The 72,089-nt window shown below is 31.5% G+C and overlaps 2 protein-coding genes and 1 long non-coding RNA gene across 3 annotated transcripts; 2 read left to right on the top strand and 1 right to left on the bottom strand.

Annotated features, from left to right (window-relative positions):
- Nucleotides 1–46,222: 46,222 nt before the first annotated feature.
- On the top strand, nucleotides 46,223–46,695 carry LOC135956828 (uncharacterized). The gene is made up of 3 exons (XR_010576390.1): nucleotides 46,223–46,360; nucleotides 46,416–46,488; nucleotides 46,558–46,695. It is a non-coding gene; the product is annotated as an uncharacterized LOC135956828 (long non-coding RNA).
- Nucleotides 46,696–51,740: 5,045 nt separating this feature from the next.
- LOC135958494 (uncharacterized) lies at nucleotides 51,741–52,182 on the top strand. The gene is made up of 2 exons (XM_065509401.1): nucleotides 51,741–51,887; nucleotides 51,943–52,182. The coding sequence occupies exons 1-2, from the start codon at nucleotides 51,741–51,743 to the stop codon at nucleotides 52,180–52,182; spliced, it is 387 nt and encodes a 128-aa protein (XP_065365473.1).
- A 291-nt stretch (nucleotides 52,183–52,473) lies between these two features.
- On the bottom strand, nucleotides 52,474–53,739 carry LOC135959210 (putative nuclease HARBI1). Its single transcript, XM_065510296.1, has 4 exons — nucleotides 53,609–53,739; nucleotides 53,131–53,569; nucleotides 52,931–53,075; nucleotides 52,474–52,872 (listed from the first exon to the last, which is right to left on the bottom strand). The coding sequence occupies exons 1-4, from the start codon at nucleotides 53,737–53,739 to the stop codon at nucleotides 52,496–52,498; spliced, it is 1,092 nt and encodes a 363-aa protein (XP_065366368.1). The 3' UTR covers nucleotides 52,474–52,495.
- Between the last annotated feature and the right edge of the window lie 18,350 nt (nucleotides 53,740–72,089).

Genomic DNA, 72,089 nt, shown 5'->3' with positions numbered 1-72,089 from the left:
CATTTACAAGGGAAAAAAATAAAAATTTTTCAGTTTTTGTAAAAATGTTGCCATTAAAAAATTACTTTTGCAATTTAATTCAAAAGAATAGAAATGTGTAAGTAATTGTTGTTTTAATGAGACATAAAACCCTCAAATTGGTCAAAAAATGTTAGAGTTATTCAAAATTCCCCAGGCTATAACGTGTCTCAGGCCACTAGAACAAGAAATGTAGGGAAAAAGTTAACATATTTTAATAAATCTTCTTCTACACAGAAAAAACTATTTTTTAAACCATTTCAATTTAAATATTTGTCACATATTGAACTGGTTTCAATTATTTCATAATTAAATCAAGTATTCATTTGCTCAAAAACAAAATTTCTTGATATTTTCTATTGAATTTTGAGTTTTGAATTTGATTATTTTGACAATTGAATATACAATTTTCGTTATTGGTTGAATTTCAAATACAAAAATTATTGAATAGATAATTTTCGTAATTGAAACACATTTTTGTTATTTTTTGTGTTTCAATTACGAAAATTATCTATTCAATAATTTTTGTGTTTGAAATTGTATATACAATTGTCAAAATAATCAAATTCAAAACTCAAAATTCAATAGAAAATATCAAGAAATTTAATTTTTGAGCAAATGAATACTTGATTTAATTATGAAATAATTGAAACCAGTTCAATATGGGATAAATGTTTGAATTGAAATATAATTTTTGGTCATAGCCCAACTTAGGCTTTTACAGAATGAAAGATTTACCACGCCCACTTTTTCGATTTATTTAAAATCGGAAAACGGCTACACCAATTTGGCTAATTTGTTGTTTAAATGATCATAGTAATCCAATTTAAGTTTTTATTGAAAGAAAAATTTAACACGCCAATTTTTTTTTTGACATATCTAAAATCGCAGGACGCCAGCACCGATTTAACTATTTTTTTTTAATATTCGCAATACATAGTCCGCAAAAGTTTTTACATAAATAAAAATTTTCCACGTCCCACTTATTAAATACATCTGCAAAATACATCGGTCTGTGATCAATCATATTTCAGACCAAAATTCGATTACTTATATAATAACTTGGCCAATAAGCGTTTAATCAATAAAAGGAGCTCGATCTGTGCTCACTCATATTTCTAGCCAAAAATCGATTTTTTATATAAAAACTCAAAATATCTAAATTCTCTAATTACTTGGTCTATAAGCGTTTAATCAATAAAAGGAGCTCGATCTGTGATCACTCATATTTCTAGCCAAACATCGACTTTTTATATAAAAACTCAAAATATCTAAATTCTCTAATAACTTGGCCAATAATCGTTTAATCAAGAGAAGGAACTCGATCTGTGATCACTAATATTTCTGACCAAAAATCAATTTTTTATATAAAAACTCACAATATCTAAAAACGCTAATAACTTGGCAAATAAGCGTTTAATCAAGAAAAGGAGCTCGATCTGTGATCACTTATATTTCTGACAAAAAATACGATTTTTTGTATAAAAACTCAAAATATATAAATTCGCTAATAATTTGACCAATAAGCGTTTAATCAAGAAAAGGAGCCCGATCTGTGATCACTTATATTTCTGACAAAAAAACAATTTTTTATATAAAAACTCACAATATGTAAAATCGATAATAACATGGGCAATAAGCATACTTATATAAAAACTCAAAATATGTACATTGATTTACATGTATTCTGTTGTTGCAAGACTTAGGTTTTTGACAACAAACTTAGGTTCTTTATCTATCAGTAGCACTTCTATGTATATTTTATTCTATGTTCTATGTCATTCAATAATACGTTTTTTTTTCTTTTTAATTATTGTTACCCTTTTTAAACCGCTTCTCACAAATTCACAAATCGAAAACAAGCATTTTTTAACTTGGACGTTGTCCTGTCCTGTCTGTCGGGTCAGCTAGTATTAAAATGAAAGCTCATTTTTACTTAAAATATATCCATATTTAATTATCTTCGGTGTGAACAAAAAAATAAAATTTTGTTAAAGCAGTTTCAAAACTCCATTTTCATTTTAAAAATTTTGTTAAACAAATTTCCAGCATTTGCAACAGTGTCCAGATAATTACCCGATTCATATATTTAGCACAACACTGTACTCATCGCGAGCCACAAAATAAAACTAATAAAAAAAAGTAAGAAATTATAGTCGGTCAACTTCGAACAAATAATACCCTACACCAAATATATTATTATAAACAGTTTTCTTTTAAAATTTATATGGAAAATTATGTGATATATCTTCTATATATATGAAACTTTTTGTGTTGAATTTTATTTGGATACCAAAATTTTTAACATATTTATGCTCATTAAAGTGATTTTCGGAAGTGGGCCTTACATGGGAGATATGACTAATTATATGAGATTTATGCTCATTAATGATATTTCTAGAGTCGTCCTTATATGGCAGCTATGGTAAATTATGGACCGACCGGTACTAAATTTGATAGTGTGAGTTCAGCTTATATACAACTTATTTGTGTAAAATTAAATTTGGGTAAACTTGCGGAAGTTTTTTTCTTTTTATTTTTACCATTATTTGTACATCAACTACCTTGATCTTTAGAAACGTCCTTCTTTTTGATCTGTTTAATAAAAGTGCATCAAAAAAACCTTTTTTTAATATCGAAAATAGCTGTTGATCAAGTATTTCAGATAAAAAAAAACAATGTAAAACCTCCATTCGTTAAGCCACAACAAAAGTTCATATAAACCTCTCAAAACTGAAAAAAATCAATAAAATTTATATGATTGATAAAAAGTACCTCATGAGCCAAAATAGAAAAATGGTGAAATTTTCCAAACATCACCAAAATAATAATAAAAAAATTCCAAAAATAGACATTTCAATTTTGATTGTGAAACATAACATTATATGTACGTCTGCTAAATTGGCCTTTAAAATGTTTCCAACATAAATATTTAAGTTATAAATTTTCTATCATACTTTGAAAATAGCTGGTGATAAGTATTTCGAAGAAAAAAATCAATGTAAAACTTTTGTTCGCTTACCCACAAAAAAAATTCTAAAAACCTCTTAAATTTGAAAGAAATCAATAAAAACTCATTTATTTTTCATCACTTTGCTAACTAAAAATCTTAATCTAAAATCTTGAAAGTCTTGAAAATTCACAAAAAGTTTATTTTTCTTTAAATTCATTTTTGCCTCCTTGGCCAGTTTCTTAGACAAATACACCTTAGTGGGACAGTCAGATGAACAGACGGATATCTCTTAATTGACTCAGAAAGTTATCCTGAGCAGATTGGTATAGTTTTAGGTAGGAGCAATATTTTTTCACGTTACAGACATCAGTACTAACCCAATATAAGGGTGCTGTGGCTTAATTGGTTAGCGCATTTGATCATTAAGCATGATATGGTATTTGTGGCCTGGGTTCGATTTCGATAATTTCGGTAATGGATGATGGTCTCAATTTTTTCACTCGTTCTTTGCTTCTAAATTCTTTAATGCATTGCGTTTTGAAAATTTCTAAACTTTATACGACTGCAACCCAGCATTAGCTTTGACTCTGCATACAAAAGAATCAGAGCATTTAACTTTACGAGCTGCTTTTCTGATAGAATTTTTTATAAATTTTTTTAATATTCTTTCAATCATACATTTCATTTGTTGTCGTTGCTGATGATAGTAACTTTAAAACTTTTTGTGTTTATTTGCACAACATTTTTTCTGGTTTATATTGTCAAGCCCTACATATTATTTTTATAGAAAATATAAAATAAAAATGATTCCCAAAGAATTTTGTCAAAACTCTCACTAATGAAATCTTATTTATTGAAAATTTATTATTTTCTTTCAAATCAGTATATATTTGTAAATGTACCATTATCCAAATTTGCCTAATTTATCTCAAAATATCCTATATTTCATTTAAATTTTCAAATAAATAATAATTTCAAAGTCAAACACATTCTTTATTGATTTTGAAATTTGCAAATATTTCGGGCTTTTAGTTTAGAAGTTATATAGTTATTACCAGGGAAACCAAAATATGCAAATGCATGTTTTTCTGGTGAGTTTAATGCGCACATGGATAATATTTAGACGTTTCAGAACTATTTAAGAATTTTGGCATCTATTTGGTAGTGCATATTTTACCCTTAAATGCATAGTTTTGCATATATTTGTTTTAAGAGCATATTTATGTCATATTTTTGCATTTTAAAGCATATTTTACTGTTTAGCATATTTTGACTTTATCAAAAACAAATTTTGTCTTACTTATTTTTCACTGTTGTGTTACAGGATTTACTTCCTTTGTTTAAAATTCAAAATTGAAAAATATATGAATTGTATTAATTTTTTTAAATAAAAATATATTTTTTGGTTAAAAATTATGTAAAAGTTTGTTTTTTTAAGAGCATATTTTTAAATTTTAAGAGCATATTTTAAAGTTATGACTGCATATTAAAAGCGCTTAAAACGTTATTTTTAGAGCATATTTCCGGTTTCCCTGATTTTTACTTTTTATTTCTCTATATATACTGTTTAATTGAAAATTACTCATAAGAGCACCTATAACTATGCTTCATTTTTATTCAATTAATAAATATGTAGTTTTTGTCAAATAATGTATTTTTTATACGTGGCGTATACTTATTATTCGAATTTGATAGTAGAACATATTAATCATACTTGGCGCTGCACTTAGTGACTTATTGCAAAAATGACACAGCACAGTGATTTGGGAAGGTTATTTATTTTTGAAATAATTCCGTATCTCGGGAACAGTTTGAGCTATAGTTACGAAATTTCACTCGGTTAAAGCTGAAGTGTTTTCGAATTGATTAACAGTTGTTCCATTTCCTACGCGTAATGGGAGCCAGTATGTGGCCCTTCAAAATTGGTCACCTCGCGTCACAAATTTTTTAAAAAAATGCGCCTAAAATTCATTTATGATCCGAATGAGCAGAAATTTAAAATAAAAATAGTCCTTGAGAAATCTACAAAATATACGTTTAGGTTATATCTTCAGGTTTATTTATTTTTATTAATTTTGCGCGATGTTTTTTTTGGTTTTTTAGATATGGTGGAGGGTCGAAATTTTTATCGAAAAAATCCGCAATATTGGCGATAAAATTCGACATAAAATAAAAATAATTTGCTAACAGTTATCTCATCCCTGTAAAAAGTTACACGCATCCAAAGTTGGAACATGTAAAACCGGATGCATTTTTGCGTTTTTTCACCAAAGAAGTCCCTATATTTTTTCTTTTTTAGAAAAAACTAATTTTCTTCGGGACTATAGAAATGTTTAATACCGTCCAAAAAGAGAACTTAATTAAAAACTATGTAAAGTAAAATTCGGCTCACTTAAGCGGAAGTAGTACCCACCAGACCTATCCAAACTCGGCCAATTTAAAAAAATAGCTTTGAGTAAGAAATTATAAAAACGCAAAGCATTGTTCCTCGAAAAAGCTCCGTATTTGTATAAGCCTGTATCTTATTTAAATATATACAAAGTTTTTATACACTCATACCGTAATTAACGTCACAGTATTTACTTTTCTAAAAAAAAAACTCAGTTTTAGGAACACATTTTCTCCGTTTTAAAAATTTTGGTATTTAAAAATAATCTACATTAATTCCTAATTTGGTATAATACCTATAACCGTTAACATTTTACATTAATTCAAATTTTATATCTTTCTTCATGGAAAATCAGTTTTTGACGTCTGAAACATTCATATGACGTCTGAAACATTCATACAATTATTTCGTTTCACTAAAATATCAATATCCAAGTCATAAGGTTTTCAAATACCAAATACTTACTTATATAAAGTACTTATATTTACTATTAAAAAGCTCCACAAACCTTGGCCCTTTCCAAAAATTTTATTGTTTTTTCATATATTTCATGTTAAAAAATTCAACTCCAATCGTGTGAAACTTCATAACAATATCTACAATAGTTTCCGAGGTACCGAATACATTTTGTTTTTCTCGATCACTTCGTTTAAGTGAAATAACGGTATTCCAAAACTATCTTCAAATAAACATAAATATTTTCTTTTGAAACTAATTTTTAAATTGTTTCGTTTGTTTGAAAGATATAAGTTTTCTCTTTTATGCAGAAAAATATCTGTAAAAATCTGTTTGAAAATTACTTAGTTACGGCTGTTTAAATTCAGGATGATATTTTTAGAAAAAGAAACATTTATGAAAAAAACTGAAAAATTTGAGAAATATGTCGTCACAAAAATTAGCATAACTCGATCAGTTTTCAATCGATTTTATTTAGTTATGTATATTGTTTTTGGATCACGATCAAGAAAATTAAAATTTGTTGAAAAATGTGTAAGAATGGGTTTGTTCGGAAATGCATCACTGCGCTGCATCTGATGCATAGTGCGTTCTAAAATGCAAAAGTCTTGAGTTTTAAAAAGCAACAGTGAAACAGATGATGCGCAAAAACCATCCAAGGCAAATTTATTTAACTTATTTAAGTAATAAATTCGCCTTGAAACCACCAAACAAGCATCACAAAAATGGCTGATACATTGTCTGCGCATAAGCATCAGCTGAATTGCATTAGCATCGCATACTAATCACAGATACACATCAAATGCAGCGCAATAATGCATTTTCTAAAAGGCCCAAGATCATCATATCATTACATTTGCAAATACAAAAAATTACTAAACGAAGTGATCGAGAAAACCAATAATATTTCCGAACTCTATGGTTTTCAATACAAGTAGTAGGATATTTTATTGACACTTAGAATTAAATTTTAATGGTGTGAATTTTAAAGTTAGCAGAAAAAATTTGTCAGATTCATACGTTCCATTTTTTATTTTTTTTTTTGTTTAACATTTTTATATTTTTGGAAAGCTCTTGGCTAGGTCATGAAAAATAATACTTACTTTATGCATTTCAAAATTGAACTTTTAAAATTTTGCCATACTTTTGGACCGCATGGACTTGAATTTTTTTGTTAGTTAGACATCTAAATTACCAATAACATAGAAAATATTTCAGAGAAATATCAGTTATAAATCCAAAAATAAACGATTTTCAATTTAAAAATTAAAAAAAATAGTAGATTTTTGCTGTCTTTTCTCTAAGGTATCTTTATGGAGAACATTTTGGTATAAAAAAATGGGGCATTTTTCGAATATATCGCACCAACGCCCTTCGAAATTTTACCTATTTTTATCAAAATTTGAACTTTGGGCCACATGTTCCAAAATCCCAAAGCTTGGATACAAAAACGGAAATCAGCTTTGGGAATCTTCATGTATTCCCTATTGATCCCCAAAGTACTTTCTTAACCACGAAGGAAATGTGGCACCTATGAGCAAAATTTTAAATAATACCATTTTTTGGATTTTTGCTCCAATTTTATGGAATTGCGGGATTCCCTTTGACCTTTTGACACGTTTTTATTACACTTTGTTATTTAGAATGACAAATTTAAAAAAATGTTAAAGGCCTGTTTCACGAAAGAATTTTAAAAACTGAGTGTTTTTCATACAAATTCTTTCGAAATTGTGAAAAAGGCCTTTTAATAATAAATACAGATTTTATTACATATTTATTGAGATTCTAAAACTAAAATTTGTATCAAAATTTTAATATGATTGCAAATATTAGGAACAATTTGATCCACATTTATTTCGAATTATAATTTTTTTTTGTTTAGATAAGTTAATTTTTGGTCCTACAAAAAAATATCAATTCAATATATGAATTAGATTCAAAAATATGTCACTTTAAAACTCCGTCCTTCAAAAATATTGCACTTTTTCATACTAAAATTTTTTTATAAAATTTCTTAAAATTCTATTCAACAACAAGTCAATGGTTCCGACTTAGTCACATTAAAATATGAACAATTGCAATATTTTTGAACGACGGAGTTTTAAAGTAGCATTTTTTGGAATATAATCTAATGCCAGATTTATTTCCAAAAAATTTTAATTCTGCCCCACTGGGTGGTGGTTGACTGTCATGGTTTCTCATGAACTGAAATAGATCACAGCCTTGACAGAGTCCTGAATTTACGCTAATGAATCTTCCCATATAGAGCCCCTGAATCACTTTATCGACTCCCGGTATAAGTCACATATTAGATCAATCATTTCGACTTGAACAAATTTACACTATAGCTCTAAGTGTAATCACTAATAAAGAGAGCTAATAAAGAAATATAAAAAAACACTTATAGCTTATAGAGTATACTAGAAATTCGTTTTTACCTTGTGTTGCATTCACTTTTCTTTAATTTAACAAATACTTGGTGGTTTTATACAAGAAGAAATAAGAATGAAAAAACCCATCAAAAGTGGAATCACTATGTTTTACACATCTTATGTATATTCCATTGTAATCTGTACAAGATGCCGCATTGTAACTTTATGCTTAAAAGTGTTGACGTAAAGTAAATCCCTTCGTGTCAAGTGCATTTGATGTTCTCTAGTGATAACTTGTTCTATAAACTACGTGTTCCTAGTACCTACCGACTAAAACACAACAATCCACTCAGCCATCTAGACGAGCACAAAAACCTCTGTTCCACCGCTACACCAACTTCAATTTGTTCAGCCCACCAGACGTGTTAGACGTTCGTTCGTAAATGCAGCCACATGGTGGCAGACACATTGCCTTTAGTTGTTGTCAGCAGCAGCAGCAGCAACAACAACATCACGTCATTATCATCAGCAGTATGCTCATCATTATTGTCACTGTGCTGGAGTAGAGTGGAGTGTGGCATGCAAGTTGTTGCATAAAATATTTTGTTATTGTTTTTACTTATTCTATTTTTATACTTTTCTGCAATATTGTAGATGTTGTTGTCATTGTGGCTTGTGCTGCCGTTAAGAGTCAAGTGTTATTCGCGCATTTTCTATGCAAACATAATTTTCTCAGGTTTTTTTTATAGAGTTGCCTTTTGCGTTTTTATAAAACTAATTATAATAATTAAACTATTTATTTATTACTCATTAAATATATTTTAATTACTGCCAAAACAAAAAGCTATTAGAAATTTCTGTTTCCCTGTTTTAAGCCTTAATTAAAACCTGGCAACTCCTATGATATCCAACTTCAAACTGTTTTTTTTTTCATAAGAACTTGTACTTAGTTCTGAACTCTTTTCGTAAGTTCTAAGTACAAATTGTGGTCTGTTGCTATGTTTAACATTTATTCATATTTATTTAATAGTAAAAAAGAAAATGAAATAATATGTAGGTACTTACTCCTAATACTACAAACCGCAAAAATATAAAAATAAAATAAAATTTTTCTTCCAATTCCCATAGGAACATTTTTTTGTATTGTTTTTTTTGTAGCATCAGATTCAAACCATAGATAAACACACATAGATTGGAAACTCTGATGTCATAGACCTAACTCAGTTGTCAAAAACCTAAGTGGTGAGAATGTATCAAACACTAGTAGGTGTTATTATTTTGGGTAATTCTTTTTTGGATTTTTTTTATAGTTTACGCTCTTTGTGTATTTCTCTATGATTCAAACTTTTTGTTGTTCTCGTATTTTACAAATGAAATTTTATTTTATTAAATTAATTTGAATTCTTAAGGGAATTTAGAAAATGTATGTATTTAGTAGTAAGTTAGTTAAGAAAAATCAAAACAGAAAAATTATATTTATGATTTTTAATACACATGTGGTTTTAAGTCAAAGTAAAAGCAATAATAATGGCAATTTGAAAGTGTTAAATATCAAATAGTTGAATGAATCCAGACTAATTAATATTAAACTCATTTAATAATGAATAAAGAATAAGAAATATATCTTTAGGTTTTTATTATCTAGTTCAAAAAGGTTTAAATTTAGCCAAATCAATTTTTGGTATAAAAGACACATATTATTTGCTATGTCGTTTTGCGTTTACCCTTTCTTTGGTCGATAATATATTTCTTTATTGATTTAATATTTAATACAGTTTATATAAAATAAGATCTATATACCAAATTACGATAATACGTTCGGATGCAAATGATTACACAGTGCAACAGTGAAAAAAACACAAGATCATGACAGTATAGGTTCGACTCTACTACCAAAGGGTAGTAAAACCCAATACTCAGTTTGTCCATTTTGGTGACCGATTTTTTTATGGTCCCCAAAGTTTCTGAAAATCAGTGGGGCCTCTAAAAAAGGTGTCATCAGTCTTTTGTTAACAGCTAATTCAGACTTTGTGATACGGCTTAACTTTATATGGCAATAATATAGCTAAGAGTCTGCCAAATAAATTTTGTTTAATTTTTGTTTCCAAAAAATAGCTTTTTCGTGCACTTTTGTTGAAAAAATATATGAAGAAATAATTTTTTTTTTACTTTTTTTAGAATAACTTCCAGGGTCTATTAATTTTTCACTAACAATATTTAGCAAAGTTGTAGCTACGGTAAAGTTGAACAGCTCTTGAGAACATATCAATGCATTCTGAATGTGTCTAGTCACTCTACATAGCACATAAAGATCACTATTTTTTGGCGCTAAAACAAAGATTTTCTTTGTAAAAATAGTATTATCAAGTCCACACTTCTATGTTGTGCTGTATTATTTACTCGGCTGAGGTGTTCGGAATGGGGATCAGTGGGTGGACACTCAATGTCACACATTTAAAAAAAAATTGACAAAAAGCCATTTATGATCCAATGAGCTGAAATTTCAAATATAGATAGACCTTGAGAAGGTCTACAAAAAATATGGTTTTATCTGTAGTTATCTCTTTTAGTTCAAGTAATATTTTGGTTTAATATTTTTTTAAATTTTTTCCGATCATTTTTTCGTATTTTATATATGATGGGCCTACGAAAGTTCGAAATTTGTTTTTTTATATATGACGTATGTATATTTGCGATAAAATTCTAAAGAATATAAAACAAACCTGATAACAAATTATTTCGACCCTATAACAAGTTACACGCATCCAAAGTTGAAGCTTCTTTTTATATATTTCAACTTTGTATGCGTGTGTTTTTTAAGTTTTTTTCCCAAAAAAGTCCCCATATTTTTTCTTTTATAAAAAACTAATTTTCTTCGTGGCTATATACATTTTTTTATGATCTGGAAAGAGAACTTAATGCAAAAACGTACAAAGTAAACTTTGACTAACTTAAGCGGACATTGTACCCCTCAGCCCTATCCAAACTTGGCGAATTTTGAAAAAAAAATTTAGGTTTGAGTAAAAAATTCTAAAAATTCAAAGCACCAATCCTCAAAAACTCGTCATATTTGTTAAGCCCTATATTTTGTTTATACACATACAAAACAGTTTTACTATCATACTGTAAATAACGTCAAAGTGGGCTATTTTCTAAAAAAAACTAAGTTTTTGGAACACATTTTCCCCGTTTTAGGAATTTCGATATTTGAGAACAAAGAATGGCAACATTAGTGAAGCCATTGACTTAAGAACATTTAGATCTACATTATTTCCAAATTTTAATGTGATGTCTGTAACTGTTCAAATTTTACATTAATTCAAAGTTTTTATTTTTCTTGATGAAAAATCACCATTTTATAATATTGTTAGTTTTTAAGGTAAAATACGTCCGAAAAAACACAAAACTAATTAATTTCACTAAAATGTCAATCTCCAAGTCATAAGATTTCCACTGATATCAAAAACTTATATAAAAAGCTTATATTTACTCTTCAGAAGCTCCACAAACCTTGCCCACTTTCAAACATTTTTTATGTTTTTTCATATCTTGCATCAAGCCGGTCTTGCGTGATCAAGATTGGATAAAGTGATGCGCCTGGATTATACCGATAATGATTTGCCCATTCTTCGTTATTCCAGCACAATAGAGAAGTATACACTCGAACATAATTTTTTAACAAAAATTTTTTATTTTAGAGTCAAAAAATAGTAAAAAACTAAAATTTTTAAGCTACAAAGTGATTTTTGACAACTATTTAGAATGCCTAGATATGTTCGGATTGCACTGATATGTTCACAAGAGTTATTCAGATTTACCGTAGCTACAACTTTCCAAAATATTGTTATTGAAAAATTAGGAGTCCCTGGAAGTTATTCTAAAAAAAGTAAAAAAAAAATTTTTTCTTCCTATATTTTTTCAACAAAAGCTATTTTTTGGAAAGAAAATTAAGCAAAATTTATTTGGCAGACTCTTAGCTATATTATTGCCATATAAAATTAAGCCGTATCACAAAGTCTGAATTAGCTGTTAACCAAAAACTGATGACACCTTTTTTTAAGGCCCCACTGATTTTCAGAAACTTTGGGGGCGCATAAAAAAAATCGGTCACCAAAATGGGCAAACTGAGTATAGCGTTTTACTACCCTTTGGTAGTAGAGTCGAACCTATACTGTCATGATCTTGTATTTTTAGAAAAGTCTTCATTTGTTGCATAGTGTTATCGGATTCTTCGGGACTTCAATAATCGTCGGAGGTACGATGTATTGGCATTACTCACTAACTGATCAGTATGTCATAAGCGGTAGCTACGGACTTCTGGTGATTCGTTTCGTCGGTACAGGATCAGGTTATTACTACTATGATTACTATGTTTGGATGTAGACTGGTTCTGGTGATATGTGTCTCTTTTCAGGATCGGGTGATAACTAACCCTTAAATGCATATTGTTGCCAATTGTTTACATTCCAGTTCCACCTTATTTTAGACAAATATAGCAAAGTCAAGACGAAACGGAAACTGAAGCCACATGAATTTAAATTGAAAATCGTTGGAAATCATCGATATGCATGAAATCAGTACGTCTTCGCCTTTGAATCTGCAACCGATGATTGTTGCCTCAATTAATTTTGGTGAACATTTTCTGATGATCAATCTTGTTTTGTTACATAATTTGGCATTCCGGCTGGTTACAATGAATTAAAAAATTCAGTAGGATAATTGACGTCTTGATCTTCGTTCATTACTGTATCAATCGATTTGTATTTCATTGTTTTGCCAGGTAGTTTCAATTGAATTCGCTCATTGAGCTTGTTGGTATTATAATTTGTTGGTGTCAAAATTGCACGTTCCCACATCCAATCCGAATTTTAGTAGTTGGTTGTAAGACTTGCGAATACCTTTTCGACTATCTCATTTGTGGCGGGATCAATTAGAATTCTTCCATTCTGAGTCTTTAGAGTAGGTATTAGACTAATACTTTTGGGCGTTATAAACATCAGCACAAACGCATAATACCCACCCCACTATGATGGTGTAGAGTATAAAAATAATTACGTATTCAACATATTTTACATAATTAAAATATCTGCTGTTTATAATGATGGTTTAAAAAATAAAAAAAATTATTCAAATTTACAAGTATAATTATTTTATTTTTGTTATTTTTGCTTATTAGTTCCTTATAATCTATTGTTTCATTTGCATTTACATAGAATTATAGCGGAGGACTTAAATCACTGAAAACAAAAACTTCATAGAATACGAGGGATACATATGAAGACTGAAACGTGAGTGAAGAATCAACCACACAAGTCAATACAATGCGTCGACCAGTACATAGCGCTAAATCACAAAAAGATGATACTAAATCAGAAGCTTTTACACTACTGGGGCTGTGTCAAATCAAATTTTTTGGAAATATATCTGGCATTTCTAAACACTTGGTCCGATCGGGATAAAATTTGAAGCGGGCATAGCCAAGTATAATATAAGTTATTAAAAATATTGTGCTTTTTTATATTTTAGTATAAAATGTCAGGACCATTGACTTGTTGAATAAAATATTAAGAAATTTTAGTTTTAGAAACTCAATAAACTTGTAATATATGTATAATAAAATCTCTATTTATTGATAAAACTCAACTAAATTTTCTACGATTCTTAAATTTGTCATTTGAAATAACAAAGTGTAAAGACACTTCTCAAAAGGTCAAAGGGAATCCCACAATTCCTAAAAGTTGAAGCAAAAATCCCAAAAATGGTATTTTTAACAATTTTGTCCATAGGATTCACATTTCCTTTGGGGCTGGGAAATACTTTGGAGATAAATAGAAAACACATCTATGTTTTCCAGGCTGCTTTCCATTTTCTGATCCCGGCTTTGGGATTTTAGAACATGTGGACCAAATTTTTATAAAAAATAAGTCAAATTCCGAAGGAAGTATGGGTGACATATTCAAAAATAGGTAATTCTTTTTATACCAAAATGTTCTTCGTAAAGATGTCTTACAGAAAAATATAATATTGTTATATGTTCTTAAAGAAAGTTTTTTTTAATAAAAAAAGAGAGTTAAGTCACCTTTTCGCCCAAAAAACAGCAAAAATCTACGACTTTTTTAATTTTTAAATTGAAAATCATTTATTTTTGGATCCATAATTGATATTGCTCTGACATCTTCTGCATATTATTGGTAACTTAGTTGTATAACTAAGATAGTACGACCTATATTTTTAAAAAAGTGGACCATGGTAAGGCAAATTTTTAAAATTTCTATTTTGAAATGGCTATAACTCGGAAATTATAAGAGATAAATAGCACCTAGCCAAACGCTTTCCTATAATATAAAAATATTTAAAATCGGATGGGAAACAAAAAAATGACACGTGTTTAAAAATTTTACATGTCGAGCCCCCTTAGTAGGTAGTCGATCATTCCCTTAAGCAAATATAGAGCAAATAAATTACTCTTCAATATTGCTAAAAATAAACAATATTTCCATATACGACCCTCGTGCATTCAAACACTACATAGACTGCTAAAAGGAAAGCCAAACGCATTTTTGCTATAAAACATTGCCACACAGAAAACTATAAATATTTTTTAAAAACTAGACTGGAAAAAAACCTCGTTAGTTGAAATAAACGACTTAAAGCTGAAAAACAATGTTAAACTGTTGGTTTGTTGTTAGTGAATTTGGCTTTTCTGGCTTCGTTGAACATGTTAGACATAAACAACCATCATAAAGTATCCCATAATTGAACGTTCAGTGACTTTTTAACAAAAAAACACACCCATACAATCAACTAGAAACACACAAACATATTTCAACAAGTACCACCACAATAAACACATTCCAACTGACACATTAGGGTGGACCTTATTTTGCAATTTTATGTTAAAACCAAGGATAATATTCGGCTGTAGCCATTTTCGGTAACACACGAACCTTATCAAGCGAAAATTTCAGCCAGCTAGCTCCTTGTGTTTGGGCCCTATCGTGTTTTCAACAGACAGACAGACAGACAGACAGACAGACAGACAGACAGACAGACAGACAGACAGACAGACATACAGACAGACAGACAGACAGACAGACAGACAGACAGACAGACAGACATACAGACAGACAGACAGACAGACAGACAGACAGACAGACAGACAGACAGACAGACAGACAGACAGACAGACAGACAGACAGACAGACAGACAGACAGACAGACAGACAGACAGACAGACAGACAGACAGACAGACAGACAGACAGACAGACAGACAGACAGACAGACAGACAGACAGACAGACAGACAGACAGACAGACAGACAGACAGACAGACAGACAGACAGACAGACAGACAGACAGACAGACAGACAGACAGACAGACAGACAGACAGACAGACAGACAGACAGACAGACAGACAGACAGACAGACAGACAGACAGACAGACAGACAGACAGACAGACAGACAGACAGACAGACAGACAGACAGACAGACAGACAGACAGACAGACAGACAGACAGACAGACAGACAGACAGACAGACAGACAGACAGACAGACAGACAGACAGACAGACAGACAGACAGACAGACAGACAGACAGACAGACAGACAGACAGACAGACAGACAGACAGACAGACAGACAGACAGACAGACAGACAGACAGACAGACAGACAGACAGACAGACAGACAGACAGACAGACAGACAGACAGACAGACAGACAGACAGACAGACAGACAGACAGACAGACAGACAGACAGACAGACAGACAGACAGACAGACAGACAGACAGACAGACAGACAGACAGACAGACAGACAGACAGACAGACAGACAGACAGACAGACAGACAGACAGACAGACAGACAGACAGACAGACAGACAGACAGACAGACAGACAGACAGACAGACAGACAGACAGACAGACAGACAGACAGACAGACAGACAGACAGACAGACAGACAGACAGACAGACAGACAGACAGACAGACAGACAGACAGACAGACAGACAGACAGACAGACAGACAGACAGACAGACAGACAGACAGACAGACAGACAGACAGACAGACAGACAGACAGACAGACAGACAGACAGACAGACAGACAGACAGACAGACAGACAGACAGACAGACAGACAGACAGACAGACAGACAGACAGACAGACAGACAGACAGACAGACAGACAGACAGACAGACAGACAGACAGACAGACAGACAGACAGACAGACAGACAGACAGACAGACAGACAGACAGACAGACAGACAGACAGACAGACAGACAGACAGACAGACAGACAGACAGACAGACAGACAGACAGACAGACAGACAGACAGACAGACAGACAGACAGACAGACAGACAGACAGACAGACAGACAGACAGACAGACAGACAGACAGACAGACAGACAGACAGACAGACAGACAGACAGACAGACAGACAGACAGACAGACAGACAGACAGACAGACAGACAGACAGACAGACAGACAGACAGACAGACAGACAGACAGACAGACAGACAGACAGACAGACAGACAGACAGACAGACAGACAGACAGACAGACAGACAAAGACAGACAGACAGACAGACAGACAGACAGACAAAGACAGACAGACAGACAGACAGACAGACAGACAGACAGACAGACAGACAGACAGACAGACAGACAGACAGACAGACAGACAGACAGACAGACAGACAGACAGACAGACAGACAGACAGACAGACAGACAGACAGACAGACAGACAGACAGACAGACAGACAGACAGACAGACAGACAGACAGACAGACAGACAGACAGACAGACAGACAGACAGACAGACAGACAGACAGACAGACAGACAGACAGACAGACAGACAGACAGACAGACAGACAGACAGACAGACAGACAGACAGACAGACAGACAGACAGACAGACAGACAGACAGACAGACAGACAGACAGACAGACAGACAGACAGACAGACAGACAGACAGACAGACAGACAGACAGAAAGAAAGACAGACAGACACAGCTGGATCGTTTTAAGGTAGGGTCACACATGACAAATATTTGACGAAAAAGACGTAACCACTAAATAAAATACACTAGAATTCTTTTATTTGTTTCAAAAACTTATTTTACTTAGGATGATTCAAATCAAAAAATTTAGTTTTATTTTATTCCATGCTGTTTGATCTTACAAAACACTTGTAAGAGTGAACACGTCAAACTAATTTGTGCTAAAAAAAAGTGGTTACGCTTTTAACAGATGACGTATAACAAAAATGTGTAAAATAAGGACCACTCTAATACACATACGTTGACAAAGTCTAAATGTAAGATGGTGATGCAGATGATGCTGATGATAATAATGAGACTCACAGGATACTCAGGACACTGTTGAAAATATTTTATACATCTTTGTTCCCACACAGTTTACGATTACAACAGTGAGTAGGCGTTGTGTTGTTTGTAAAATGTTGTATTCTGAAACCAGACATTAACCAGTTACTTATTGTTGGTTGATTCGGTTGCGTTGCGTTGGGCTGGTTTCTAAGTTGTGTAGTTTACAAAGCATTTGTGGAATTTTACATACTAAACACGTACATTCTCATACGTAAAACATACAAGAACTTAGGATACTAATACAAAGACTACAGCAACATTACACCCCACTACTTTAAAAGGAAAATTTGTCATTTGTCCTACCCTCCATGTGACTTCAATATGTCTGTCCTTTTCTACATTTGTCTACAGCTTCAACCACACATTTACAAACAATTATTGCTTAAATTATGTTCCTACATTGTTAGTCCTCTAATCTGACCCCAGAAAGCTTAAGATATTCAAGGTTTATGTTATCTTGGTTCTTGTTATTATACTACACATACATTTGTACACTTAAATCCCACTAGGGAATGTGTTAAATATATTATTAAGGCAAATTTTGAAATTCTGTTTTAAAGTTTTGGCTTTAAACAAAATTATTTTCAAAAAGGGTTTTAATTACTTATTAAGGGTTAGAACACCAGGCACACATCTTTATCTAACTAGTTAATAAGCCATAGAAAAAGTTTTGCGTTTGAACTTTCAAATACAATAATGCTGACTAGTTTGTCCTTTTCATAATTATAGTTATATTGGGGTTGTTAGTTTTTTGCTTCTGCATAAAGATTCTCCTTTATTGACCATACATGATAGGATTCCTTATCTTGTATGTGTAATCAGATGTTTATTCTTTTCGCTTGACTGTAAAGAAGAATTTTTAAAATTTCATTAACACAGCAAAAAAAGTACTTTCGTAAAAGCATACAAGAACAGGAACTTGCAATTAGTACTAGAATTCAGTTAAAGCTCCAATGAATTGAATATACAACAGTTTAATAGGATTTTTTTTGTTTTTTCATAGAATTTTACAATTTTTCATTCCAAATTTCTAAACAACTGTAAAATATGAAATCTTTTCCAAGACGTACGTCATGAAAAAGGTGTTACAGTAATTACATAACTACATCTAAGTTATGAACGTGGTCATGGTAGTATACTTAGATCATTTCCACCGCGATCCCATGATTAAACAAATTGAGAGGTTTCCTAACAATATAGAAATGAAATAACTGCCCTCCCATATCTGCAGTTACACTTATGTAGCAAAATACGTCCTCTCTAAAAAATTGTGTCCTACAATAGACCGAAATTATGACATCCCTTTTACTATTTCGAGCTCTAATTGGTAAATGATCTGTAACCATACGTATGATTACCCTAATACTACCTCTCGATACAATAGCAGTCAGATATCTTTGTTTACTATGTTCCACAAAGCTCTTAAAACTCTGCAGTACATTCAGCTAGATTTTCTTCAATATGATCCTATAGTAGGAGTTGAATGGTACTGCCAGCGATTCCTCTCGGATTTACCTAACTCCGAGCCTTGCTTTATAAGCTTATTTCCAATTCCCCTCAATATCCCAATGTCCTGTTACTCCACATAATCTTACTTCTTAGTGTTCCATTAGCACATCTAGGAATCTCTTATACTTATGTACAAGATTGGATTGTACCCTCAAATGAACATAGAAATCACTTTATTACAGCAAACTCAAGATCGGAAGTTTCAAGAACCACCATTATGTATATTGTGCCGGTATGGTGTAGTGCTTAAAGTGCTTGCCTACAAAACCAAGCACCAGGTTCAATCCCTGGCAGAAGACGAAAAATTTCGATTTTTAAAAATTAACCCCCCTCTAAACAATCCATCCAAGAAGTCCCCTGACCATCCCTGCCCCTAGAAAAGAGGATAACATTATGAAAAATGACAGGCTGCCCGCCACCATCCATTGGGAAAAAGATAGGAATCAAAGACTAGTAAGGTTTCCCACCGCTACACTAAATATACAGAGGGCGTTGTTTATAGTCAACGATAGATGACAGCCCAATTATCCTAGAACAGCTACAGCAGACCGATCATCTACTTAGCTGGAACAACAACCGATTAACGAAACTGATACAAGGCAAAAATAACAACAGACTGGATCTTATGGCAACATCATACATGTATCGCAGGACCCGCTACAGCAGACCAATCATCTACTTAGCTGGATCAACCACCGTTTAAAGAAACTGATACAAAATGACAATATACTGGATTTAATGGCAACATCGTACATAAAGACGCACTAGGAGTGCTATCTTACATTGAAAATATGCCAAAAAAAAAACAAATCGTATAAGATGAAGTTGCTTTGTGGAAGCCAAGTGCTCCCAAGAGGGGTAATGGAGAAAAAAAAACATTATTTATAGCTGAATTACGCTACATTTATCCAGAAGTCTGAAAACTTGCATTAGTTCGTCACGGTAGCAATCCTCAATTTGTACAAATATATCTCATTTAGGTAAACTATCTCATGTATCAATTTTCCATGAATACTTTAAAATACTTTGCATTCCAAGATAATTTGTTTTTCGCACCTCCGAGTATCGTTGGTGTGAAATATTCTATATTACATATTTTGGAGTTTTGACTTTTCGGGGTTGAAAACTGGAATGAACCCGCGAAAACAGATCACAAGGCGCTCTTTATTTGATATCACTGATGGAAAGTAATTTTTTATCATCGGCGTAAGAAACTATCTTCCGTTCGCGCAGTAGGGATGACACTACTTCTCCTTCCAGTATCGCCTTTGTAACCATCATGATTAAGCATATGGATACGGATATTCAAAACTCCAAAATAATTTTCAAAGTTTATTTGAATTTCATTTTGTTTGGACTCTTAAAATTGTCATATTTTTGATCATTGTTTCAAATAGAATGAAAATTGAACAACTCTCAATTGGCAGAATTATCCCGTCTAAATTTTGTATCTGACTTTTTTCTATTTTAGACCTGTAACCATATTTTTTGTTGTTGCAACAGCATAAACTATTTTACAATATTTAAACTGGAGAATTATGCTACTTCGACGGGATGAGTCCATAAATCTTCTGGACAGTTAAATATGTGATTGTGTCATTAGGATCCTGACCACAAGCTGGGTAAAAGTTAGGCGTGGTATTATGTTGATCTTATTTGATTCAGAACGATTCTTGTTTTAACCGTCAGAATTTTCTTTACGTCTGCTAGCGGCAGTGGGCGACAAATCGGTATTTTTCTACCGCAAGATTGATGGCCTCTCTAGGAATATCGTTCAAAGCTTTCATATACGTGATGCGATCAAATTGATCCAGCACATACATCATGTTTGATATGCCTCAGGGGAGACTCCAACTGTGTGATGTAGAAGTTTGGATGACTCCTCCCGTGTCATACCAGATGGTGTGCGGTTTTTATTTGGACACAGCTGTAATTTGACATATTTATCCACTGGATATCACTCAACAAAGGTGATCACACTGGAGCATAGTTGACCACTGACCGACCAATCTCTTGTAGGTAGCTCTCAATGTTTATTTATCCATATACCAAGTGCTGACTTCATTGGTGATGAATTTTGATGAGATAATCATAAACCATAGCACAAACCACATCAACATTGTGGCGCGTTACCATGATAGTACATTTATCCGCATAGGTGATTAGCTCCAGACGTTACAGGGTCTCTCGGAGTTTAGAGAGGTAGAGAGAAAGCCCTGAGGTACTCCTTGTTTAACTCTACATCTACAATTCACGAACGACTGCCTGTCACTCAGAAGAATTCACTATCACATCTCTTTGTATTGTTAAGAATTGTGGCACTGCCTGTGACAGGATTTATAGGAAGAGTCTGGCGTGACTAACAGTGTCGAGTGCCTTCCACAGGTAAACTGCAACTAGCATAGTCTGTTTACAAAAACCCCTGCTGGTTTAAGCCCTGTGAGATCCTAGTGACTATAGCGGAATATACTGTGGAAGTGCCGTGCATCTTGCTGCCAGTAGTTGACGGCAAATTTTGCAAATTGTCACTATTCTCTAGATTACTCCTTTAAACTAGTTCTTAAATAAATGAAATTTTTATTTGTAAAAATTCATAGAATAGACTGAATAAATAATTCAGATATTTGTTAAATGCAATACATTTTCATTAATTCATTTCATAAAATTGCATGATTAAATACAGTCAACATATTATTTGGTACAAATAAGAAAAAATACAAAATATCAATAAAAACGAGTAATTCTCAGATTGTTTTAATCTTGGAGTTTCTTCGGTTTGTGTTTCCCTGCCGAACTTATAACTGGGTCTGACTTGAAAAGCAGCCTATTCAGGACAAAAGACAATTTGCTTAATCTGATTCCTCAGATTGTTTTAATCTTGGAGTTTCTTCGGTTTGTGTTTCCCTGCCGAACTTATAACTGGGTCTGACGTGAAAAGCAGCCTATTTAGGACATCTTAATTACATTGCAACCTTGAATATTTTCTCGCATAATCTTGGTGGTATGCCTCCGCAGCCTCTTTCGATTGCTGGCCTATAGGTAAGATGTTGAATCATGCAAAAGGTTTTTGTGTGAAATATGTATCATTGGATACCAATTATAAAGATCTACATTCATTCTTGTAGTGTCTTTGCAGAATTAGTCGAATATCTCTAAATGAATTTGGTGACCAGAGGTCATTCCTTCCTGGAACCTCATTTTGTGACAGCTTACAGGTTTTCCAATTCTTCTGCATCACAGTTTTGAAAAGCATTATCAAGATAAAGACAACGTTTTAGAACTTTCTGATCGAGTAAGTCTTGAAACACAACTTCAACATACATCACTTTAACTCTGATTGACTCTGGTTTTGAATAGCAGAGCTTCTTAGCTTCTCTTAAACGGGTATAAGAAGAGAATATACCCTTATTGTAACCTTAAAACAACTCGCACTGCCTCCTTGTAAATTAAGCTTTGCCAAAGATATTCAATGCTTCCTCAGGTATGTACGTTTTTAATTTTGGTCTCTGAACAGTCCTTTGGATCTTTGGTGTTGAAGTTGCATCTGTAATGAGTTTAGAGGCCTCTGAATTTCCTGAAATACGTTGACGAAGGCTAGCTGCGAAGGTAAGCTCCTTAACAGGTACCTGTTTGCTGAGTTCTTTTGTTTTTCATCGTTTACCTCGATCATGTAGTTATTGCTTGGCTTAGAACTCGGTGTCTACTTATGTATTTGCATTGACGTATTTAGCCATTCCTCGTTTTCTTTATTAATCTCTCTTCAGTATAGTTGGATGACATCTTCTTCAAATCATCTTTGGGGATATCTCTTCATTATGCGGAGTTTATGTTCGATAAATTATGCCTTTTCCTCAATTTGTCTTGATGTGCTTTGTTTGAAAAGCATATTTAAAGTTTTCCGAGGAACCTCAATAATGTCAAATCTGTAACAATAGAAAAAGAAATGATATAATTTAAAAAAAATAACCAAAGTTATTTAAAAACAAGTAAGAAAGTATGGTCGGTCAAGCCCGACCATATAATACCCTACACTAAGTAAAAGAGCAAAAACAATTTTCTTTTAAAATTTCAATAATTTATATTTTTGAGTGATTTTCGGAAGTGGGCCTTATATGGGGGCTATGACCAATTATGGATCGATCACCATGAAATTAGGTCGTGTGATTTATGTCTATATGAAAGTTTACTATGTTGAATTTTGTGAGTATACCAACATTTTTAAGCGATTTATGCACGTTAAAGTGATTTTCGGAAGCGGGTCTATATGGGAGCTATGACTAATTATGGACCGATCGTAACAAAATTTGGTGACATGAATTCTGTATATATAAAACTTATTTGAAGCGCAATTTGTGGAGATACATTTATAAATTAAACATTTATGACCGATAAAGTCCAATTTCGGAAGGACATTTGTATGGGTTCTTGGGCCAAAAAAATAATATGTATCAACTTTGATCGAAATATCTTCAAAATTGCGACCTTTACATGGACAGCCAGCCAGCCATCCAACCAGACGGACGGACGGACATCGTTTAATCGACTCAGAAAGTGATTCTAAGTCGAGCGGTATACGTTAGACTAATATTTTTGGGCGTTACAAACATCTGCACAAACGCATAATACCCTCCCCACTATGGTGGTGTAGGATATAAAGATCTGTGAAATTGAAAGATGGAAAGACGTATAAAAGGTTTTGACTGTAATGATATGGTGAGTCTCTATGGTCTATTATCTCTCTTGGCACTTTTACAAAAACTTATTGTAGTTTTATGCACAGTTAAACCTTTATTATAAACTTAATAAACCTGAGTTTAAACAAATAATGTAAATTATCTTAAAAAATGATTCCAAAAACTGGCGCCAAGTAATCTACAATATGCAGTACAGTAGAGTTTAAAGGCAGTAAAACAATAATTTTTCTAAATCCTTTTTATATACATACGTCATTAACCGCTGGTACCTTTTGGAAAACTAACGTACGTAGAAGTGCTTACAATGAAATAGTACGTGGTCTACCATAATTTTCTTAACTCTTTCCTATAAGGACAACAAATTTTATGAATTTCATTATTTTCTTGCACCCAGCTTTTTTTTTCTTTAAGAATGTGACAGAGTAGTTGTGTGTTTAAGGGTGCTGTTTGTTCTTAATTTAAAATTTGTTTCTATATGCAGGCACATGAACAGTGGGTATATGCGTGTTTTAGTGTATGAACAACTTGCTGACATTTGAGTATGTGTTATAATACACACAAGCAAATATCACTCGTAACTTAATGTGTACTTGTAGATACATATGTTGGCTGCAATGTGTGGCCAAGTCTACATTTTGCTATAAAGGCATAGTGAGTTTTCTTAGACTGTTTTGCATGTTTCTTATACGGTATAAGTTTACATGCACTTTTGTTATGCTCTCAACCGCTTCCAAGAGTTTAAGTATTCCAGCATGAGGATCAACCTCAAACCCAAACTAAACCAATCTGCCATCAACAAAGCGATGCTTCATTTGTTGTACTTAATCAAAACGCACGTAACATGTCAAAAATCATGACTTCAAAAAGCTACTTTAACATTCACGTTAAGTAAGTCAGAGAGAAAGACAGACAGACACACGGACAGACAAGGTTTGGTACTATTGTACTAACTTTTTTCTATAGCATACTTATGCGTTTATGCATGCACTTGCAACGTATTTGTGTATGTGTATAAATGTATATGTATGCTAGTTGCTGTGTGTTTATGTGTAAATTTTAATCTACAAACAGTCGCCTGTATATGTTGATAGTTCTCTTAAGTATGTGTGTGGATATATGTATGCAGACTGTTACTCTTTTAATGCGATTATGAGACATCATGTACACTCCAGCATTGCACTGTGGTTCCAATCCCAATTCTAGCTGGACAAAATTATACAAATTTTGTGTCTATAGAATAAAGCGAAATGTATTATTTATACAACTCCCTCTTATACAACGTGACATGGTTTTCTAATACGTCATTTAGTTTTCACTAGAGAATCGCGTGAAGTTCAGCAAAAATGTGCTCATATTTTTTTTCTTGAATCAGCACTTAGGGGATAACCCCTACTCATGCAAAGCATTGTGTTGGAACTAGGAAAATAGGTTATGAATTTTCCTATATTGAAGCTTATTCCACCTACGGATTGGAATTGCCTATAATGTATTGTGCGATCCACTGTCCAGTCCACAGAATCACATATTTTTGGAAATAAATCTGGTATTTCTAAACGGCTGGTCCGATCGTGATAAAAACGTGGGCGTAGCCAAGAAGTATTCAAGTTTAAGATACTAAAATGGGCCATACAAATGATCCAGGGGCGGCGCTATGGGGCTCAAAGTGCAATTTTTTTGTTTCCCATCCGATTTCAAAGATTTTAATATTTTTGGAAAGCGCTGGGCTAGGTCTTGCGTGTGCTATTTATCTCTTATACTTTTCGAGTTATAGGCATTTCAAAATTGAAATTTTAAAATTTTGCCATATCTTGGTCCGCTTTTTTAATATTGTGGGTCTCACTTTTGGGCCGAATGGACTCGAATTTTTGGCAATATCGATTATAGATCCAAAAATAAACGATTTTCAAATTCAATATTCAAAAAATTGTTGATTGCTGTTTTTGGGCGAAAACGAAATTCTTTTTTAATTAAAAAAAACTTTATTTTAAGAACATATAACAATTTTATTTTCTGAAAGATATCTTTACGGAGAATATTTTCATATAAATAACATATCCTATTCTTAGAATATGTCGCCCCTACGCCCTTCGGAATTTGACCTATTTTTTATCAAAAATTCAACTTTGGGCCACATGTTCTAAAATCCCAAAGCTGGTATCAGAAAACAAAAAGCACCTTTGGAAACTTTTATGTCTTCCCTATTTATCGCCAAAGTATTTTCCCAGCCCCGAAGGAAATGACATGATATAGGCAAAATTGTAAAAAATACCATTTTTGGGATTTTTGCTCCAATTTTTAGGAATTGCAGGATTGCTTTTGACATTTTGACAAGTTTTTTTACACCTTGTTATTTAGAATGACAAACATAAAAAACGTTAAAAATTTCATTGAGTTTCGTTAATAAATAAAGATTTTATTACATATTACATATTCATTGAGTTTCTAAAACTAACATTTGTATCAAAACTATAGTAGGATTGCAATTTGATCCACATTTATATTAAAATCTTTGAAATCGGATGGGAAACAACAAAATGGAATGTGTTTAAAAATTTTACATGTCGAAGGTACCCTACTTTGAGCGCCCATATCGACGCCCCTGGAGCATTTGAATTTCCCATTTTAATAACTTAAACTCAAATGCTCCTTGACTACGCCCACGTAAAATGTTAGCCCGATCAAACCAGCCGTTTAGAAATGCCCCACTGTGCAGTCGACAACGAAACTACGAGTTTCGGGAACAAGCATCGATAGAATAGTGAGAGCAACCCGCATTGCGACAATGTTCCAGTGAGTCAATAGAGCTAGATACCCTACTGTCACCGATAAGCACCTTCGCCTCTCCTGTACACAATTAGTCTTTGAAGCACCGGCCCACACATGAGAGTTTTATTCCATTAAAGGTCGGATATAAAAGGTGTAAATAGTAAGGAGATCAGATGAAGTGTAGTATTTCTTACACCGTTTTAGAAAACCAAGGCACTTGAATGCTTCTTTCGACACTTGAAAAATTTGTTTTGTCCACCAAACACCGTACTAAATAATCATGCCTAGAATATCAAGAGCTTCTGATTCCTTAATATTTTTGCTAAAAGCGGACCATGCCATATTCTATCAAACGCCTTAGAAATATCTAGAGTCACACCTTTACCTTCGCCAAAACGGTGTATGCCGAATTTATTTGGCTTAGTAACTGATACTCTTTCAAGCTCGGGTAGTCAATGCTTTCCGGTAAGTTCGAATTATTTGCAAATAATTCAGCCAAAAGGTTAGCTTTATCAAAACAAAGAATCAATGATTGCAATTTTGAACTTCTGATTAAACCAGGATTTTTCAATAGTTTTAATCGAAACTTTCTTCGATGGAATGAAGGTTTTCATCCACATCATAATTATGTTTTCGACCATTTTTGACATGGCATTGACACTATTGTCTAAGAAACATAATTTCCAATTAAAATGCCGAAAGAACTCCTTGAGCTCAGCTCAAAGAGCCTTTTCGTAAATAAAAGTTGAACATTTCGTAGCTGGTTGTGAAACCTTACGAAATTCAGAGAGAAAAGGAGGAGGAAATGGAACAATGATTTGAATTACCAAGGATAACATTTACTTTATACTTGTGTGAAGTTAGAAAAAGGTCTACGGTGTTAATATGGCGCCCATTAACGCATAAAATATGCGTTGGATCATTCACTAATTGCGCAAGGTGATTGTGCGCCGCGAATAGTTGCAACATATTGGCCTTCTGTAGTTGAATGACTTGAATGGTGAAACCAAGAGGAGTTGTAAACAGTAAAATCACCAACTACAACAATTTCAATGTTTGGACAAATCTCAAGAATTTTCGATATATAATCAGAATGAGTATCGAAGCTAGATATAGTAATATCCCTTCCCGTATTTGGACTTAACCCAGAGACAGTTAAATTGGATCCATTGTAAAATAGATCTAGTTAAGAAGAAAAGACATGATATGAAAGAAGTAAGGCGAAAATTAAATGAAATATCGGTCGAAGGACAGAAAATAATAGAAGCTTGCCTAGATCATATCTAGTTTATCGTGGAATCCAACCCCTAGCCATTTTGTCTGAGACGGTGCAATCTGTGACAGTTACACAAAATATATTTCACTGTTTCTAGCTCCTACATCCTACATAAATCCTGTGTGCCCCTATACCATTTACCAATGGAGCAGTGACAGGTTATCACGCCTGCTAGAGACCTGAAACTTCTCCTATCCTTTGGCCAGATAGCCTTGGACACCTGCAATACGTCCTACTGTTCCAGGATTGGTTAATAGAGTCACGGAATATTTCGAAGATCAACATATAATAGTGACATATAGGAGGTTTAAAACCTTGGTCCTACTACTATATTCAAGATCGGAACCCTGTTTTGCCAGTTCATCTGCTATTCCAAATTTTTTCAGTTAAAATGTTTTTTATTTTAGTAGTTGTTTGTATCCAGAAGCTACTGTAATTCAAAAAATACGCAATACAGAGTATCTTAAACATAATTTTTGGATTCAGAGACCCCAAATCCATATAAATATGCCACCAAATTATTTGTGCAGTTATGTTTGATTTTGCAACCACAGTGCATTGTATTATAATTTATTTGCACAAACCATTTGAAATACGTACGTATTTTAAACATTTTTGTTGAGTCAATTTAGAAATGCAAAACGGATTAAAATTTAAATTCTTGTTGATATGCAAAATATACAAAACTAACTATTTCATGGAATTGAAATTATAGCGAAAGGTTTTATAGCACAAAAATGTACTCAAAGTGCAGTTTGCATTTAAATTGAATAAAAACATTGACATAAGTATATAAAAAAAAAAACTGTTGTAGATTGTAACTGGTACAAAATTAAAACAGACAAAACTATTTTGTAGAAAATATGTATATAAAACTGAGCCATTTTCGTATAAAGTCGCCAAAACATAATATTCCGTATTGTTGTCATTGGAATAGATAGCTTGATACAATTTTGTTGGATCTGGATGTGCAACTTCCCAATTTTTCTATATAATTATAATTACCATACAATTGCTATAGGGCCAAGGTCAGGGGTAAATAGTACAACATTTGCCATTGCGTGGAGCTAGGGCCAACATTTGGTTATAGCCCTATTGAATATATTTAATGGGGTAGCAAATGAAAAATGTGGAAATTACAAACGGAATGATAAACTTTTATATACCCTAGCCACATGGGAAAGAGTATAATAATACCAATAATAGTGGTTTACATTTCTTTATATACAATCTGATTTGAAACAGATCACTTTCAAAACTAACTACGCATGTTTTTCAGATTTAACTTAGTCGAAATTTTGTTTTAAACATTTTTTTATTGTAAATTTTTTTTAAACAACCTACCTTGCGACTAGTCTCGATTGAAAATGATTGCGACTAACGGAGGGTTAATAAAACAATAAAATTGATTGATTTTATACACATTAAAACTTCGAGTGTTTCAATACCGATACAATTCCAGTACTAAATTAGAAACCCTTAAAAAGATTAAACCAACAATGTACAACTGGGTTTTGTTTAGTTTATTACTAATTCCCTGGAATGAAATGATTTTTTCATTTCCTCCCGGTAAGAGGAAAAGTCCGGAAAATTAGGAACCCTACTTTCCACACATCAGTCTAATTTTTATTTCCGTATTTAGTTTTGCAGAAATTTTGTACAAACAATTTAAATTAATAATTTTAAGATCACATTAGTCAACTCATTATTTAATATCTGTGAAAATGTATTTATATATTCTTCCTTTGACAAAAAAACATTTTATTAAGAAAAAGCACTTACAGTTATTAAAATAATTATATCTAATAATGGTTGTTGACAAATACCGCATTTAATTTATTTTTATTAATAACTCAGTTTTTGATTGTTTATATAGCGGCACTTTATTCGAAACTTACTACTATTTTATCAACTTGTTTTCCATTTTTTGTCTAGCTAGATTTGATGTTTGAACTGCAGCACCATCCAAGAATGTTGGTATGTTATTATTTTTTTTTTACAAAAAAATCCTTATTTTAACTGAGAACAAATTTTTAATAGGCATTTTATACGGCTACACTACGTATAATTAATATTTTAATAATCATACGTATGGGTGCACCAGAGAATACAAAGAAAATAATATAATTCGAATGAATTTTTTAATAAATGTTATTAATCGAACATGACTGTTTTTTCCCAAACTTTTTTCATTCAGAATAAGGATAAGTTCATGAATATTATAAAATTGTACACGACGGAAATGTTTGCTTTTTTTAATATCCTTCACCATGAGTGGCAAGGGTTTTATATTGTAATTTCTACATTTTTCATATGCGACCCCACAAAGTATATATATTCTGGATCGTTATAGATAGAGGAGTCGATATAACCATGTCCGTCAGTCCGTATGTATGTTGAAATAAACCTTCAGTAGCCCGCAAATAAATTATATACATGATTCATACATCAATATATCGGGAATTCTCCCTGCTCGGTTCTTATTTAAAATCGAGACAATCGGATCACAAATGGATATAATATGGATTTTATCTATATCTGGAATACTAAGTCATTAATATTGACAATATTGATATCCAAAAAGATATTTCAAAGACCTTTGCAATGGCGTATATAAGACCAAAGTAAGTCGGACCTACAATGGCTCAAAATCGGGAAAAATATTTTTAACCCGATTTTTTTTCCCAAAATTTTTTTTTGTTTTAAAATTATAACAAATTTTAATTTTTTAAATTAAAACAATTTGCTAATAAATTAAAACAAAAAATTATTAAAAAAAATTTTGAAATTATTTTTTTTTTAAATTTGTTTACTTGTTTACTAAACATATATGTTATAGTACCTTTTCTACTGTAAATTTTGATTTTAGATAATTTAGTATTATCTTCTGGTACTCATAAACTGCAACGGTGTCATGTTTTAAATCGTCGGATATGATTGCCATACTTTTGTGTTCCAGGTTTTCTTCTTTCATGTAGTAAATAACTACTGTGAATATAGTTGCTTGGTCGTTATTGAAGTGGAATGCTTGTATGGAATCCTGAAGAACATATTTATAGTTCTCTGCGAAATCAAATGAAATAATGAATTCACCAGACTTCAAATGTGTTTTCAAGTCCTTGAAGAATGACCACTGCTCTTTGACTAAAAAGTCATGGGTTCTCAAATTTAGCAATCCTCTACACAGTTCTTCCACAAAATCATCCACATTTAAAATTATGGTTTTCAGTGTGCATCTTTCAGTCTGAAGCCAAGATTCAAATTTTAACTCCTCAATACATTCTCGATCAAAAGAGTTGATTAAATTTTCTTTGATGGATGTGGTTTCCGGGCAATTCGAACATTCACCTAAGTGGCAAGAAGTTGTAGCATTAGGGCACATAGTCAATTTAAGGCAATCGCGGTAATGGTGTAAATATTCTGATGAATCATCTTTTAAGTAATTTAAGTTGATTTCCTTCAACATCAATTTAACATTTTCATGGTAAATACAAACACATACTGTGTGAGTTCCGCTGCTTCCTGCCAAAACGCAATGTTTTGGCCTCAGTTGTGTAAATTTTGTGAATCCAATTTTGACATCCTCGTATTCAGATTGAAATGTTGCGAATAATTCATTCAGGTTACAGAGAACCATTCTCTTCTGCATTTGAACTTTCTTGCCATCGATTCGTACAGACATCCAGTCTTTCATCCCTGGCATCAGGCAACTCATATCATCTCGCTGATAAAGCTGAGTTATTAGAGATTTAGTATCGCACTCCAAAGTTTTTCCCTTCTTTTTGTTTGGGAGTGTGAGAATCCCATAATAACCTACCTGTCAACTTCTACCTCTCCACCCACTTCTTAAAGTCAAATGTCATAAAATAATAAATAAACTGGTACTTCGGAGAAGGGCCATAAAATATTTCCACTTGATTCCAAAAATTTGTTTCTGGGGCACCTGATATTTTAACAATGAAAATCACGTGCGCTGAAAACTACCTCTAGGATTGACTAAAAAAGCCGCAAGATACAAAACTCAGACAAATTTTGGGGGTGGAAAATTAATAGCGGTCGGTCGGAAAATAGTAAAAATAGTTAAAAAGAAAAAAAAACGTATTATTGAATGACATAGAATAAAATATACATTGAAGCGTTACTGAGAGACAAAGAACCTAAGTTTGTTGTCAAAAACCTAAGTCTTGCAACAACAGAATACATGTAAATCAATGTATATATTTTGAGGTTTTATATACATAAGTATTCTTATTGACCAAGGTATTATCGAATTTAGATATTTTGAGTTTTTATATAAAAAATCGATGTTTGGCTAAAAATATGAGTTATCACAGATCGAGCTCCTTTTCTTGATTAAACGCTTATTGGCCAAGTTATTAGCGAGTATAGATATTTTGAGTTTTTATATAAAAAATCGATTTTTTTGTCAGAAATATGAGTGATCACAGATCGAGCTCCTTTTCTTGATTAAACGCTTATTGACCAAGTTATTAGCGAATTTAGATATTTTGAGTTTTTATATAAAAAATCGTTTTTTTGTCAGAAATATAAGTGATCACAGCTCGAGCTCCTATTCTTGATTAATCGCTTATTGGCCAAGTTATTAGCGAATTTAGATATTTTGAGTTTATATATAAAAAATCGATTCTTGGTCAGAAATATGAGTGATCACAGATAGAGCTCCTTTTCTTGATTAAACGCTTATTGGCCAAGTTATAAGCGATTTTAGATATTGTGCGTTTTTAATAAAAAATCGGTTTTTGTTCAGAAATATGAATGATCACACATCGAGCTCCTTTTCTTAATTAAACGCTTATTGGCCAAGTGAATATCGATTTATTTATTGTGAGGTTTTATATAAGTAATCGAGTTTTGGTCTGAAATATGATTAATCACATACCGATGTATTTTGCAGATGTATTTAATAAGTGGGCGTATTAGTGGACTTTTGCAGACTATGTATTGCGAACATTAAAAAAAATTAGTTAAATCGGTCCAGGCGTCCTCCAATTTTAGAGTAACAACTTAAATTGGATTACTATGACCATTTAAACAAAAAATTAGCCAAATCGATGTAGCCGTTTTCCGATTTTAAATAAATCGAAAAAGGTGGGCGTGGTCAATTTTTCATTCTTTAAAAACCTAAGTTAGGCTATGACCAACATTTTAAAAAATTTGTCTAAATCGGTCCGGTCGTTCTCTACTGATGCGAACGACATTTGATTTTTATTTATATAGATTTGTAACTTTTAAATTATCATAACATAAAAGATGAGTAACCTATAATATCACACACACAGGTATCTTTTGTATGGTCTGTCGATATAGATAAGCCGTTTAATTAAGTTTCAACGATTCTCCCAGATTTTAGATTTTCCTCCTATTGCATTTTGTTATAAAACCAAAATTAGTTAAATATATTTAACATTATTTAATATTAAATAAATTTGCCATTAATGTTACCCACAAACAAATAAAATTATTCACCTTTATATTTATTTAACATTTCTTTTTTTCCTTATTTTACTACAGTGTCATCAACTTTATCAGTAAAATAAAGTTACACAACATTTTTGAAAAAAAAACACAGTTTGACTGAATACTGAACTAAAGTCAACCACTTCCGTTAACTATGAATCTTCATATCTTTCCGTTAAAAAGCTAAAAAGGAAAACAGAAATGAAATGTTGAATATTTTTTCACACTGTCAGCAAACAATTTAATGACGTTTATACCGACATCACAATAAATGAATTCTGCCATTATCGGCAACAAGGTAAAAATGTTACAGTTTTGTAAATATTTCTGATTTGTTTCATTTATTTTTTCTTTCGCCATCTTCTTTTTCTTGTGTCACACATAAAATATAATTTTTTCCTGTTCCGGTGTAAGAGGAAAATAAAAAGAGAAATAACTAGGAGGCAAAGTTTGTTTGAAAACGTCGGCAAAGTTTTAGAAAATAAAATTCAACATTTTTTATTCTCTAATTTTTCCTTTTTCTGCAGACATATTTGTTTCTAAACTATAGCACTCTAAGTTTGTGGGGGATATTGAAAATAAGGGGTCCATTTACATTCAGGCGGCTATCATTTAAAATAATAGAAACCTTGATGTGAAATTACTTGAGAGAAAAGCAAATAAGCGGGTCTTTTAAACTTATGGTGGATGATTTCAAAACAAAGACCTGTAAAGATTATTACAAACCACATAAACCAAAATTATGTTGTCACAGTTATTTTATGTTATTTATATTTTAGAACTCAAAATAAGTAATATTTATTAAAACTTAGATGTATGGACGAGTTAGTTACGGTTCCTGATATATAGTGGTGTGAATTGTGTATGAGAATTGAATACTAAATAGGATTTGAAAATGTGTAAAAAGTACAACTTACTACTTTTTAAATTAAGGTACTTTTATTTATTGTCATTTAAAATGTAGATCTTTAAGTTTAATAAAATTGAGTTTCTTGACAGTTTATAACTTGAGTTAATGGATTTTTTATGTGGTTCTACCAACTTCAAATTAAAACAAGTAAGAAAGTATGGTCGGTCAAGCCCGACCATATAATACCCTACACCAAGTAAATGAGTAAAAATATTTTTCTTTTAAAATATCAATAATTTATATTAGTGAGTGATTTTCGGAAGTGGGCCTTATATGGGAGCTATGACCAATTATGGACCGATCAGCATAAAATTAGGTCGTGTGATTTATGTCTATATGAAAGTTATTTATGTTGAATTTTGTGTATATACCAACATTTTTAAGTGATTTAACCACTTTAAACAGATTTTCGGAAGCGGGTCTATATGGGAGCTATGACTAATTATGGACCGATCGTAAGAAAATTAGGTGAAGTCAATTTTGTACATATAAAACTTATTTGGAGCGAAATTTGTGTAGATACATATATAAATTAAAGATTTATGACTGATAAAGTCCAATTTCGAGAGAACATTTGTATGGGGGCTAGGTGAAATAATGGACCGATTTCAGCCAGTTTCAATAGGCTTCGTCCTTGGGCCGAAAAAATCGAAATATCTTCAAAATTGCGACCTGTACTCTACGCACAAGGTTTACATGGACAGCCAGCCAGCCAGCCGACCAGACGGACGGACGGACATCGCTTAATCGACTCAGAAAGTGATTCTAAGTCGATCGGTATACTTTAAGGTGGGTGTTAGACTAATATTTTTGGGCGTTACAAATATCTGCACAAACGCATAATACCCTCTCCACTATGGTGGTGTAGGGTATAAAAAGTACCATGAATATTACTTAAAAACTTTTAGCATCCCACAGTAGTTTAGAAAGTAGTTCTTGAGAATTATTAGAGATATTGTTACGAAATTTCACATAGTTGGAGCTGAGGTGTTTTCGAGTTGATTCACGTTTGTTCAGCTTCCTAGCACTAATGGGGGCCAGTGCATAGCCCATCAAAGTTGGTCACTTCAGGTCTCAATTTTTTTAAAAAAATCTCCAAAAATCCATTTATGATTCTAATGAGCTGAAATTTTAAATATGAACAGAGCTTGAGAAAATACGCTTATTCAGATTTATTGATTTATTATTATTGCTTAATTTTGCTCCATCTTTTTATGGTTCCATCTTTAGATATGGCGCACAGTGCTTTGTTTTCATATAGACAATGGACAAAAATAGAAGGAGCTATTGCAGACGAATAAAAATTAGTAGAATATTACCTTTTGGTAAGATTAAGAAAAAATATAATTCTTGAAAAAATCCATGAGAGGACACGAGTACCTTCCATATATCCTGAACATATAATTTTGAATAAAATTAACAGTTATACTCCTAACATTTTAAAATTTGGTTATAATCATTTTAATAAAGTTATTGTTGTTTGTGAAAATTTTTATTACAATCGCAGCACGGATTCCGTCCGTGAAAGGACACGAGTACCTTCCATATAATTTTGAATAAAATTAACAGTTATACTCCTAACATTTTAAAATTTGGTTATAATCATTTTAATAAAGTTATTGTTGTTTGTGAAAATTTTTATTACAAGGCTGCCATACATCCTTTTCCTTAAAAAACCAATAAACCTGTATAAAATTATTAATTTTCAGAAATTATTGTTCTCTTATAATATCAGATTAATTTAGTTATTAACATTTCAATTCTAGCAAGGATTTACATAACTGCCATATAACCTTTTTTTTTAAAATAATACTGAAATATTGTATATATTTTCTAAATTCGGAAGGACGGATGGACGGACATTTTCAAATGTTGATAGCCTTACGGTTCAGATGTAATATTAGAAATATGATGTTGGATTATACTTTAAGTGTTCCTAACATCTGCAGGAGCTCATATTACTATCTCAACCTAAGGATATGTAGGTTATATTCAATTATTGAGTTACTTACATTTACGTTAAAAATGTATTATTAATGGGTGCCATCAAAAACAAACTTTTTTAACGTTCTAGTCAAAACGGACAAATTATGATTTCACATTATAATAAATAAGAGATAGTCATTAGATAAAATTAAATAAAAATTAATATTGATTAACATGTATTTTTTCAAAATTAAATCAAACTTTAGGGGTTATTTTTTTTTTTTTTTTTTGGATTTCAGCAAAAAATCATTCAACATCAAGAACCAAATAAAGACCTATTAATACACTTTATGCCATTAAACTACTTTTGTTAAATAACGCAATAATACCGTTTAGAAGAAAAAAAGGTATTATTTTATAAAAAACCAAAAATCTGGAGCTATTTCCCCAAACCATCAAATTGAAAATTTACGAAATGGTAATTTATACATTTAAACAAAAGCAAAATTTTAATAGTTTTCATACGAAAAGACAACTAATGATTACATTTTCTTATAGATAATACTTAAAGGTATTCTATATATAGAATAAAATAAAATAACTAAGCAGTGGTGTAGAGAGCACAACGGCAGACTACCAAACAGAAGGTTGCAGGTTCGAATCGGGTCTGCGACTTATTTTTTATTTTTTTGTGTAAATAAAAATTCTATAAATAACTCTATAAAGGATTACTTTTAGGACATCGCGAACAAAAATAATGACTTCTTACAGTAGAAAAATAAGTAGTTGAATCGTCAAATTCCCCTTATTTTTCGGCTTATTTGTAAGTAAAGTTTTTTCTGGGTAGTAAAACATAATCAAAATAGATTAACATATATTTTACTAGTTAGTATTCCAACAAAGTTTTAGAATTTCAGGCTTACAATAAAAAAAATGTTAATTATTAAAAATTGCGCAGATTAAACTGTTAAACCTTTTTTGACAAAAGCGGTAATTTTCCATAATTCCACATTCATATTCTTTCATTTGCAGCCAATAGCGAGTTTATATCTTTTAAACTGAACTTTTAACAATGATTTTAGTTAACCATAAAAAAATATATTTTTCTCCACAAAATTTATGTTGAAAATGTACTAACTTTAGCGACTTCTAGTGACGACAAAAAGAGATATTTATAAAAAAGTATTTTTTACACGAATGAGTTATTTAGTTGTCTATTGAAAAATATAAATTTCATTAACATCAAAGACATGATCTTGTTTTTGATTTTTGTCCATTGAACAAAGCACTGTGTGGCGGGCCTACTGAGGATTGAAATTTACTTTTAGAATATCAGCTATATTGACGATAAAATTCTATAAAAACTTGCTAGCATTTATCTCTTCCCTATAAAAAGTTATATATGTACATCCAAAGTTGGAACTTATAAAAAGGGCCATATTTTTTCTTTTGTAGATAAAAATTTTCTTCGCGACTATATACAATTTTTATATGATCCGGAAAGATAACTTAATGCAAAAGCGTGTAAAGTAAAATCTGGCTTCCTAGAGTGGACATAACACCCTCCAGACCTATTCACACTTGGACAAATTAAAAAAAAAATGTTTGAATAACAAATTCTAAAAAGGCAAAGCAACGTTCCTCGAAAAAGCTCCATATTTGAATAACCCTATATGTTTCTTAAATACCTACAAAGTTTTTTTTTACTATCACACGGTTAATAACGTCACAGTGGGCACTTTTCTAAAAAAAACTAAGTTTTTGAAACACATTTTCCCCGTTTTAGGAATTTTGGTATTTGAAAATAAAAAATGTAAAAAATTCTAATGCCATTGATTTAGGGATATTTGAGTCTATATTAGTTCCAAATTTTGTTATAATATTTGTAACCGTTAAAATTTTACATTAATTCAAATTTTATAATTTTCTGGGTGGAAAATCACCATATTATAATTTTTTTAGTTTTTAAGGTGAATGACATCCCAAAAGATTATAAACTTATTTAATTTTACTAAAATATTAATCTTCAAGTCTTAAGGTTTTCACCAATATCAAATACTTATATAAAAATCGTTTATTTAATCCTCCACAAACCTTGCCCCCTTTGAAGCAATTTCGTAACAATATTTCCATTAGTTCCCCAGATACCGAAGTATTTCCAAAAAAACGTTTCCAAACTACTGTGAACCCTTATATTTTTTCACTTGATGGTGCAGAGTTCATATAGTACTTATCAACCTTTGCCTTTAGTTGGCTGATGGTTTTTTTTTCCCTCAATAAATAATGCTTAATGTGCAGCCGAAATTCACTGTTTTCCAATTTCTCCTCAAGTCACGAAGTAGTCTGCTATCAATGACTGTCAAACACAAACTAAATGAAGTAGTTTGTTAAAATTTTTACAGGCTGCATATATATTGATAGGAACAGTGTTGCTCTTTCAGTTAAGAGCCGGGAAATTCAAAAAGTCGCGGATTTATTGGCCCACATTCGTATGTCCGTCCGTCTGTCTGTTATTAGCACGATAAGTCCTCGAGGAAAGGTCGTAGGTGGATGAAGTTTTCTCTAAATATTCTTTGTCAATGTTTGGTATTGTAAATGGTAAAAATCTTTCAAGTATAACCAGAGTTATGGACCGAAATGTAAGACAATCATTAAAAGGGTTGACATTTTTCCAATTTTTTTTGGCAATTTTCTTTAAATAATGGGTGTATGACTTCAACATTTTTAGCTTTTATTTTAACACATTTTTAGAAGATACATTTCTTCAAATTATTAGCCATTATTAGCAATGACCTTTTCCCATCTCTCTGGCAACATATGAATTCCGAGCCAAAAGAATTGCTTATCTTTTGAGGCCAAGAACGAATCAAGCCAATTTCGGATACTTTGTTCTAATGTGAAGCGTATCTCAGAGATAGCGTTCTGCATCAATCAAAACAAATAGCAGTGGAACGGGGCACGGTCTGGAATAGTTCCCAACCACTTCGTTCTAAATACTTTTTAACAGTAATTACAACATATGGCTGTTGTGATGACGGAATATTACGCCTTCATGTCTGGCCACATATTATGGAGGTTTTTCGGCCAATGCTAGCTCAGTTGCGTTCATGTACATGTTTCTTGTGATGGTCAGATTTCAGTAGCTCATAATAGATAGGACCCTTTTGCTCCCACCTGCTTGGTCGGGCTTCACATAAGATCTCTTACGCTTCGGGTTATCGTAATGGATTCATTTTCCATCGCCTGCAATGATTCGGTACAAAAATGATTTTCTTTTATATCGTACAAGCAGCATTTCAGACATACAAAATCGTCTTTCGAGGTCGCTCGCCTTCAATTCTTATGGTACCCAATTAACCTTGCTTTTGGATGAATCCTGCTGCTCGCAAATGTTTTTAAATTGCTGCCTGAGTAGTTCCCATTGATTTAGGAAGCACTTGTTGAGTTTAACAACAATCTTCATGTAGTAATATCTCCAATTATTCATCTTCAAATTTTTTTTGTCTTTCCTGGGCGATTTTTGTCTTCCGTTACAAAATCACCACTTCTGATTAGCTCAAACCATCTCTTGCACGTTCGATTCCCAGCCGCTGCCAATCAACAACATCAGTTTATAATAATTATTAGTTTACTAATAACTAATATTTATCATAGCGCCATCCTTCGAAGGTATAACACTAAAACGCCACCGACCTATAATAATTAAACAAAGGCGCTGCACTAATAACAAACATAACGCGCAATTGCAGAGTCAATTAAAAGCTTTTCTCCTCCTTTCACCACCTATTCTTCTACACTCTATCACCTTTCCAATGAAAGTAACACAATTATATGTAGGCATATTAATTGCCTGAGTGTTACTTCTCTTTCTTAAAAAAAAGAAAAAATATTTATAAGTACATAAAGTTATTTTTGCCAGTAACTCAAGATTTTGATGGTGTTTGGCAAATTTAAAAAATCCTTAATTTAAAAATGTTATTCATTCTAATAAAATATACATTTTTCTAAATTATTCGAATAATTTTTATTCGGACTGTCACCATAGTGTAGACAACTGGTAAAATTACTTACTATCTAAAAGTTATTTATTACAGAATAATTATTTCGAAACAGGAGTATATTATTCTCTTTATGTAACAATCTGCTCATATCAGTAACAAAGTTTACCTAAATTTTAAGCAAATTCTTTAGTTCGTCTGTAATAATATTTGCCACTAATGTTTTTTTTACATTACTTCAAAATACACTTAAATCATTCATCACTAATCGAAATTCATGTCACCCTAATTTACAAGTAATTTCCCTTTAAACTTTATTTAAATAAAGTCTTAAACAAATGCAAATACTTCAAAACTAATTAGTCAGCTTATGTATGGCACTTCATACTCTTCGTACTACAGAAATATCTGTATGCAATTCTGGTAAGTAGTGTGTTTATTTTTCCGCAAAATTAAAAAACACACAAAAACTTTATTTAATTTTTTTTTTTTTTGCATATTTTTCATTCTAGCAACTTTATTTTCGTTAAATTACACATGCAACCATGTTCAAAATCCTTAAGTACAACAAACAAAATTTATAGTGTCGTGTAAATGTGACATACAAAAAACAACAACAAAATCCAAATACATCCACTTTTCAAACCAAAAAAAAAAATGTATAGACTCCTTCAAAACATAAAACGAGAAGAACTGTTACAGAAACATGACAACTTCGTAGAATTTCTACATAAAATGAAACATTAATGGTACGAGTACAAGATACTGCTGGCTGGTACTCGAACAGACACAGTTTAAAGGGTTTTGTTGGTTTTGCTGGATATTAAAACAAACGTCTGCGATACGACACCCTTGTAATGCATATATTTCAGTTGCATGTGAACTTAATATGTTTGTGGTGGGGGGTTGCTGTGAAAGTTTTGAGAATATTTGCTTAAGTTTGTAGGTGTTTTACTTAGAATTAATCATTATGTTAATAAATGATCCAATGCACCAAATCAAAGCTTTAAGTTGAAGGTAATTATATGACAGTTTCAGATAAGTGTGTTATCAGAGACCACAAATAAAGGGTTCATTTGTTTTCGACATCACAGGTCCAAAATGTAAAGTGGCTGGCAATTGCAGTGCCAAACATACATTCTGGGGCTCTCTTACAATTCCTAGATGGAAACAACTGTTGGAAACGATATCGTTTAACAGACTATTTGTCATATCTAGTGGTCAACTTACTTATTGCCCGCAGATGTCAGTAGGATTCCCGATCTAATTAACTTCGCTGTGATCATGAAATAAAGTAGTTTAAAGTAACAACCAGGGCTGTCAGATGTGGCGATTTCTCGCCAAACGTGGCGATTTTTCATTGCCTTTGGCGACCAAAATTTCGAATTGGCGACATGGTGATTTTTTGGCGATTTACAGACTAGTTGACGATTTATTTGGCGATTTTAAAAAATTATTTGTTTTTCTTGAAATATTTGTTTTGATATTGATTAACCCAATAGTTAATACAATTAATCATTTATAATCTGACTCTTTTTAAAGTATATAATGAATTTCCAATATTGAAATGAAATAAAAATTCTGGTAGTTCAAAATTCATTAACTTTATTTTTCAATCCAAAAGTATCTGCAGGGGAACATGAATTGCAATGGTCAAAATTAGCATATATGAATTAGACTCAGATCTTTAAAGGTAAAATTCCAACAACATTTTTTAGATTTTTGGCCACAAGTTTACAATTATTGAGATGCAGGTGGAACATTTTACTTTATAGACTTAGCATTGGTCGATCTTAATTCGTTAATTTTACCAACCAGCAACGCTTGCGTAGAAAGGGAATTTCAATATGAACTTTTAGATTCATTGATAACAATAGTAAGTTATATGAATGTTAATCAATTTTGTTGCAATTCATTTCAGACTACAGATAAAATGATAAAAGAGTTTAATTCTAATGCAATGTATACTTTTGATTTAGATTTAAAGCGAAATAAATTGACTTTAAAATACATAAAATTAGTATGTAGGTATATATTTTACAAGTATTTTGGCGATATTTGGCGAGTTTTCGTTTAGCTTTTGGAGATGGAGGTAAAAAAAATCTGACAACCCTGGTAACAACTACTTTACTTTATAATTCACAAGAATACACACACTGGTAATGGATGTTAACTAATAACAATGCCTACTATATACTGACTGTTCTGCAACTCGCTGTTACTATTTATATACACTAGAGTGCTCCAAAAAAATAAAATTGCGAATTTCGACCGTCCCCCCCTCTAGAATTGTTCTATGTATTGTAGAAACACATTATGTAAAATATTAGGATGATAGGATAACGTTAACTGGTGGCGCAACGACGCTGAAGTTTTGTGGTGCATTTACAAGGGGAAAATATGCAATTTTTTCAGTTTTTGTAAAAATTTTGCCATTAAATAATGACTTTTACAATTTAATTTAAAAGAATCGAAATGTGTACGTAATTTTCGTTATAATAAGATATAAAAGACAAAAATTGGTGAAAAAATGTTAAAGTTATTAAAAAATCGCCAGGCCATTAACGTGTCTCAGGCCACTAGAACAAGAAATTTATGAACAAAATTAACATATTTTGAGAAATATTGAAATAAAAGCTTATTTTTACTTAAAATATATCCATATTTACTTGTATATGAGTTTTTGTCCTCGTAGGATACCGTTAACCTATTCGCAGTATTGACCAAAAAAATTAAATTTTTTTAACGGCAGTTTCAAAACTCAATTTTCAAATTTTTAAAAATTTTGTTAAACAAATTTCAGAATTTTTTGATCATCACATGGGGATTTATTGACAACATAATAGGGAATAAAAATGTGAAAAAAGTATGTCAATACCTCCTATAGTTTTTCCGTACCTGCGATATAAATTTTCCTATTTTCGAGAAAAACTAATTTTTTGGCCATATTTTGGGGAATGACAAGAATTTCCTTACTGTAATGATTTTTTAGTAAAAGCTATTCAGAATAATATAGTCCAGGTAATTTTAAATATAGTCTGAAAGTTTTACTAAAATCGAAAAAATTTAACCCTTAAATCGTGAAGGTCAAAGGTCAATTTTTTCAATATTTGGAATTTCTCATGGAAAGATAGCGAAATATTATATATTTTTGGGCCGATTTTGATGAAACTTAAGAAAAATATAAAATGAAGTCTAGTATTCACAATAACAGTACAAAAATGGAAATTAACCCTTAATAGCACTTGGGGCCCAAATGACCCTCAACTTTTAAAATCACGAAAAACACATTAATTTTGACCCCAAGTACTCTTAAGGGTTAATTTCCATTTTTGTACTGTTATTGTGAATACTAGACTTCATTTTATATTTTTCGTAAGTTTCATCAAAATCGGCCCAAAAATATATAATATTTCGCTATCTTTCCATGAGAAATTCCAAATATTGAAAAAATTTACTTTTGACCTTCACGATTTAAGGGTTAAAGTTTTCCGATTTTAGTAAAACTTTCAGACTATATTTAAAATTACCTGGACTATATTATTCTGAATAGCTTTTACTTAAAAATCATTACAGTAAGGAAATTCTGGTCATTCCCCAAAATATGGCCAAAAAATTAGTTTTTCTCGAAAATCGGAAAATTTATATCGCAGGTACGGAAAAACTATAGGAGGTATTGACATACTTTTTTCACATTATTATTCCCTATTATGTTGTCAATAAATCCCCATGTGATGATCAAAAAATTCTGAAATTTGTTTAACAAAATTTTTAAAAATTTGAAAATTGAGTTTTGAAACTGCCGTTAAAAAAATTTAATTTTTTTGGTCATACCTGCGAATAGGTTAACGGTATCCTACGAGGACAATAACTCATATACAAGTAAATATGGATATATTTTAAGTAAAAATAAGCTTTTATTTTAATATTTCTCAAAATATGTTAATTTTGTTCATAAATTTCTTGTTCTAGTGGCCTGAGACACGTTAATGGCCTGGCGATTTTTTAATAACTTTAACATTTTTTCACCAATTTTTGTCTTTTATATCTTATTATAACGACAATTACGTACACATTTCGATTCTTTTAAATTAAATTGTAAAAGTCATTATTTAATGGCAAAATTTTTACAAAAACTAAAAAAATTGCATATTTTCCCCTTGTAAATGCACCTCAAAACTTCAGCGTCGTTGCGCCACCAGATAACGTTATCCTATCATCCTAATATCTTACACAACGTGTTTCTACAATACATAGAACAATTCTAGAGGGGGGGACGGCCTGTACCTAGAAAGTTTTTTTCGTCCATACAATCTTGGAGCACTCTAATATACACATTGCCATCTGTTAGTAGTTTCATGAATTATCTAACGGATAAAACTAGAATGTTTTATTTCCACAATGATCACCTAGAGCTTTTAGTACATTTAAAATTAATGTTTGCAGCTTTAACAGTTAATGTTGTCATACTTATAGACAATGTTAATAACAGCGTGTTATCAACATTTTTGATAAGTAAAAGTTTTTACTAATGGAAATGTTTACAAACATGAAGAAGGTTGCAAGCAGCTGTTAAATTCAAATTGATAATGTAATTTCGTAACAATAGTCTATGGAAGACTGTAAAATAGGGCGGCTCCTATATATATTACACCGTACTACAAAAAGAGAAAAAAATCGTTAGACACGAACCTGATCATATACGTATGAAATGGGATTCCTACACGGGAAAATTTGTTGGTTAATTTACGGGAAATATTTGTCGGGAATTTTCGGGAATTCCTTCATAAGTTTTCTTCTAAAAGATACAATATTCAGATACGTTTCGATGGCCAAATTTGTTGCTAATTGAATTATTTTATAATATCCATAGATTTTTTCGGTTCTAGCAACAGATAGTCAGTTGGCAATGAAGTATTACTGTTGAAATAACCGAATTATATAATATATATAATAAAGGAATTATTAAGATGCCTAACATTACAACTTTTAGGGATATTCAATAAGTATTATTCATATTTAGAGAAAATAGTAACGATAATAGTGGTTCAAATTTATTTATCTACAATCAGATTTGATCATTTCTCTAACTACGCATGTTTTATAAATTTAACATTGTCGAAATTCTTAAGTTTTCTAATTAAACAAAGAATTTATTGATTTAATACTGATTAAAGCTACGATTGTGACAATAACGATCAAATGTCACTATTAAATTAGAAACCTTTAAAAGGCTGGACCAACATTGTACAACCAAATGTTGTTATTTTATACTTCTTTTAAAATCCTGGTGAAATTATACTTCAATTTGTTCGAAAAAATTTTCTGTTTTTTGGTTTAATTAAGTGTTAAAAAATTCCCGGGAATTCCCGGGAATGAAACGATTTTTTAATTTCCTCCCGGGAAAGAAAAAAGTCCGGGAAATTAGGAACCCTAGTATGAAACTATAAATTAAATGGAGAAAAACTACGTTTTCAGTTTTTCATTTCGTGATCCTCTGTCATTTTTAAAGGACTTCAAAGTTTTAAAAAAGTACATTTTTCAAAAAATATTTAAAAATACTCCTGCTGATCCAACAATAACCAAATTTATGCCAAAAGAACAAGAAAATTGATGTCAAAAGAGAAATAAATCCAAAATTCTTAGAACCAGGACGGAAGATCCATGGTACATAAGAAATGAAAACATCCACAGAGACTTAGATATACCTTTGGTCAAGGACGAATTTAGAAAAACTCGTGAAGCTTATTTGTCAAAATTACATCATCATCCGAAGGCAAAGCTACTTACAGTAACGCAAGACGGATCAAGTCTACGTAGAGCTGATTTACCACTCATCTAATATACCAAATATGATACTCCTCTGAGAGAACAATAATTGTTTAGTTACAAGATTTAATTACTTATTGTAAGGCCTAGACATTAAAGGCAGGAACAATACACAGAAAAAATTATTACTATTTTTTCTCCAAACAAAACTTTATTTGGTTTTAAATTGTATTTCATAAACAATTTTATTTGATTCAATAAACATTTTTCATTGTTTTTCCTATTTTCAAAAATAGTTCATAAAACAATAAAAAAAATTAATTTTGACAACAAAAAAGAAAATAACTAGAAATTACAAATTTTGTAAAATGAAAATAAAATGTCGGTTTTCTCATATTGTCAACATATTTTGTGATTCTTCAAAGATTTTAGGAGTTTTAGTCGATTTTCTGGAGGTATGTTGTGTAAATTATTGTTGCAATATAAACTACATTTTAATTTTATTTAAAGTCATGGCCGTTCCAACATAACAAACCGGAATCTCTGGCAAAAATTAGACAACCAAAAACAACTGGGACACAATGTGAGTATTTTTTTTATTGATTAATTGAATTTTATCCAAATTTTTAATAAAAACTTTCGCAATTTCCAGATGGACTAATGTTGGACAGACAATAATGTTGGAAGACAATCTGTTAGGAATCTGCGAATGATATTTTTGTTTTGTAACATGATAAATGTATTGTAAGAAATTATGTGTCATTAAAAAAAACATGTCATTTATAAATAATTGTTGTTTTTTATTTGTTTAAAGAAAGAAACCAAAATAAAAAATAAAAATAATTTTTTAATGGAAAAAAAATTTAAAACCAAACATTTTGTTCATTGTTTTTATAAAATTAATTGTTGGAAATTTTAATTATTTTCAAATACTCCTTTCAATAATAGTACAAATAATTTAATAAAGAAAAAAATTTTTTTTTTTTCAATAAATAAATTACGATTTGTTGTGTTTGATTTTACAATTTTTGTGATAGGTCCTATTTCAGTAAAAAATTTGTTTGGTTTTATAAATTTTGTGATTGAATACGAATTCAAATTTTTTCTGTGTATTATAATAAACGTATCAAAAAAAAAATATTCTTTAAGATTGCCAACAAATTCCTTTTAAAAAATAATGCGTTAAGACCCAAATATTCTATAATACATGTCAAAATTTCATCCTTTATATATGGGGCATTTCATGTCAAGTGAACCAACTTTTGAAATCGATGTCTTCCGATCGGGATGAAATTTGCACCAAGGTTAGCTCTATTGGATAGTAACTCAGACACAATTTTTCAACAACATCGGTCGAGAACTCTCTGAGTTATAGGGGGTAAAATTTTGACAATTTGGTCAAACAGGGGTTTTTTCTTATCCATGTAACTTATTACCTATTGTTCTTAGCAAAATGTGTCCCAAATAGTATAGATAGCTATTTCTTCGATCTTTCGAAAAAAAATATTTAAAAAAAAAAATATTTAAAAAATTTTTAATATTTTTTTTCCGAAATCAAAAACTTTTTTGACTTTTTTTTTAAATTTTTTCTCTTTTTTTTTTTTTTTTTTTTTTTCTTAAAATAAAGTTTAGATATTTTCCTTGAACACCTACTTGGTCGCTTAGTGGGATGCGAGTGGGATATCTATCAAAATAAATATTTTGTAACTCAAAACATAAAATTTTTGACTTTTTTTGCAAAATCAAAAACTTTGTTGACTTTTTTTTTCAAAATGGACCCTTTTTTAATCTTTTTTTTTAGGTCAAACAAAAGCTTAGATATTATCCTTGAAGACCCTTTTGGTCGCTTAGTGGGATGCGAGTGGGATATCTATCAAAATAAATATTTTTTAACTCAAGACTTACAATTTTTGACTTTTTTTTTTGCAAATACGATTTTTTTTTCTAAATGGGCCCTTTTTTTAAAATTTTTTTTGTAGTCAAAAGAAAGCTTAGGTCCATTCCTTTAAGATATTTTTAGTCCCTTAGTGGGATGCGAGTGGGATATCTATCAAAATAAATATTTTGTAACGCAAGACATACAATTTTTTAATTTTTCTTTGCAAAATCAAAATTTTTTTCCAATATGGGCCCTTTTTTAATTTTTTTTTTTGCTCAAAAGAAAGCCTAGGTCCATTCCTTTAAGATATTTTTAGTCCCTTAGTGGGATGCGAGTGGGATATCTATCAAAATAAATATTTTGTAACAATTTTTTAATTTTTTTTTGCAAAATCGAAATTTTTTTCCAATATGGGACTTTTTTTTAAAAATTTTTTTTTGCTCAAAAGAAAGCTTAGGTCTTTTCCTTTAAGACCTATTTTGTCACTTAGGAAGATGTGAGTAGGATATCTATTAAAATAAAAATGTTGTAACTCAAGACATTCAATTATTGACTTTTTTTTTGCAAATTCGAATTTTTTTTTCAAAATGGGCCCTTTTTTAAAAATTTTTTTTTAGTCAAAAGAAAGCTTAGGTCCATTCCTTTAAGATATTTTAGGTCCCTTAGTGGGATACGAGTGGGATATCTATCAAAATAAATATTTTGTAACTCAAGATATACAATTTTTGATTTTTTGGCAAAATCAAAAACTTTTTTGACTTTTTTTTAAAATGGGCCCTTTTTGTAATTTTTTTTTTGCTATAAAGAAAGCTTAGGCCTATTCCTTTAAGATGGTTTTGATCGCTTAGTGGGATGCGAGTGGGATATATATCAAAATAAATGTTTTGTAACTCAAGACATACAATTTTTGTGTTAAAACATTTATTTTGATAGATATCCCACTCGCATCCCACTAAGGGACTAAAAATATCTTAAAGGAATGGACCTAGGCTTTCTTTTGAGCAAAAAAAAAAAATTAAAAAAGGGCCCATATTGGAAAAAAATTTTGATTTTGCAAAGAAAAATTAAAAAATTGTATGTCTTGCGTTACAAAATATTTATTTTGATAGATATCCCACTCGCATCCCACTAAGGGACTAAAAATATCTTAAAGGAATGGACCTAAGCTTTCTTTTGACTACAAAAAAAATTTTAAAAAAAGGGCCCATTTAGAAAAAAAAATCGTATTTGCAAAAAAAAAAGTCAAAAATTGTAAGTCTTGAGTTAAAAAATATTTATTTTGATAGATATCCCACTCGCATCCCACTAAGCGACCAAAAGGGTCTTCAAGGATAATATCTAAGCTTTTGTTTGACCTAAAAAAAAAGATTAAAAAAGGGTCCATTTTGAAAAAAAAAGTCAACAAAGTTTTTGATTTTGCAAAAAAAGTCAAAAATTTTATGTTTTGAGTTACAAAATATTTATTTTGATAGATATCCCACTCGCATCCCACTAAGCGACCAAGTAGGTGTTCAAGGAAAATATCTAAACTTTATTTTAAGAAAAAAAAAAAAAAAAAAAAAAGAGAAAAAATTTAAAAAAAAAGTCAAAAAAGTTTTTGATTTCGGAAAAAAAATATTAAAAATTTTTTATTTTTTTTTTTAAATATTTTTTTCGAAAGATCGAAGAAATAGCTATCTATACTATTTGGGACACATTTTGCTAAGAACAATAGGTAATAAATAAGTTACATGGATAAGAAAAAACCCCTGTTTGACCAAATTGTCAAAATTTTACCCCCTATAACTCAGAGAGTTCTCGACCGATGTTGTTGAAAAATTGTGTCTGAGTTACTATCCAATAGAGCTAACCTTGGTGCAAATTTCATCCCGATCGGAAGACATCGATTTCAAAAGTTGGTTGGTTCACTTGACATGAAATTCCCCATATATAAAGTTCAAATTAAAATATCAAAAAAAATTATTATTAAGAAAAGTGCATGTTTATAAACTACACCACCATAGTGGGGGAGGTATAAAGGGTTAGGGGTGATGTTTGCAACATACAAAGATATTGTTCCAACGCCCACCTTAAAGAATACCAAACTGCTCAGGATCACTTTCTGAGTCGATTAATCGATGTCCGTCTGTCCCTCCGTTCATGTAAACCTTGTAATCAAATTACAGGTCGCAAGTTTAAAGATAATTCGACAAAATTTGGCACAAACCTTTATATTGCCTTAAGGACAAAGCCTATTATATTTAGTTAGAATTGGTCAATTATATCTCCTAGCCCCCATACGATTGCCCTATTTGAAAATAGTTAAGCTCTTATAAATATCTTAATTATAAACATACTTAAACCAATTCAGCACAATTAAGTTTTATATAAGCCAAACTCTCACGACCAAATTTTGTGACGATCGGTCCATAATTAGTCATAGCTCCCATATAAGGCCCACTACCGAAAATGTTGGTATTCCAAGAAGATTCAACACAAATAAGTTTCATACCAAAAGAAAACTCTTTATAATCATATACGCGGTGTAGGATATCATTAAGTCGGGCTTGCCCGACTATACCATTTTACTTGTTTATTAAAAGTATTCTTCGTTGGTTTTTTCTTTTTCGAATGAAATATTAAAATAAAATCTAAAAAATAAAATAATGCAAATTTAAAATATTATTTAACACTTAAGTAGTGAAGATAGAAGTATGAAATTTTGGCATGTGGTATAGAATATTTGGATCTTTAACTCACTATTTTTTTGAAAAAAAATTATTAAAAATCGAAAAGGATATTCAAGGATAAAAATTTGAAACTACATTTTTGACATTTTTTGATCCTTACAGGATAAAACAAAAATAATACGAAATATTTTACAACTCTTCTTGATGATCAGAAGTATTTTAAAATATTTTTTTTTAAATGTACTCCTCTGAAAATTTGAAGTCCTTTTAAAAGGAAACAAGATCACGAAATGAAAAACTGAAAACGTAGTTTTTCTCCATTTAATTTATTGTTTCAGACGTATAACATCCGGTTCGTGTCTAATATTGAGTGTCGTTCGGTGTTATATACGGCAGATATTCCCACTTTTTAACCTTTATAATTTAGGTTAAGATATAAAAAGTTATTGTGAATTTCTTAAAAGAATGATTTAAAAAAAAAAAACAAGAAAATTAACAAAAAAAAAATATTTGGAATTTTGTTGCCGTTTTAAAACCCTTTAGTTATAAAACAACCCACTCATAGTACTTATAGTAAATTACAGTATATATAGTACACGTAACAGAAACTATTCACACAACATTGAATGGCACTTGAAACTTATTACATCTATAACTACAACACACAACTACTTTCATAAACTGACATGTTTTCATATAGAGATTTAACTACTACAATCATACCGCCACACCCACTTCACTTCTCAAGACAACCGAAAAAAACTATCATTGTCATAATGATGGTCATACTAAATAAAAATAAATGTTTTTTAAATTATGTTTTTATAGCCACCACCCAAAACATGGGAGGTATATTGATTTTGTCATTCCGTTTGTAACACATAGAAATATTTATGGGTCCTTATAAAATTCTAAGACGATCTAGCTATATTTGTCCGTCAGATGAAAACACAATCAGCCCAATTATTAAACTAAATTCCCAGGGAATTTTTTCCCAATTCCCATTCCTGCTATTATGAAATAAAATTTCCCCATAATTTTTTCACTTTTCTCTCTCCTCCTATTCTAAACACAATTTAAAAAAGGGAAAAATTACCCTGCGAAAAAAGTAGGTATTATGAATATGAAAAAAGGGAAGAATTGTTAACAGTTTTTGCGAATTTTTTCCTCAAATATTTTAAAGGGAGCTGACGTAAAAATGTAAGTTTTAAATTAAAAAAATATATAAACAATGACTTTAAAGCTTTTTTTAGGTCAAAAAGTATAAATAAACTTCAACTACAACACATGCTCTCCCTATTGGAGCAGAATCCTGAAATAGCTCGTGGGTTTTTTAAGGGAGATAAGCAGGATATAGAACGGTTCTGGCGAAGAGCTGAAGAGGAATTGAATTCACTAGGCCCACCTAATAAAAATAAGACTGAATGGAAAAAGGCAAATTTCATGATCCATAAAAAATTAACACTTAATAAAATTATTAAAATTGCAGGTGTGGACTGATCAAAAGAAATACGTGCGGCAGAAAGCAGGCCAAAATTTGCAGCATAAGAATGGTACAGGTGGAGGACCAAATAGAGAGCATAAGTTTTCATCAACAGAACAAAGTATTTATGATTTAATTGGTATGAAAACTTCCGTTGAAGGTGTAGATGAAAATAATTTCGGTCTAGAGTCACCAAGTAAAATTAATGAAATTCCAGAAATACCGCCTGAGACGGATATTTTATGAATTGCAAAAAAAACATTTTCAAGCTATGGAAAAAATAAAAAAAGAAGAAATTGTCGAGTTGCGACGACACCACACTTTTATGGAAGAAATGAGGACGAAGGAAGTTGAATACAAATTGGAGAAAAACCGATTGCAGATTGAATTCAATGATCTCACTACAAATAATTATTAAAAATGCAACATGTTATATGTACAAATTTAGATTTTTATGTACTTTTTATTTTCGTTACCTTTTTTATACTCATCCAAGAAGTGGAATTTTTTGTTACTTTATAAAATAAATAAATTTTAAATATGTTAAATAGTTATTATTTTATAAGGTGCTTCCAATATTTGCTCTGATTGACTGAGCTGTGGTTAAGTATTGCGTTGTAATTGATGAACTTGTTTCCTCTTCTGCTGTTTCCACACCACTGATTGGTTCATATGGTTCTTCCCTTACTTTGAAATGCAAACATATGTTGTGAAGAGCACAGCATACATTTGTAATTTTTGCGGCTTTCTCCGGGCAGTAATGAAGCACCCTTGCACCAATAAGACATCGCCATCTATTCTTCAATACGCCATTTGTTCGTTCAATAATGTTACGGCTCTTTGAGTGTACCTCATTGAACCGCATTTCCGTGGAACCATCCTCTGGAACACGATGAGGTGTCAAAAGCCACGGCTCCAAAGGATAACCAGCGTCACCTATAACAACATATATATACAATTTTATTATGTTAATTCGAAAAAAAAAAAGTTTTACCTAAAAGCCAAAAGTTGTGAGAGCCTTGCAAGTATTTCCCTTCCAGGTGAGCCCTAATATTACTAGTTCTCCATATAAAGGAGTCATGGCAAGCACCAGGATGAGTTGCATTAACGTACCGGATTCTGAGCTCATGATCACAAATCTAAAAATATCAGATATAAATTTGTTTACAGAATTATAAATTTTAAAACATTTACCAGCGTAGCATTCAAACTATAGTTTCCTTTCCTATTATAAAAAAGATGTTTATTTTTAGATGGAGCAATAATCTGTATATGCGTTCCATCAACGCATCCAATAACTCCCGGTATTTTATATTTGATATAAAAAGCTAGGGCAATTTTTCGTTTTTCCTCTGCTGTTGTAGGAAATTTTATCCATACCGGGCAAAGCTGTGCTTCTAATATGCGAACAACTTCTGTAAGCACTTTACTAAAAGTGGGCTGAGCCAAAGCAACGTCACTGTCCTTTCCAACACCTGTTTGATATCCGCCTTCTGCAAAGATGCGCAAACAGGCACTGAGCTTCAAAACAGAGCTTACACCAGATGAATTTTTTGGCGGCTGTGAATGCAATGTCAGTATTTGCAGTAAATACGCAAAAGCAGGTTTGTTAACCCGGTAATATTTTTCGAACCTAAATGAAAAACATTGTTAACGCTTACTTTGTACTTACAATGACTGTGGTAGCTCTAATGGGTTAGAAGCATCACGCATATTTCTCCTTGCAACCCTTTGAATATTTGTTTTATTTTGTTCCTCATCATTTATTTCTTCAGCAAGCATACGAAAAGCTACACTAAACATTTTGCTCCAAATTTAATTTAAATACACAACTTTTTTATTAATAAACAAACTTATTTTTAATCAAAACAACCAAAATTTATTTTTTTATATTTTTATTTTGCACAAAATAAAGTGTCAAAATAAAAACAGCTGATTCTAATTTTCTCTCTCCCTTTTTTCTTATTCCCCGGGAGATTAGAATAAGGGAATTTTTTTCCTGGGAACAAGTAATTGGGAAGGGAAAAAATTCCCTCGGAATATTCATAATTGGGCTGAATAAGGTGAACACGAAAGGAGCTAGCTAGAAATTTTCCACAAATACCCTATGTAGATAAAATTTGTTTTGTATTGAAACCTGGAATTCAAGCTATATTACCCTTGTCGTTGAACATGTGATCTCAAGTGACCATCCAGTTTGTGCAAAGTCTAAGAGTGAGGCTTGTCTTTTGGCCATTGAATTCCCAGGAAAATTTTTGTGTCCCATTATCCAAAAGAGACCAACTAAAGAATGTCTCCCCATCTTGATATTTTAAACCCAGATTAGATGTCGTTTTGACAACAATAAGATATGAGCCTGACTATCTGTAGAAATCTGAATATCCACCCCGTATACTTTTCAAATACTTATCAACGGCTGAGATCTCAGCCTGAATGTTAATAACAGCATGTTAAAAATACTGATTGGATAGTCTAAGCCAGATTTCCCCCATCCCTTCCCATAACCACCTCAGATTTCGAGCCAACAGTAAAGATCTGAAATGTATTCTCTTGGAAGAGTTGTGTCCCAACAGTTCTTCCATCCATGAGCGATACATTAAAGCCCCTATAGAAGAAACAGGTGTGCTTCATGTAGTCCTAGAGTTCATGACTTCGGAATATAGGACCACTCTAAATAGGCTTGCATATCCGAAAATGCAAGGACATTGTGCTGCAGATCAGCCGGTATAACACTATCAGGACCCGTAGGTTGTGTAATATACAGGGGTTTACGCGTATAAAATTGTAAAAGAACTAAGTCTCAAAAGTAAACAAGATAATATATTTAATGTGTATTTTCTAAAAAAATAAAACTGTTTTGTTGGGAAATACGAGGAAGGACTAATGGGAGCCATTTAAGCCACTAGCAAGCAGTCGTTGGGGGGGTTCGTGTCCACCTGTCTTCCCTAAATCCACACCAAAATACCCTGAAACACAAATATTATTATAGACTCCCCTAGTTTTGTATTTAGTGTTGCTAATGGTCAACATTGCCGATAATTCTCCTTTATGTCTTCAAGATGTTACGAAGACAAACGTCTCATGACCCACCCTACCTTTGGTTTTAGCGTCGTCAATGTTTACTAAAACCCCAAAACGGATAAAACTCCCTACTGCACTTATACCATCACACAAGAAAATTTATTTACTAGTTTAGAGATTCATTTTAATTCAATATTTATTGCTTCATAAAATATCAAAATTCATAAAGAATACCAAAATAATACTAACGAAAACTATAAATTAAGTTGTATGATCAAAACATTAACGGATATTCAAATATTCATTATACATTTAAATAAAAATGGAATGTGCTTATATTAAGTAATATTGTGAATCGATCAATTTATTCTTTATCTTTACATGCTATCAATTTAGTTAAGAATAGGAGCAATTAGTTAATGTAAAAATTTTTGTAGGACACTTTTAGCATTGACTGTACATTAATGTAGGTCAGTGATATTTTGTTTTGTTTTACAATTTACTTTGATTCAAAGAAATAATTTGGTTTGCTCATATTCTTAAAAAACATGTAAAGTAAAGACAATAAGAAAATATGCAAATAAACAAATAATGATCAACAATGTAAAAAAAACAATAATATAAAAAAATTAAACAGATTCTCTCACTCACCACTTACATTCTGCAGCAGCACGATGAGGCCTCTCGAACTTACTCCAGATGAAATGTGTAGGTAGCTAAATATAGGGTTTTTGTTTAATATTTGTTTGTTTGCATAATATTGGGAATTAATGGGTATTATTGAATCGATCGCATAACACAGTATATATATTTATAGGTAATTTGTAAATGTTTGTAATTGTAATTTGTAAATTTAATTAATCATCTTAGTTTCTAACCAATATGTTATAATAGCTCAATTAGGTATATTATGATAATTTAGGTATATTATGATAATGTGCAATAAAATTTATATGAAAATATTACTTTTTAATTATTTTTATATAAATTTAATATTTTAACAATTTTAAAAGAATTTTAGGATAAATGTTGAATATTTAATTAAATTTAGTTTAGTGATTTTTTTATTGTTGGTTTAACGAATTTTGTTTGACTTTACGAAATTTTAGCAATCTTGATGATAATTGTCTGATATCTAAATCAGAGTATGAATGTTGGAAAATATGTAATTTTTTGAGATTTTATGATTGATCATCAAATGTTTGTGAAACCCTAGATTAGTTTTACGAAACTGTGTATTTGAGGAGACAATAATTCCCAAATATAATACTACTTATACTGGCATCATATATTCGAACGCCAGTGAATATTGCCGTAGTTGCCTCTGGATAGAAATGGTACAAAATATGGAATCCGGTAGCATATACTGGAGCATTAGCAGAGCTTACAGGTCATATAGTTATACTTTAAAGTCTCGTGTCCGGAAAGATCGGACCCGTAGTATGATTTACGGCCACTGACAGACCACTCTGCTTTAAATCGTATGGGAAATGTGGTTTTCCTATTGATTTTTTGTTGAAATTAGTAAATTACCTATGAGATAAATTTTGGAGAAATCTTACTTGAATTTGTCCGTATAAGGTAAAATTCGAATTTGGGAATAAATTTCCTGTTGAATTCCAGGGAACCTCAGATAATTTTTAGTTTGGTGTCTCTAGGTTTTTAATATTGAAATTAACTTTACTGACAATGTGTTTAAGATTTAAGTTATGTAACAATTCAACCACAATTGATTTTAGGTTACTGTTTCACGAGGTTTTTTTTGGTGTACTTTACGCTTTGATGATCACAAAAAGAAAGAAAGAATTTTGCTCTGAGTACTTTGAGTGTAAAAGATGGTAAAACTTTTACAAAACTTGAACAGTAATCACGATCTGTTATCGAATGTTCGATGGGTGGTGTTCATGACAACATCAGATCAAATACAGAGAAGCTATATTTCTCTAAGAGTTTATATATATCTACTACTCATTTAATTAATCAATTTTATTGTATTATTGCATAAAAATGAGAATCAAAACGAAATGAAAAAAATGATGTTAACTCAAATGTAAAATTAGCTAAGCTAAAGTTTTGCCCATACATTAAAATATTCTCTGTATAACAGATATCAATGATGTTAATAAGCGCAGACATAAACCAATTTATTTACAATGGGAAATTTATTTTTACTTGAAGTCCATACAAACACACACAACATCAATAAATATTTCTATGATTTATACTAAATATGTATATTGATAAAATATTTAAAGATTTTTGTATGGCTTAAATTAAAGAAAAAAAATATATCAGAAATTTAAGTACTCATATGTTTGAAAAGCTAAATTTTAAAATTTGAACCTTACAAACCGGATAATTCTTAATCCTTGGTGTATAGAATTAGATGGAAATAAAGAATTAGATGTATCAAATGTATGTATCAAATTATTCAATGAAAGTAAAAATATGAATTAGTTGCAACATTTTGTAATGAATATTTATAAAAATTCCTTGATGAGTTCTAAACAAAACTTTACGTTTACAAATTTATAAAGGTAATTTGAAACAAGTATTTTTTTACAAAATATGGTGTAATGTAATTCTTATATATAAGTTTTAAAAGCATTTTAATCAGTTATTGTACATATGAAATCGAAATTTAAAAATGAAAGCTTAAACAACTGCATTACGGGCGAATATCTTTCGCATGAAAGGTACCTACAAGTTTGCCATTCGTATCTTCAAGAACATAGTAATGATTGCCTACTTTTTCACGAATCTTTGCTTTGAGGAACACTGGAGCCAGTTTGGCATTATATCGTTTTTCGAAGTTGCTTTGGGAGAAATTTCTTCGATAAACCTCTTGTCCCACACTGAAAGCTATTGGTCTGGTTCGTAAATCATATCTATGTTTGTTCGAATCATAAGCCTCTTTAATATTTTTTCTTATTTCTTTTCGTAAAATTGTCAGGTGGTCATCTCGGTTCAAAGGGTTAATAGGTTCGTTTAAAAGTCCAATTTTTGATAACAATTTGTATGAGGACCCGTGGATAATCATATCCATTGCAAATATGGCGTGGTAAGGGGAACATTTTATAGTCTGATGGTATGAGTTCCTTAGAGCACAACTAATGGAGCTTATATTCTCATCCCACAACCTCTGATCACTTTTCAAAAAGGATCGAATTCCTGCAATTATTGATCTATTGACGCGTTCTGACGCGTTTGACTGAGGTGAATATAGGGCAGTAAAAATATGAGAAATACCTAGTTTTGTCAAGAAAGCATTGAAGTCATTAGAGCGAAATTGTGAGCCATTGTCGCTTACTATGGTCTCGGGAACACCATATATGTGAAATATCTGTGTTAGTAAAAAATTTTGAATTGAAGAGGATGAAAACTTTTTTAGGGGGCACAACCAATGGAATTTACTAAGGTGATCCAAAACTATTAACAAACCTATATGTCCGTTTTTACTCCTTGGGTATGGACCCAAGATGTCAATATACAGGCGCTGAAAAGGTCTACTTGAGATTGCCTGTTGTCCCATTTCTGGTGTTAGTGTAACGTTAGGGTATTTGGTTTGTTTACAGGTTTCACATTGCCTTACAAAGTTCCGGACGTCGGTCACCATTCCAGGCCAATAAAAGTTTCGACGAATTAGTTCAAGGGTTTTCTGCATTCCGCCATTAACTGTAACTGCTGAACTATGTGCTCGTTTTATTAACGTCTCTTTTAACTGGTTCGGTATCCACAATTTCCACGAATTTGTTTCCTGTTGAAGGTCTCCTGTAGGGTGTTCCGTTCTGATGTACACGTACTTTTCCACAATTTTTATATCTGGATATTGTGCTTCATTTTCTAAGATCTTGGTTTTCAAATCCTGATAATCTTTGTCCTCAAAATGTTGGGAATCCAGATCGATTTCTTCTTCAGCTAGTTCTATGGAAGCTACTTCATCAGTGTACATTCTACTTAGTGCATCTGGGACTATGTTGTCTTTTCCTTTTCGATGACTAATTGAGAATTTATAAGATTGGAGTTTAAAAACCCAGCGGGCCAATCTTCCACTTAAATTGGGTTGCTTCATAAGCCAGACTAAAGAAGAATGGTCCGTGATTACCTCGAATTCTTGTAATTCCAAGTAACAGCGGAACTTTTGTATCGCTTCAACCGCGGCTAAACATTCGCGTTCAGTGACGCTATAGTTCCTTTGTGCTGTGTTGAGTTTCTTAGACATGTACGCGATTGGTTTTTCACACCCTTCTTTATCTAGCTGAACCAAAACAGCACCAATGCCATAGTCGCTGGCATCACAGTGTAGGTAAAATTTCTGAGAGAAATCTGGATTGGACAAAACGGGAGCTGTTGTTAACATAGTCTTAATGGTGTCAAAGGCAGTCTGAGCACTTTCAGTCCATTGATATTTACGTTTTGTTGACAGTACTTCTGTGATTGGAAATACCACGGTGGAGAAGTTCTCAATGAATCGACGGTACCAGCCTGCGAGACCGAGGAAACCGCGAACCTGTTTGATATTCTTAGGGACAGGCCATTTAAGAATTGATTCAATTTTCTCCGGATCCGTTTTAATACCTCCACAACCAATAACATAACCTAAATACTTTACCTGAGTAACACAGAAAGAACTTTTCGTGACGTTTAAAGTCAAATTGGCTTTACGGAACTGCTCAGCTATTCTTACTAAAGTGGACAAATGTGACGAGAAATCTTCTGATACTATTATCAGGTCATCAAGATAACCGAAAACGCAATACTTCAAATCAGGGGGAATTATTTGATCCATTAATCGACACATTGTCTGCGGAGCCGTGCAGAGACCATATGGCATAACCCTGAACTGATACAGGGGACGTCCCGGTACAGTAAAGGCAGTTATAGGTTTTGCTTCATCGGCTAAGCCAATCTGCCAATAAGCGTCTTTAAGATCTAACTTTGATATCAGGTTTGCTTTAGGTAATCGTGAAAATATCCCATCAATATTGGGTAGCGGATAAGCATCTTTTTTAGTTAATAAATTTACTTTTCTGGCATCCAAGCACAGTCTAACTTTATTGGGTTTCAAAACTAACCGCATTGGGGAACTCCACGGTGAAGAAGATTCTTCTATCACACCTAAGGCCAACATCCTATCAATTTCTTTGAATATAAGTCTTTCCACCGCGGGTGAGACGGGGTAAAACTTTTGTTTGATGGGCTTAGCACATCCAACATCAATTTCGTGCTTTATTAAGCTAGTTTTCCCTAAACCATTCTTTTCGAAATTTGGAAATAAATTAATTATTGCAGTTAATTGCTGTTGTTGACTTGGAGTTAGTGGGTATTGATAATTGTCTATTATTTGAGACTTTTGTATATTTTCGGACAAATCGGACTTATTTTCGGACAAATCGGACATTTTACTAATTTCGGACAATACAGACGGATTTTCGGACAATGAAAAGCTGACGGACGTATTTGACACTATTGCAGATTCAAACATATCTGCCGCAAGTTTGAACAACTTCCAGAAATCTAAACCTAATATCAATCGTTGGGAAAGAGAGGGTACAACTAAAATCTTTAATTTATTAACTTGATCTTTAAAACGAATGTCGACATCTAAAGTGCCAAGAGTTCTTTGCACTGTACCGTCGGCGGTTCTTACTATAGTCTTAATTGGTGAAAAATCGGAAAATTTTGAAAAATCAAAGTTGGCAAGATCTGAACCAATGCACGAAACATTGGCCCCGGTGTCTAAGAGACCATATTCAATAAAATTAAGAAAACTAACTTTAGCGTAATATCTTTTATCTATGGGACTATGAACAATAGAGGAAATAATAAATTTCGAGGATTTTTTCCTATTTTTATAATAGTTTCGGAGACGCAAAGTGGACCTTTTTGGTGGTTTAAATTGACGTGTAGTCAGGCTACTTATATTAAATATTTCATCACGCTTTCTCATATATTCATTCCATCTTTCATGAAAGGGACGAATAGGGTACAAAATTTTATCAGAGGGCAATTTATTGGAACGTATTAGAATTTTTGGTTGATATTTTACTTCATTTTGGTCTTTATTAGAAGATGGAATTAGAATTTTTGTCAAGTCAGAGTCAGTTTCGTTTAATTTAAGTTTTTTGAACTAGCAATTTTTCGATTAGAGCAACGTAAACATTGGGGCTTGTAAGTGTTTTTTGCTCCGCATCCGTAGCAAAATACTTTTCTCTCCTTTAGGCAGTCTTCCCAATGGTGACCAATTTCTCCGCAATTCCAACAGTTGGTTGTGACGGGGACTGTTCTAATGGCATCTACAGTAGCTTCTACAGAGTTATTAGTCTCAGTGGAATATTCCTCTGGAACTTCTAATTCGGCAATATTACGCCGTGGATAATATTGTTGGGGTTGTTTTTGAGGCAAGTTTTTTCGGAAATATTCATCTCCAAGCAAATTTTCCCTCATTTGAACAAGCTTTCTGAGGTGGGCTATGGAATATATCGGCACGTATAAGAGCTCGTGACGAATATCCGAACGCAAATTTCTTGTTAAGATCTCAACTAGTTCTGTTTCCGGCATGGGAGTTTCTAAACGATCTAACATTATACAAACTGATTCATAAAACGTTTCAAACTTTTCTCCTGGCTTCATTTTCCTATTACGGATTTCTTCTTTTATATCAAAATTTGAACGAAAGTCCTTATATTGATATCTTAAGGCTACACAAAATTCTTTCCAGTCAATGTTCTCTACCTGTTTATGGTACCTCCAGTACCAGTCGAGTGCTTTTCCAACTAGAAGAACATGTAAATTTTTACATATAATATTGAAATCGCCGTTAAAATTTTGGTTTGCCAATGTCCTCACTCTGTACAGAAATTCTTCTACATTCAAGCCATTGGTTGAACCGTCAAATTTTAAATTCCAATTTTGGATTATGGACGTAACTTTTTCTGCTCTCATGGCAAAAGGTTCTTCTCTAGTTGGCTGATTTGTAGCAGAGTTTGGACGCAAATTATTTCCGTAAAAATTTTGGTAATGTTGCTGGGGAATTGGTTGAAAATTATTTTGAGAAAACGTTTGGTTATTATTGGGAATTATATTCAAATTGCCTAGAAGTCTAGTAATTGAGTTTTCTATCATCTGATTCAATTGTGACAAATCGACAGATGGTTGTATAGTCGGTCTATTTGGTAAAGTCTGAAAATTTTGTGGTATTGGTGTTTGGCTTTGTGGTACGTACTGATTATTTCGAAAAGGACTATTTACTTCATAATTTCCTGTGTTCAAATGTAAATTTGATGGACCAGAGTCAGCTATAGGAGTTTGAGCAAATTCCTGATTTAAATTTTTACTAGCACCACGAGTGTTATATTTCTTTGCCATAGCACCTCTAGCCTTTGCACGAGTTTGAGCAACTTGTTTCGGTCTAGGACTATTCCTTGGCAATTGAGTTTCAAATCTTTTTATAGTAAGATCTGCTAAGTCACAGCTTTTTCGACAACAAGGACATTCAGCAGATTGAGATAAAGACGTTTCGATACAAATTCGATGGAATTCATGATTGCATGTAGCAATAACTAAAATATCTTGAGTATCTGTCATGTCATCATTACAAATCAAACATTTAGTAACAGTTACAATTGAGGCAGCTTGAGCCAATTCTTGTGTTGGTGGTGGAGGTGGAGTATGTGCTAATGACATTTTTATAGTTTACAATGAACTCAACAACAAGTTAAGAAAAAAGATAATCAATCTCGAATTTGTATAAAGAACGAAAAAAATCTATGATAAAAAAAAAATTCTAATATTTTTGAAAGTGTGAAATCAATGTTTAATTTTGCTTCAAGTGCTAAAAGTTTCGCTTTGAAAGATTACTAAAAACTATAAAGTTATGGTAAAAACCAAAGTAAATTAATAATCAAAAGAGGTTTTTGACTAATAAATTTAATATTGAAAGAAAAAATTTGCACTTTATCAAAAATTTTCATAAAAATATAAAAGTTGACGTATTTAGATTAAATTTAGATTATAATTGACAATTTTCTTGAATTTTGATTGGTATAAGGAGAAGGAGTTAAAATTTAATCGACAAAAAAAAATATATCATCTATAGAGATTTGATGGATATTTTAAAATTTAAATTTTACTGAAAACCAACATACATTATTTAGCTACGGAAACTGAAAAAGCCGGACATAGAAATGCTTTCTGCAAAATCTATGTAAATCCTGGTATCATCAGGATGCTGATAACTCATCGGTAAAAAGTAAATGTTAAAATATACATTGCAATCTAAAGAAAGTAAATTTATATACTATATTATTTTTCATCCACTCAAAAGGAGTATAAGTTAAACTTTTGGTTAACAAGTTGGTCAAAAAGCCAAGATGATAAAAATCCTAAAAGGACTTAAACTTATTTGACTGCGAAGAAAACAAGAACTACAAAATTTAATTTTCCATTTATAGAGATATTTTAAAAAGTATTTTAGAGCCGAAAGTTCAGTATAACGAATACTCTCTAATCGATGTATAACGGTTGTCAAATGTTAATATTTATAGTTTAAATCTGAACACTTCGTGACCCACGTTGGGCGCCAATTTATGTAATATACAGGGGTTTACGCGTATAAAATTGTAAAAGAACTAAGTCTCAAAAGTAAACAAGATAATATATTTAATGTGTATTTTCTAAAAAAATAAAACTGTTTTGTTGGGAAATACGAGGAAGGACTAATGGGAGCCATTTAAGCCACTAGCAAGCAGTCGTTGGGGGGGTTCGTGTCCACCTGTCTTCCCTAAATCCACACCAAAATACCCTGAAACACAAATATTATTATAGACTCCCCTAGTTTTGTATTTAGTGTTGCTAATGGTCAACATTGCCGATAATTCTCCTTTATGTCTTCAAGATGTTACGAAGACAAACGTCTCATGACCCACCCTACCTTTGGTTTTAGCGTCGTCAATGTTTACTAAAACCCCAAAACGGATAAAACTCCCTACTGCACTTATACCATCACACAAGAAAATTTATTTACTAGTTTAGAGATTCATTTTAATTCAATATTTATTGCTTCATAAAATATCAAAATTCATAAAGAATACCAAAATAATACTAACGAAAACTATAAATTAAGTTGTATGATCAAAACATTAACGGATATTCAAATATTCATTATACATTTAAATAAAAATGGAATGTGCTTATATTAAGTAATATTGTGAATCGATCAATTTATTCTTTATCTTTACATGCTATCAATTTAGTTAAGAATAGGAGCAATTAGTTAATGTAAAAATTTTTGTAGGACACTTTTAGCATTGACTGTACATTAATGTAGGTCAGTGATATTTTGTTTTGTTTTACAATTTACTTTGATTCAAAGAAATAATTTGGTTTGCTCATATTCTTAAAAAACATGTAAAGTAAAGACAATAAGAAAATATGCAAATAAACAAATAATGATCAACAATGTAAAAAAAACAATAATATAAAAAAATTAAACAGATTCTCTCACTCACCACTTACATTCTGCAGCAGCACGATGAGGCCTCTCGAACTTACTCCAGATGAAATGTGTAGGTAGCTAAATATAGGGTTTTTGTTTAATATTTGTTTGTTTGCATAATATTGGGAATTAATGGGTATTATTGAATCGATCGCATAACACAGTATATATATTTATAGGTAATTTGTAAATGTTTGTAATTGTAATTTGTAAATTTAATTAATCATCTTAGTTTCTAACCAATATGTTATAATAGCTCAATTAGGTATATTATGATAATTTAGGTATATTATGATAATGTGCAATAAAATTTATATGAAAATATTACTTTTTAATTATTTTTATATAAATTTAATATTTTAACAATTTTAAAAGAATTTTAGGATAAATGTTGAATATTTAATTAAATTTAGTTTAGTGATTTTTTTATTGTTGGTTTAACGAATTTTGTTTGACTTTACGAAATTTTAGCAATCTTGATGATAATTGTCTGATATCTAAATCAGAGTATGAATGTTGGAAAATATGTAATTTTTTGAGATTTTATGATTGATCATCAAATGTTTGTGAAACCCTAGATTAGTTTTACGAAACTGTGTATTTGAGGAGACAATAATTCCCAAATATAATACTACTTATACTGGCATCATATATTCGAACGCCAGTGAATATTGCCGTAGTTGCCTCTGGATAGAAATGGTACAAAATATGGAATCCGGTAGCATATACTGGAGCATTAGCAGAGCTTACAGGTCATATAGTTATACTTTAAAGTCTCGTGTCCGGAAAGATCGGACCCGTAGTATGATTTACGGCCACTGACAGACCACTCTGCTTTAAATCGTATGGGAAATGTGGTTTTCCTATTGATTTTTTGTTGAAATTAGTAAATTACCTATGAGATAAATTTTGGAGAAATCTTACTTGAATTTGTCCGTATAAGGTAAAATTCGAATTTGGGAATAAATTTCCTGTTGAATTCCAGGGAACCTCAGATAATTTTTAGTTTGGTGTCTCTAGGTTTTTAATATTGAAATTAACTTTACTGACAATGTGTTTAAGATTTAAGTTATGTAACAATTCAACCACAATTGATTTTAGGTTACTGTTTCACGAGGTTTTTTTTGGTGTACTTTACGCTTTGATGATCACAAAAAGAAAGAAAGAATTTTGCTCTGAGTACTTTGAGTGTAAAAGATGGTAAAACTTTTACAAAACTTGAACAGTAATCACGATCTGTTATCGAATGTTCGATGGGTGGTGTTCATGACAACATCAGATCAAATACAGAGAAGCTATATTTCTCTAAGAGTTTATATATATCTACTACTCATTTAATTAATCAATTTTATTGTATTATTGCATAAAAATGAGAATCAAAACGAAATGAAAAAAATGATGTTAACTCAAATGTAAAATTAGCTAAGCTAAAGTTTTGCCCATACATTAAAATATTCTCTGTATAACAGATATCAATGATGTTAATAAGCGCAGACATAAACCAATTTATTTACAATGGGAAATTTATTTTTACTTGAAGTCCATACAAACACACACAACATCAATAAATATTTCTATGATTTATACTAAATATGTATATTGATAAAATATTTAAAGATTTTTGTATGGCTTAAATTAAAGAAAAAAAATATATCAGAAATTTAAGTACTCATATGTTTGAAAAGCTAAATTTTAAAATTTGAACCTTACAGTTGTAGGGGTCAAAAATACTCAGGGCCCACTATCCGTATAAATGGGAATATGAACATCAATTAGTCAGTCCAAGAATATGTTGCATTTCTCAGACTGTCTGATTTTTAAAGGTCAAAGATTTCACTCTAATCGCACAAATGGAAATAATAACATCAGATAGGTCATAGAGTTATTGCATGCCATTATCTTCCATGAGGGGAAAATCTGGAAAGTGTAGGTCCATTATTCTGCTAGAGTCCTTTGTCCTCTAGTTGTCCAGCTGTCACAAAGGTTTCTGTATAGAACTTGTGACCGTTGCACACTATGGTAAATCACAAATCTAGCTGGACAAAATTAAAAAATAAATGTCTGGCAACATTCCTTCTGATCATTTAACGAGCTTCTCAATACAATAGGGAACTGTAATTCATGTTTTGTGTTTTTGGTTTTTAGCTCCGATTAGGAAAAACTAAACTTTAAAGTCAGTTGTTGTCAACAGGTACATTAAGATTTCAAAGAGAAGTGTATTTTTTGTATGACTTTGGTTTATGATTAAAAAGGCTACGGTGATTTTATTGTCATAATTTTTTTATATTATTATTAAGCTCTATTTCAAGGAAATATGCAACAATTTTCATTTAATTATTTCCATTATAACTATTAAAAAAAACTATTTTTTGTGAGAAGATCAGAAATTGGAAAAAATAAAATATTTATTTTTTTCAAGTAGAATTAAAGCTGTTTATTCCGCATAGTACCGCTGTAAAACTATATTTGGGTTAATCTGTCAGGTGTTCACTTTAAGGTAAATCAAAAACATCTTGCGCATTCTTGCGACGCCATAAATTTTTTCACTTTTCCAGTATGACTTCTACCTTTTCACGAAAGAAAATTTTTGAAGAATGGGTAATAACTCTATTGTGAAAAAAAGTTGGTTTTTTATAATCGTTTATATATCTCATCTTTTATATGATTCATAAGTGAGAAGTGAACCCAACGTGTTTATTAATTTTGTCCAGTTAGATTTGCGATCTACCACACTGTGCGTTGGTGTAACTAACATATATGTGGCTGCATTTCGTTGGTGTAGCTTTGAAATTGTTCCTGCTATACACAGGTAATTGTAATTGAGCCAATTGATGTAGACCCTTGATTGCAAAAAAAAAAAAAACATAAAAAGAAATACAATCCTGTTAAAGCACATTTATCTAGAGAGCCAATTGAGATCAAGAAAACGAGAGAGTATAGGACCAGGAAATGTTTAATGCAGTATTTAAACTATTTATCGGGCTGTATTTTCCAAGACGCCAAAGTGATGTTTCTGAACTTTCACCAGTATACTCATGCACTGCTTCGATGTTGACCTTTGAACGGCTTGTTTTTGGACGAGCAGTATGTTTAGGAACATCAACTTATTCAATCGCCCTGATCTTTATAATAACTTTATTTGCAATTGACGAAGTTAAATCAATATTCCGATCATATTTTGTAGGAAAGTTTTTTATGAAAAAATCCTCAGAGGTTATTTCGTAATTCGATTGGAAAATGTTAAAATTTGTATGGCTTACATCGACATTTTTTTGAATATAATTACAAAATAGAGTTGGGCATTACTAATACTGGGTGTCTTCACAACATCTAGGTTAACCGAGGAATGCCGGGCATCCCTAAATAAGATAGCGAGACATTCTAGGATAACGCTTATGTGTTTCTGGCCCGTACTCGTCCCGTATATGATGCCAGCAGAACGAGTCTACTTATAGAATACCGTCGTAAGCAAATAAGGCTAATTATCTCCTTTATTACAGGACACTGTTTAATCGGGACACATTCTAGAATAATGGGCCTACGGTGCAATGATCACTGTAGAAGCTGTCATAATGAAGAAGAGGAAAAGACTGGATGATACTTGCCAATGCAATATGGCTGTTCAGCATAAACTATATGAGACGGCACAAAACAGATGGACTAATGAACATTCTTGTAGCACAGGATCAACTTGGCCTGTATATGATGTCAGCAGGACGAACCTACTTATAGAATACCGTCGCGAGCAAATAAGTCTAATTGTCTCCTTTATTACTTTTCCATTCCTATCATGCTTGCATGAGCTATCAAGGATGAATCTAAGACGAATCTACTCCTTCATCCGGGAATCTGACTGGTTTAACATGGAAGCAATTGTAAATACCCTGCTGTCTTTCCCGTGGGTATCACGATGAGATCAGATTTTAATGGACCCAAGTGAGCTGCTTGAGGAGCGGCTGCCAATGGAACCTAACCTAACTAATGCCTTAAAGAAAAACTATTTTCAAGATCACATGTGCATCATATAGACAGAGAGAGAACATAACTCTCGATAATATTTTCAAATACAGTTATAATGTTTAATGTCAATTATGTTCATTTGTTGTTAATCTGATTAAAATGAGTGTCGAAAAAAAAGTGCGTACTAAAATTATTAAATATTTTCCACAAAACCCAACTTGGTCCTACAAAAAGTATCAAAGGTCTCCCGCCAAACTGATTCCAATGTTCCACATGATGTTTCTATAGCCAATAAATAGAAAGCATTTTCAAAAGAGCTCCCAACACATCCAGTAGGAAAGCAGTCCTGTTAGCTCAGTACTCGGACTATTTGTTACGAAAAAAGTTCCTGACTGAGGAACTCTGCTAAAAATTTAGAGGCCAAAGACAGAGCACGGAATTTTTTTGCGCTATATAATTCATAAATTCATAATAATTCATGGCATTGTGAATATAAATAGTAACAACGAGTTGCTTGTAAATTATAAAGTGTGTGTATTAAAAGAGAGTGACTATTTAAACGGTTGTGTTAATTTACATAAATAAAAAGTTGTTACAATTTTTAAAGTATTGATCGCATTTATCTTCCATTAAAAGAGTCTGGTTTATTCAACGAAATTAAACCATCATTTTTAAAAAGGTAGAAACGTAACAATATTATAGTTTTCCAAAAAGAGAAACTGTAAACCACAACTAAATGGATCATGTAAATAGCCATTTTCCCTCAATTAAGGCACATTAAGTTCGTCTTAAGCGTACTCTAAACACACAAATAAATTACGAATGTATTGCTATTTTATAAAACATAACAATTGTTACAATTCTGGACATAAAACTTTGTAAGATTATTACTTGTCTTCGTTCGTGCAAACAACACTTATAAACATAATCTTTAAAACATGACACAATTGTCACATTACAATTGGATGAAACAACAAGTACATATCTTCTGAATAACAAAATGTGATGTTCTACATTGTTTTCTTAATGCGTTTAAACGTTTAGATTTTTTAATGCGCCAAGGAATTGCAGACAACGAATATGATATGTAACTTTAATTAGAATTGTAATATTTTCATAATTTCAAGTAATTTGGCATATTGTCAGAATGTTTAAGTTTGTACCAGATTCTTAAAAATACTGGTTTATTTTTAATGAAAACAGCAATGGCTTTTAATAACTTTTATTTCAAACATTTATTCTGCCTTTACTAAAATATAGTCACATCAGAACATTACCACTGCTATACTCTTTCAAAAACAATTTCCAATCCTCTTATTACTCCCTGTTCCCAAACAAAATCTTTCACCTACAAAAAAAATTCAATTTTTTATTTCCATCTACAACAATATTATTTTTCATCTTCATTTTATCGTTTTAATTTATTTACTAATCTTTAATTAAACCTTTATGCCAAAAATAAAATAATAATAATAAAGTAGAAAAGTAATTTTAATATCTTTCATATTTATTGTTCAAATAATTCTGCTTCAAAAAGTACATTAAAATTTTAATAATTTTCAGCTTATTTAAAGAAAAGAAAGGAAGCAAAAAAAATGGCAAAAGATACTTGTCATCCAGGAGACACTTTGTATTTGAAATGTTTACTCCGGTAGCACAATAAAGGTACAAGTTGCAACAACGGCAACAATAATAGACACAATTAAGAGGATACAAAAAAAAGAGAAAAATACAAGACAGTATATTGCTATAATTATGAATATTATTTACGACTATTGTTGCTGCTTAATGCTGGCATTGTATTCGTACAGTTTGTATAATGTTGTCTTTGCTACAAATCCATGTTATTTATATTGCAAAAATTTACCATTTTCATCATGCTACTAGGAAAGGTACTTTGTTAAAGTAGCGAGGAAATGAGGAAATACAACAGCTTGAAACTGAACCAGTTCTGGAAATTTCCATATTTAAGTAGCTGGAGAATAATATTAAATCGATTAATATCTTTAAATGGATTTTCAAGAAATTTCATAAAAAGGCTAATGAAGAAGTGCATGATGGAAAGTAAAAAAGAAAACGTTTTATAATTTACAAATACTGAAGTGCACATTAGACGTTGGCTATGTCAACATTTTTCGAACCACCCAATTGAATATCTTGTGAGATTTTTCAAATATTTTATGAAAGAGGAAATGGCGGTAGGCATATTAATTTGAAATAGATACATTAACAATTATCGTTAGCACAAAATCCAAAATTCATAGCCTAACTATAGCAAATTCCATTAAACCGTTTGGTATGAGTGGTACACATATATATGTACCATGGTATTTTGAACATATTCTTACGAAATTGTATTTTAATTCAAATATAACGGTTTCTAACGGCTGTTTTCAAGTTGCATCATGTTTCTCAACACTGCAGTTAATATAACTGTGGACATTATTAAAATAGCTGTGGAACATACAACTTTAAATAAAAGCTTTGAGTGGATCACTGTAGAAATAGAACTTTCATGAAGATGGCGGTAGCACTTGCAGTCGGTGTTTTAGTTCATGATATCTGTTAGAAGTAACGTCAACTGTATTACCAGTGTATACTTAAACATTAAAAAGTGTGTAATATAAGACTATTTAACCGGTTTATTTAAAGGAAAAAGTTTTTAAAAGGTAAAAACGTAAAATTTTTTTGAATTTTCACATTCTTTTTCTTCCAACTTAATTATTTAGATTTTTCAACTATTCTGGTACCAGTCTCTCATGATCACTCCGCCGTATTATCATCATATTTCCTTTACTTGAACATAAATCTGAGGTTTATAATTTTTTGATAAATAGGGAGAGACGTCAATGTGATGTTAATTGCTGAGACTCACCCTACAAATAGATACAATTTATTATTCCAGGATTTTCATTCCATAACGCAAATCATCCCGATGTCTATATAAATATTTATTGATTTATCTTCCGACCAATCACCTATAATAGTCACCTATTATACTGTACAACACAAAAAAAATTTACGCGGTCCTACCAATAAATTTTGATAAAGGAGACAAAAAAATGTAATTAATGAATACTTCCTATCCAAATTTGCTATCGAAGGTAAAATAATAGAGATATTAGTGATTTTTAGTTAAATTTGAACTATTTTTTTTTTTGCATGCTAAAGTTTTGGGGTTATTTAAAATAAAATTCTTAATAAATGCGAAATTAACCCAAAGCCATCTTTTGTTGTGTCTTATTTCTGACTTTCTGGTTGAATTTTCCGTTTTGAATATTCAGGGACTTATAGTAAAATTTCACGGACAATATTATTGCGGAACATTTTAAAAACATGGTGTGTTTTGCTCTTTTTTAAAAGAAGGACAAAAAAAATCCATGCCTTGAGGATTTAGAGGGTTAACTTATACTACAAAAATGTTCTCCGTACCATTTTACATAAATTTGCTGAACACCTTTTATACCTAAAATGTAAGGATCACATGGTTTCTTATGACGATTAACAATAAGAATGTGCCAGAGTTTGGAAACTTTAAGCCCCCCCTCAAATGAAATTCAGATGTAAACCTTCAAATTCCGATACTCATCTATCTTGTGCCTTGTCTCCTCTATCAAAATTTATTGGTCGGACCATGTAATTTTGGAAAAAAATTAGATTTTGTTGTATAGTGTTA

The sequence above is a fragment of the Calliphora vicina genome, chromosome 4 (genome assembly GCF_958450345.1).
Source record: "Calliphora vicina chromosome 4, idCalVici1.1, whole genome shotgun sequence".
In the NCBI taxonomy this organism is placed as follows: domain Eukaryota; kingdom Metazoa; phylum Arthropoda; class Insecta; order Diptera; family Calliphoridae; genus Calliphora; species Calliphora vicina.
The sequence above is the reverse complement of the archived record's forward strand: the minus strand, read 5'-3'. Positions and strand labels throughout refer to the sequence as shown.

Excerpts from the sequence above, each read along its gene's own strand:
- LOC135958494 (XM_065509401.1), top strand. The coding sequence starts at position 51,741 with ATGCTCTCCCTATTGGAGCAGAATCCTGAAATAGCTCGTGGGTTTTTT. Across the intron at positions 51,888-51,942 it reads ATAAGACTGAATGGAAAAAG|GTGTGGACTGATCAAAAGAA; the intron begins GCAAATTTCATG and ends TTAAAATTGCAG.
- LOC135959210 (XM_065510296.1), bottom strand. The coding sequence starts at position 53,739 with ATGTTTAGTGTAGCTTTTCGTATGCTTGCTGAAGAAATAAATGATGAG. Across the intron at positions 53,570-53,608 it reads TTAGAGCTACCACAGTCATT|GTTCGAAAAATATTACCGGG; the intron begins GTAAGTACAAAG and ends TTTTTCATTTAG. Across the intron at positions 53,076-53,130 it reads ATAGTTTGAATGCTACGCTG|ATTTGTGATCATGAGCTCAG; the intron begins GTAAATGTTTTA and ends TGATATTTTTAG.